Source organism: Ranitomeya imitator, chromosome 2, assembly GCF_032444005.1.
Source record: "Ranitomeya imitator isolate aRanImi1 chromosome 2, aRanImi1.pri, whole genome shotgun sequence".
Taxonomy (NCBI): Eukaryota; Metazoa; Chordata; class Amphibia; order Anura; family Dendrobatidae; genus Ranitomeya; species Ranitomeya imitator.
Window position 1 is genome coordinate 278,796,608 of NC_091283.1, and position 72,089 is coordinate 278,868,696.

Consider the following 72,089-nt stretch of genomic DNA (forward strand, 5'->3'; position numbering starts at 1 on the left):
GGCAGGTATTACTGTATGGATTTTTTATGTTTTGTATAACAGTCTTATAGTCAAAAACACTATGGTAAGATGTAAAGTAATCTCCCGTTCTCATTTAATTATACGACTATCTGTTATATCTTTTTGTACAATTTGTCAATAACATATAATATGATTTTCCAGTAATTCATTTTTCACACTCCAGGTATGGTAATGGGTTCTCTCTGTGTGGCATTTTCCAGCAGTGTCGGCATTTGCATTCCCGGGGTTCATGTGAGGTTGTTACATCATGTGAAACCTGCCCCCAATCAGCACTGGCGTCACCATCCCCACCTTCAGACAAATCAAACATCAGGAGGAAGTCAGAGAGCAGCCGCCGCCCTGGCTGCCAGTTGATATTCAATACATCCAAAGGCGCAGACAGTACAGCCGGCAGTGATTGGGAGCAGGGCTCGTGTGATGTAACACCCTCAGTGAGCCTCGGGAATGTGGGTCCTGACACCGCTGGAACGGCGCCGGCACAGAAGAGATGAGTGTTTTTATTTTAATGAGGCCAAACATGAGGAATAACAGGGAGTTGTTGTTGGTAACCCCTTCATGACCTTGGGATTTTCTGTTTTTCCTTGTTCGTTTTCCGCTCCCCTCTTTCCCAGAGCCATAACTTTTTATTTTTCCATCAATATGGCGATGCGAGGGCTTATTTTTTGCGGGACGAATTGGACTTTTGAACGACATTATTGATTTTACCATGTCGTGTACTAAAAAGCGGGGAAAAAATTCCAAGTGCGGTGAAATTGCAAAAAAAGTGCAATGGCACACTAGTTTTTTGTTTGGCTTTTTTACTAGGTTCACTAAATGCAAAAACTGACTTACCATTATGATTCTCCAGGTCATTATGAGTTCATAGACACCAAAAAGGTCTAGATTCTCTTTCATGTAAGTGGTGAAAAAAAATTCCAAACTTTGCTAAAAAAATTTTTAAAAAATTGCGCAATTTTCCAATACCCGTAGCGTCTCCATTTTTCGTGATCTGGGGTCGGTTGAACGCTTATTTTTTGGTCGCCGAGCTGACATTTTTAATGATACCATTTCGTTGCAGTTACGTTCTTTTGATCGCCCGTTATTGCATTTTAATAAAATGTTGCGGCAACAAAAAAAAGTAGTTCTGGTGTTTCTAATATTTTTCTCGCTACGCCGTTTAGCGATCAGGTTAATCCTTTTTTTTATTGATAGATCGGGCGATTCTGAACTTGTCGATACCAAATATGTGTAGGTTTTTTTTATTTTTATTTTGAATGGCGCAAAAGGAGGCTGATTTAAACTTTTAGATTTTTTTTTTTTTTTTTCACTATTTTTTTTTACTTTTGCCATGCCTCAATAGCCTGCATGGGAGGCTAGAAGCTGGCACAACTCGATCGGCCCAGCTACATGGAAACGATCATCAGATTGCTCCTATGTAGCTGAATTACAGGCTTGCTATGAGCGCCGACCACAGGGTGGCGCTCAGAGCATGCCGGCATCAGCAACCATAGAGGTCTCAAGGAGATGTCTGGTTACTATGCCGACACATCGCTGACGCCGGATCATGTGACGGGGTCGGCGAAGCACTCATTTGCAGTCCGATGGCCGGAAGCTCTGGTTAAATGCCGCTGTCAGTGTTTGACAGCGGCATATCACTAATTAATAGTGGCGGGTGGATCGCGATTCCACCCGTCACTATTGCGGGCACATGTCAGCTGTTCAAAACAGCTGACATGTCCCGGCTTTGATGCGGGCTCACCACCGGAGCCCACATCAAAGCAGGGGATCTGACCTTAGACGTACTATCCCATCCAAGGAAAGAAAGAGGTTAAACCATTTCATGCTACGTCCTGATAATATCAAGCTGGTAAGGTTCATGGATATTGGATCCCTACCAGTCTGAAATATCTGTCCCAGTAGTCTGCTTTACTCTGGCTGGATAAAATATATGGGGGACCCCAGACCATTTTTTTTAAATTATTTATTTATTAAAAAGGAAAGGACCTCTCTGTGCTTTGCTTCACTTCCTGTGTCATGTACTTCTGGCTGTGTCAGAAGATTCACCATTATATAAATTAGTACACATGCGTAGTAAACTGTATTCCCGCACTTAATACGCATGTGACTAGGAAGATGTTGTGGTTTTACCGCATCTGATGACAGTGAATGGGTAGTTTAACCAGCAGAGAAGGAGCGTGTCCACTACATAAATTGACATGCTGCGGTTTTGATAGACGTGCTGCATGTCCGTCTCTGCGGGTGAGCTGTGGGCGTCGGTGCACGCATAGTTGACCTGGGATTTCTGGAAATCCCATCCACTATGCTGTAACAGCTGGATGCTGCAGGTTGGACACTGCGGATGATGCAGGTTCCAACCCGCAGCGTATACTGACCGTGGGAACAAATTCCAATATATCTGCAAACAGGAAATCACTTTTTTTTTCCTTCCTAGAAGCCAACTTTCAATCAGCTTTATGCCAAGTGATACAAAAAAATGCATGCAATGAAAAAATGCATCAAAAACACATGTAAAAACGCAGGTAAAAAATGCCAGTGACCTCAGGTGCAGATTTTACCTGCGTCAAATACTGAGCAAATACGGATCCATTCGTGAGATGGAGATATAAAAAAGGATTCTTCCCTGTGAGACTTTTATTGTGACTAAGAAGAGATATTTTCTTCACAAAACATTAACCACATTCTGAACACAAATAGTCTTCTCCCCTGTGTGGGTGCTTTGGTGACCAAGAAGAAATGATTTCTTCACAAAACATTTCCCACATTCTGAACATGAAAAAGGCTTCTCCCTTGTGTGAGTTCTTTGGTGTCCATCAAGAATCGATTTACGGTTAAAACATTTCCCACATTCTGAACATGAAAAAGGCTTCTCCCCTGTGTGAGTTCTTTGGTGTCCATTAAGATACGATTTACAGTTAAAACATTTCCCACATTCTGAACATGAAAAAGGCTTCTCCTCTGTGTGAGTTCGCTGATGATTGAGAAGACTTGATTTCTCTGTAAAACATTTCCCACATTCTGAACATGAAAATGGCTTCTCCCCTGTGTGAGTTCTCTGGTGACAAACCAGATGTGATTTCTTATTAAAACATTTCCCACACTTGGAACAAGAATAGTTATTCTCTACTGTGTGAATTTTTTGTTGTTTAACAAAAGATTTTTTTAAAGGAAAACTCTCTCCATATTCTAAACTTGAAAATGATTTTTTTTGCTTTATGACTAGTTGGTTTTTGAATGCTTATTTTGTGACTTTGATTTTCCTTAGTAGTCTGTAATGAATCAGAAGACAGGACCTGTTTGAAAGGATCAGATGAGAGATCATCGCTGTAAAGGGACGTTGGTGTATCGGGAGTAATGGCATTTACTTTCATTGTATCCTGTGGAATCTCTAGATCATCTGATTTAAAAATTGAAGATGTCAGCTGTCCCTCTGGTCTCCTGGTACAGTCATCTGCCAAGAATAAAATCAAACAAATTTTGAATAAAATATCCTTGACTTATATTTTTGAACATTTCTACTTAAACTGTCTGTAAAATAGCAAGTTATGTAAAATATTGATTTACCAAGACAATGACAGCTCACAGGCTAATAGAAAACCTCATAAGATGCACGAGTAGATCATGGTGCTCCACTGTTTGTTCACCCTGCTTCCCAAATATCGAATAAAAAGCCACCAAACTATATTGCAGGCAAAAATAATACCAATAAAAACTCTAGTCATCTGAAATAAAGTCCTCACTCGGGTCCATCATCGGTCAGTGGAAAAGAGGTTTCCACATTATTAGGCCGGCCTCACACTCAGCGTATAAAAATACGGTCCGTAATTTATGGCTGTAATACGCTGAAAAGTCCCCAAAATAGTGGTCCGTATCTCCTCCGTAGGCAGGGTGTGTCAGCGTATTTTGCGCATGGCATCCTCCGTATGTAATCCGTATGGCATCCGTACTGCGAGATTTTCTTGCAGGCTTGCAAAACCGACATACGGATATACAAGGGATCCATGTGCTCAAAAAATAATAAAAACATATATACTGTATATATATATATATATATATGTATGTTAGTGAGATTATATATATATATATATATATATATATATATATATATATATATATATATATATATATATATATATATATATATATATATATATATATATATACAGTGGGGCAAAAAAGTATTTAGTCAGTCAGCAATAGTGCAAGTTCCACGACTTAAAAAGATGAGAGGCGCCTGTAATTTACATCATAGGTAGACCTCAACTATGGGAGACAAACTGAGAAAAAAAATCCAGAAAATCACATTGTCTGTTTTTTTATCATTTTTTTTTGCATATTATGGTGGAAAATAAGTATTTGGTCAGAAACAAACAATCAAGATTTTTGGCTCTCATAGACCTGTAACTTCTTCTTTAAGAGTCTCCTCTTTCCTCCACTCATTACCTGTAGTAATGGCACCTGTTTAAACTTGTCATCAGTATAAAAAGACACCTGTGCACACCCTCAAACAGTCTGACTCCAAACTCCACTATGGTGAAGACCAAACAGCTGTCAAAGGACACCAGAAACAAAATTGTAGCCCTGCACCAGGCTGGGAAGACTGAATCTGCAATAGCCAACCAGCTTGGAGTGAAGAAATCAACAGTGGGAGCAATAATTAGAAAATGGAAGACATTCAAGACCACTGATAATCTCCCTCGATCTGGGGCTCCACGCAAAATCCCACCCCGTGGGGTCAGAATGATCATAAGAACGGTGAGCAAAAATCCCAGAACCACGCGGGGGGACCTAGTGAATGAACTGCAGAGAGCTTGGACCAATGTAACAAGGCCTACCATAAGTAACACACTACGCCACCATGGACTCAGATCCTGCAGTGCCAGACGTGTCCCACTGCTTAAGCCAGTACATGTCCGGGTCCGTCTGAAGTTTGCTAGAGAGCATTTGGATGATCCAGAGGAGTTTTGGGAGAATGTCTTATGGTCTGATGAAACCAAACTGGAACTGTTTGGTAGAAACACAACTTGTCGTGTTTGGAGGAAAAAGAATACTGAGTTGCATCCATCAAACACCATACCTACTGTAAAGCATGGTGGTGGAAACATCATGCTTTGGGGCTGTTTCTCTGCAAAGGGGCCAGGACGACTGATCCGGGTACATGAAAGAATGAATGGGGCCATGTATCGTGAGATTTTGAGTGCAAACCTCCTTCCATCAGCAAGGGCATTGAAGATGAAACGTGGCTGGGTCTTTCAACATGACAATGATCCAAAGCACACCACCAGGGCAACGAAGGAGTGGCTTCGTAAGAAGCATTTCAAGGTCCTGGAGTGGCCTAGCCAGTCTCCAGATCTCAACCCTATAGAAAACCTTTGGAGGGAGTTGAAAGTCCGTGTTGTCAAGCGAAAAGCCAAAAACATCACTGCTCTAGAGGAGATCTGCATGGAGGAATGGGCCAACATACCAACAACAGTGTGTGGCAACCTTGTGAAGACTTACAGAAAACGTTTGACCTCTGTCATTGCCAACAAAGGATATATTACAAAGTATTGAGATGAAATTTTGTTTCTGACCAAATACTTATTTTCCACCATAATATGCAAATAAAATGTTAAAAAAACAGACAATGTGATTTTCTGGATTTTTTTTTCTCAGTTTGTCTCCCATAGTTGAGGTCTACCTATGATGTAAATTACAGACGCCTCTCATCTTTTTAAGTGGTGGAACTTGCACTATTGCTGACTGACTAAATACTTTTTTGCCCCACTGTATATAGATAGATAAAAAAAGACCACAGCAGCACATGTACATGAATCGGCCATGTGAAAACACAGACAAATATACATTTCGCAAAAATATTTTTTCATAAAAATTTTCTCAAAAAATTTTTTTTCATAAAACTTACAGTTAAAATGGAGATTCTTAGCGCATAAATTGGCCAATTCATGTGTGCCCATCAACCACGGCAAGGTGATCTCCCCCTGATGGGTCCTACTCTACTGTACATGCCACTCTTGGGCCACCAGCCTACAACTTCGGACAAACATGTCACTCTGGGCTAGACCTACAATTTATGGGCAGGTAGAGTTGATTACCGCCACCTGCAAGGTCAATGGGGGAAGTGCAAGATAAGTCCAATAAAGGTGGTACAGTTTGTCAGGGATTCGTGACGCCACCTGTGGTCTTCAGTCAGGGTGACCGACGCTGCTGTGGGGTCCGCTGCGGTGATGGAATGGCAGCTAGATGGTATACTTTCCCACAGGTGAAGTATGTCCCCAGGGCTTCCCAGTCAGGTGGATGGTGATGGTGTGAGGTGCAGACAATAACGAGGACACAAGGTTGCAGTCTCTTTACCTCTTTACTGAAGACTTCAGGATCCTCAATCCAGAGCACGGTTAACAGGGCTGTCTGAGACCAGCCGGTCCGATGGGCACATCCAGAGTTCCCTTTGCAGGTGGAAATCGTTGCCTACCAATAGCGCCTGTGTGTTGTAGTGCTACCCTGCTGAGCATTCGGAATAGTCCTCACAACTTCTGTTCTCGTTCGTTCGTTTTTTCTAATTCGTTCCAGATCTTTCTAGTTCAAAATCCCCCAGGTATGTTATGGCTATGACGCACACCCGTTTGACGGGAAGGCTCGGAGCTCTTCCGGGACCCTAGAGACGCCCCTCTCCACGCGTTGCCCCCTATGTCTGCTTAGGTGTTTAGGTGAGGCAGCCAACCTATAATTAACTGCTCTGCGGAGTTTGAAGTAAGGCATAGAGTCAGTTACTTCCTCGGTGTTCCGGCCACCGGCTACGCGCCTCAGTAGGATGTTGCTGTTCTCCGGGTACGACTCCTAGTAGCTCTCCTTTGTGCTTGATCTCGTTTCTCACTGTTCCACAATATCCTTCGCTTCGTGTCTCTTTCTTAGGATACCGCCGCGGGGTGTGCAGGCGTGGTTCCGTATCGTTCTATTCTGGTCGCTAGGTACCTGCCAGGTTCCCACGCCCGACAGGGACCCCCCTGAATCTTCTCCCTGCAACACCCCCTGCCACAGGATGTTGCCTGAATCCAACCCAGTCAGCTTCTAACTAACTTCCTATCCAACTCCTAGTTTTACCAGTGTGAGGAGTGGCCTAATGAATAAAACCCTTTGCTCCCCCTAGTGGCCGGAGTGTGAAGTGTAAAGTGTGCTGTGATACCTGGTCAGATGAACTCCTTTAGTGCCATCAGATGTACCATCACTCCCCTTAGCGGCAGAGCGTCATACTGCAACGACCAGGTCTCTGGGGCGCTGCACTCCCCCCCGGTTAAATCCAGTACTCCTAGACTGGGAAGAAGAACAACAATACATGTCAGCAAAAGACATACAAAATTTTGGAATGCTTAAAACAAGTAAATGTAACAAGGCTTCCCTTTATAGAAGGTGAGGACACTTGAACGTTACAAACAAGTTTAAATATTTTAAATAACATCCTATTCTACAGACTATAAATAATTCCTATTACCCAGCCGGGTATTCTACTGAGTGCAAATGCTTGAACAATAATTTAACTTTTCCTTTAAGGGCGTATAGGCTGAACCCACTAAAGGCTTACTATAAGACACTATAAAACAAACTCAACTTTTTCTGACTCTACAAATGCAGGACCGCCCAACTCCTTGTCTGGGCCTACTGTCATCTGTTCTTCTGTTAACGCAACTAACCATCTCTCTATGGTTCTCAGGAGGACTCTCTAACTAACCCCTACGGGTTCACTGTGTTGAAATTCAGCTTCCAACTTTTCCTGTCCTCAGTCTTTAACAACATTATCAACAGTTCCTAAATCTCAACATTATTACAATTCTAACTTTCTTATGGCAACATTATACTTCAGTGCAACATGCAAACATTCCCTTTAAGAGGGAACCAAGTCTCTTTGAGGTAGTGCAGATTCTCTCTGTCTGCAAGTGCGTTAGAAAGCAAGACCTTCCGTGCTGTACTCAAAACAGTCTCTTCGCAAAGTCTTCCTTCTTTTGTAAAACCAGTAGAGGGCACCTTTAAGAAGGTGCGAACTATTTACAAAGCAGTTTTGGAATCATTCACTGTTCATGATCCGGCAGTCTTTTAGAACACTGATGAACAAACAAACCACAAGGAAGAGGGATCCCGGGTAAACAAAGGGATCCCTTTAAGAAATAACCCTAGATGGGTTTAAAGCAGCAGCAACAAGAAGAACAAACAGTTAGGTATCTATGTACAAATTCAGGTCTCAGAGGTTTATTTCTGCGACGGTTGTAGTTCCGCAGGCAGCAGTGGGCGGGGCCATCCACCCGGATACCTGCAGCCACCAGGTGTGGTCCCAGGAGCTCCTTCGCTCCAAGCAGGGGTTTGGGTGGCTACTGTTCTGGACCCCGGAACAGCCTGGGTACTAACCATTCCAGAAGCCGATCCTTCCGCTACCACTGTGGTAGTGGTATCCACAGTGCAGGTAGTGGTCTTGACGACAGTGCAGGTTGGAGTAACCACCGTAGTTTTGATGGCAGTGGTTGTCCGGTCGCAAGGGAGCACCTTGGCCACGGGGGACGGCTTCTCCGACACTTTAGTTGGGTTTGTCACGGGGCCTTGCCGCTTGTGGACATTCAGGGCGAACCACCCCCTTTCCCCGAAGTGCCGAGTGTAGGTGACCTCATCCCCTGGGTAAAGGTCCCGGTCCGGGTGTCCCTCTCGGAGATGGGACTGCACATCCCTCCGGTTCACAAAGACCTCTGCATAAAGGTCCGGCTCCTTGATAAAGCCCCATCCCCCACGGAGCTTGAAGTCCACGACGGTGCCCTGCCTGCGCGGGGCCTGGTGGGTGGTACGATCCTTGCGGGCCCGGTCCTTCGCCGCATGGTCCCGCTGGTAGTGAGCCTCTCGCTGGGCCTGGTACTCCCTCTCTCTCTTCTCCCACTGTCGGTCTAGCTGGGCCTGGTAGGCTTCCCAGCTGAGGGCCCCACCATCTCCCCTTCCTGTGTCTTCACCCCGGGGAACCCCATGAAGTCGGATCCCAGGTTCACCCACACTGTGCGCTCCGCATAGACCTTGCCTGGCATGGTGAGCGGAGAGATCGGGGCCTTTAGGAAGTGCTCCATGCCCGTGGGCCGATCCCATTGCGGAAGGCGCTGGAGCGTACGAGTCCCAGGGAGAGGGGGCGCTGCGACAGGGCCAATCAGCAAGTCCTCCGCTTGCGGGGTTAGATCGGTGGACTCACCGGTCGGTGTGGCTTCCTCCATCGCGGCTGGCTTCAATGATGGCAACGGAACCGACGTCGGGGGATCCTCTGCCAGCGCCTCCTGGCCCGAGGCCTTGGTCCCTATCCGCAATTGGAGGAGCTGCTCCATCAAGTTCTCCAGTTCAGGCTGCAGGAGACCGGTCCCATCCGTGGAGATCTGGCTACTGTGCTCATCCGGGTAGCTGGGGGAGTCCTCTGCTTCAACCCCACATTCTGGGTCTGAGCGACTGGCCATGGCGTCCTCCACGTGGGTCACTTCCTGGTCTCTTTCCCGCTCTCTCCTTCGTGGGCGGTTTAGTTTCTTGTGTCTCCGCCCTCCATTGAGGATAAGGAGGCGGATCTCGGCTGCTGATGGACACGTCCTCAAGGTACAGAAATATTTAGACTGGGCGGCCATTATCTTTCGAGCTCTTCAGCTTGCTCACGCCCACTTCCACGCCCTTCTTCTTCTCCTGCGCTCCTCATGGCGCTATAATGGCGGCAGCTTTGGCGGGAATCTCGCGGCAAATAGCAATACACAGTCTTTGCAATAAGTCACAGTTCAAACACGTTTCAATCACAGTTCTAAGGCACACATGACCCAATTCTTCAGGCTTAAGTATGATCCTGTTCGTGATGCCAAGTTGGAGCGACACCAGACACAGGGCCACGAGTTCTCGGTACCGGGCCTCTCGGGTTCGGTTCGGAGGCTGTCATGGTGGCTAGACCCGGTCCGCGACCCTGCTAAGGGGCGTCCAATAAAGGTGGTACAGTTTGTCAGGGATTCGTGACGCCACCTGTGGTCTTCGGTCAGGGTGACCGACGCTGCTGTGGGGTCCGCTGGGGTGATGGAATAGCAGCTAGATGGTATACCTTCCCACAGGTGAAGTATGTCCCCAGGGCTTCCCAGTCAGGTGGATGGTGATGGTGTGAGGTGCAGACAATAACGAGGACACAAGGTTGCAGTCTCTTTACCGAAGACTTCAGGATCCTCAATCCAGAGCACGGTTAACAGGGCTGTCTGAGACCGGCCGGTCCGATGGGCACATCCAGAGTTCCCTTTGCAGGTGGAAATCGTTGCCTACCAATAGCGACTGTGTGTTGTAGTGCTACCCTGCTGAGCATTCGGAATAGTCCTCACAACTTCTGTTCTCATTCGTTCGTTCTTTCTAATTCGTTCCAGATCTTTCTAGTTCAACGTCCCCCAGGTATGTTATGGCTAGGACGCACCCGTTTGACAGGAAGGCTTGGAGCTCTTCCGGGACCCTAGAGACGCCCCTCTCCACGCGTTGCCCCCTATGTCTGCTTAGGTGTTTAGGTGAGGCAGCCAACCTATAATTAACTGCCCTGCGGAGTTTGAAGTAAGGCATAGAGTCAGTTACTTCCTCTGTGTTCCGGCCACCGGCTACGCGCCTCAGTAGGATGTTGCTGTTCTCCGGGCACGACTCCTAGTGGCTCTCCTTTGTGCTTGATCTCGTTTCTCACTGTTCCACAATATCCTTTGCTTCGTGTCTCTTTCTTAGGATACCGCCGCGGGGTGTGCAGGCGCGGTTCCGTATCGTTCTATTCTGGTCGCTAGGTACCTGAATCCAACCCAGTCAGCTTCTGACTAACTTCCTATCCAACCACTAGTTTTACCAGTGTGAGGAGTGGCCTAATGAATAAAACCCTTTGCTCCCCCTAGTGGCTGGAGTGTGAAGTGTAAAGTGTGCTGGTGATACCTGGTCAGATGAACTCCTTTAGTGCCATCAGAGGTACCATCACTCCCCTTAGCGGCAGAGCGTCATACTGCAACGACCAGGTCTCTGGGGCGCTGCATATATCCTTTAAAGGATGATGAGCAAGGCAAGTTCCTGGGATATGATGAGCAAGGGAATCCATGGGATATAGAAAACAGAATAGATAGCACCAATCCTGTTTGTAGTAGCCATCTACTGAGCTGCCAGGTGACCATGAACAGCGCCCCCAATATATTTTGTCTCCAAACTATTCCAGAGATGATTAAATGCTGAAGCCTCCAAACAAATGCACTAGCAGGGCGCATCGGACCCGATTAATGATGGCAAAAAACACAGGTGCAAAAAAATACCGATCAAACAACCACTTTCAAGCCAGTATTGGCTGTTTGGCATTAGTGCAGAAAAAGATAAAGAGATAATAATCTGTATGTGGCACTGTTCACACAGGCAATGCAGAGCATCTGGTTTACAGCCTATTACTAACGCACATACAGGCGGGCCGCCCAGTGCTACAAAATGCATGGTGTGTGAATAGAGGCCTACAGTTTACAGAGCCATCTTGGTCCGACTGCGCCCTGCAAGATAAAATGCAAAAAAAAAACCCCACATATCAATGTATGTAAGGTATTAGTTTATATTGGGGCCTCAATACGTAAGCTGGCAACCTGCGTCAAGGGTCCTTACATTTTGCCAGTCCTAACGACCAAGATGGCTCTGTAAACTGTAGGCCTCTATTCAGCAAGATTTAGATTCAAATAGCTAAATGGCGCTCCTTCTCTTTTTAACCCCGCCATGTGCCCAGACAGTGGAATACAACCGTATATAGGTATTGTTGGATTCGAGAGAAGTGGGAAAATAATTTGCAAGGTCTATTTGTTTCTTATTACATTCCAATGTTATCACTACATAAAATGACATGTCAAATTTGAAATATGGGAGCGGATGAGAAAGATAAAACTACTGCTGAAAGTGGTTAAATTTAGAGTATTTGGGGGAAATAACTACTGTAGTCAAAAACTGAGTATAGACAATAATATCTACTGAAATTATCAAACTCAAATGTCTTCATCAGTAAAACATGAGTAACCAATGGTGAAACTTCTCTGGAGTAATTACAGTATGTGGCTTGGTAATTCCCGCATGTTTTGTGGCTGTCTAACAGTCACAAATAGAGTTGAGCAACTTTTACTTTTTTGGGATCGAGTCGGGTTTTGCGAAACCCGACTTTGTGAAAAGTCAGGTCGGGTGAAATCGGCTGATTATTGCGAAAAGTCGGGGGCCGACTGAAACACGAAAGCCAATGCAAGTCAATGAGGAATCAAATTCGGCAGTGAGTGGAGGACAGGAAAACACCTACAATGCCCATTTTAATGCCAAAAACATCGAATCTTATTACTGAAGCTTGTCAATCTTAATTTACTTTATAATAATAGTTAGGCATTGAAAACTGGGGGTCATTTGGCTAAAGTGGTGGGGGGTAGGGCTGGCTCAAGTATTTCATGGGCCCCGGAAACACAGAATACATCACGGAGAGGTAAGTATTTCAACTTTGGAAGTGCTGTGATCCTGAGCAAGCAGTGGGGGCCCACTCGTTGGCATTGGCACAGGGCCCCTCAGTAGCACATGTAGCATGCCAGGGTGAGACTCGGGCTCAGCCTCCAAAACATTCACTCAGAGTGCCGTCAGGCAAATGTAGCATCCCTGAGCACAATTAATTGTCCATGTGTTGGTCATTAAGTGGACAATCACAGTAACCATGTTAATAAGGTCACGGGTGAGAACAGTGGACACGTGCTGGTATAACGTGGGGACTCCAAATAGGGGTACAAATAGCGGCGGCTGGGGACTTTGCAGCGAAGGACCAAATGTGTACACCTATAGCAGGCAATAATTTAAAAAAATGTATTTCTAACTAAGGAAATTTCACACAAACCAAGTTCTACAGTATATATGACAATAGTCCGTTTTGGAACAACAAAATTTGTAAAACTGTTTTGGAGGAAACATATTTGGGTAATTGTACCAGTCCAAGTGTTTATTTTAATTTTAAAACACCGTAATATTACAAAAAGCACGTTAAACTGTATAGACCACTAATTGAATCCTCAAACTTCTTTTTTAGAGTGTTCCTAGTTAATGATAATGGGGATAATGGGGATTAATGGGGATCCTAGTTAATGATAAACTTACCTGGAACAGCCAGTGCCAGGCAGCAGCTGCCAAGGCAAACAGGATCATGGGGTGCATTAAAAGAGGTCTGGATACACATGATGAGAGCATTATACTGCCTCTGTACAAATCCCTAGTTAGACCGCACATGGAGTACTGTGTCCAGTTTTGGGCACCGGTGCTCAGGAAGGATATAATAGAACTAGAGAGAGTACAAAGGAGGGCAACAAAATTAATAAAGGGGATGGGAGAACTACAATACCCAGATAGATTAGCGAAATTAGGATTATTTAGTCTAGAAAAAAGACGACTGAGGGGCGATCTAATAACCATTTATAAGTATATAAGAGGACAATACAAATATCTCACTGAGGATCTGTTTATACCAAGGAAGGTGACGGGCACAAGGGGGCATTCTTTGCGTCTGGAGGAGAGAAGGTTTTTCCACCAACATAGAAGAGGATTCTTCACTGTTAGGGCAGTGAGAATCTGGAATTGCTTGCCTGAGGAGGTGGTGATGGTGAACTCAGTCGAGGGGTTCAAGAGAGGCCTGGATGTCTTCCTGGAGCAGAACAATATTGTATCATACAATTATTAGGTTCTGTAGCAGGACGTAGATCTGGGGATTTATTATGATAGAATATAGGCTGAACTGGTTGGACAAATGTCTTTTTTTCGGCCTTACTTACTATGTTACTACTATCTATGTTACTATGTTACATACCAACATAATGCTACAAGAACCTAGTTTTACAGGTTATGAATGAATTATTGAATCCATAGAAAGTTTTAGAACTTTCTTTGCAGTCTTATATATCATAGAAATTTAACAGAAAATACCTAATGCTTTATGGATGACTAATTGAATCCGGACAAATTATGAAGAGCGTTTTTAGAGTTGTATATATCACTGAAATGCACCAAATACTATATGAATGACTAATTAAATCCATAAATATTTTTCAACGCTTTTTGTAGTTATATACCACCGTAATGTAACAAAAGACACGTTCCACTGTATTTGTATAATTGAATCCAAAATGTATTTTTTATTTTTTTAGTAAATATTTAGTAGTAGTAGTTGTTGATCTACTTCTACAGTCATAACAACTTGCAGAAAGTGCAAAGCAAGGAAAACATAAGTAAGGTAATCCATAAACCACTGAGAGACAAGTGGCGAGCCTCATTCAAAGATTTTTAAAATGTATTGCTGTACTCCTACACTCAATAAAAGGCTTGGCAAAATGTGCAAAGCCAGGAAAAAATTGTAAGGAGGGTAATGCAGTAATCCTCTTCAGATGTGAGCTTCTTCTCCTTCCTCGGGAAGCTTGAGTAACTGCCTCCACCCATTTCGTGGAGCCCTATTCCCAGGTGCCTTGGCTGTAAGTGACCTAGTTATGGGCAGTGGCGGAGCCCCTGACATTTAGAAAAGGGTGACAGAACTCTGTGTCACCTGCACCAGTGCCTGCTCCCGCATAAGAGGTGGAGAACCCCAAGGACAGTACGATCTCTTGGGAGTGATCTCGAGTGGCATCAAGGAGCTTCTCCCAGGCCCGTTCATTCCTCAAGAAGGGTTCATCATGCTCCCTTCCTTCTGGGATCACACTCTCCGCATACCAGTGATATTGACATTCCAGGCTCTTTCATTCTTTAAGAAGGGTTGATCCTGCTCCCTTCCTTCTCAGATCATACCCATTGCATACCAGTGATGATTCCCCTCCATTTTGAGAAACAAGACAACTGGTTGCAGCCTTCAAGGCAAGTGTTCCTCCTCTACTGCCCACTGGTTGAATTAGATGTGATGATGGTTACTAAACTCTTCTATGGACTCCCATCTCCGCTGCCAGTTGTACGCAGCGACCTCTCCCGAGATGCCAACGATCGGTACCTTTTGGCTAGTGGGCCAGATAGCATTTCTCCAGCCCTGGTTCTGGCTCGCCCTATTGTCTCTTCTGACCACCCTAGGTCCCGCAGTCCGCTCACCACTTCCTTGATCCTGACTCTCCCAGCCGCAGTCCACAAGAACCTTACCAGTAAAGGGTGCAGCCTGGGTTAGTCCTTGGTGGTTTCAGGAAAGTATTTGGCTCCTGCCACTACTACTGTTGTGCAAGATTTCTCTGGCTCCAACATTCCTCCGGTCACTCCCTCATGACTAATTGAATATGGAAAAGTTTTTGAACGCTTTTTTGGAGTGTTTTGGAGCAAAGTGCCCAAGAGCACAGAATTCTCCATGAATAAAAAAAAAAATCTCAACACTTTTTTGGAATGTTATATAACAACAAAATGTACCACAAAACATTACACATATGGATCACAATATATAAAAAATATTCTAACAAAAAAAATCAACTACCACAGCTATATATTGAGCAACTGACTCCAAAGCCCTAAACACAGCATACAGACTGCATTCATCCACTCTCCCTGCTCCTGCAACTCTCTCTTCATCCCTAGCTTAAATGCAATTTGTACAGCTCTGCAAAAATTAAGAGATCACTGCACAGTTTTCTAAACAGTTTTTTCACCATCTCTACATGTCTGACAGCCATTCCATTCCAGTGTCAGTTGAATTCCAACCAAAGTACACCTCATTCTACTTAATGTGCTTCTGATTAGGTGATCACCTGAACCAAATCTTATTTAACGAGGGAAAGTATAAAAAAACACTGCTGTGGTCTTCACAATCCTCTTGCAATAGGACAAGTTGAACTGCAAAACAAGTGCTAGAAATAGCCCTAAAGTAAGTTCGTAACAGGCTCCTAAAGGCAGGCCTCAAGTCATGTAAATCTAGAAAAAAAAGCCTTTCATCAATGAGAAGCAAAGGAGAGCCAGGCTGAAGTTTGCCAAAGACCATAAGTATTGGACCATAGAGGACTGGAGTTAGGTAATCTTCTCCAATGAGTCTAATTTTCAGCTTTGCCCAACACCTGGTCATCTAATGGTTAGACGGAGAGCTGGAGAGGCGTACAAGCCACAGAGTCTTGCACCCACTGTGAAATTTGGTGGAGGATCGGTGATGATCTGGGGATGCTTCTGCAAGGCTGGAATTGGGTAGCTTAATCTTTGCGACGGACGTATGATTCAAGCCGCATACAAGGTTATCCTTCAAAAACACTTGCTTCCTTCAGCTCAGGCAATGTTTCCCAACTCTGAGGACTTTTTTTTTCCAGCAAAACTATGCCCCTTGCCACACAGAAGGTCAATTAATGTGTGGATGAAGGAGCATCACATCAAGACCCTGTCATGGCCAGCCCACTCTCCAGACCTGAACCCTACTAAAAACCTCTGGAACATAATCAAGAGGAAGATGGATAATTACATGCCATCAACTACTTACATTTTTGTGCCAGGAGTGGTATAAGGTCATCCAAAAGCAGTGTGAAAGACTGGTGGAAAGCATGCCAAGACGCATGAAGGCTGTGATTAAAAATCATGGTTATTCCATCAAATAATGATTTCTGAACTCTTCCCGAGTTAAAACATGAGTATTGTTGTTTCTGAATGAATAAGAACTTGCTTTCTTTGTATGATTTGAGGCCTGAAAGCACGGTTTCTTTTTCATTATTTTGACGATTTCTCATTTGCTGCAAATAAATACAAAATTTTTAGCTTTGAATTTCAGAGACATTTATTTATAGAATAAAACAACAATGTATATTTTACTGAAAAAAATATACCTATAAAGAGAAAAATCAGACAAACTGAAAATTTTGAAGTGGTCTCTTAATTTTTGCCAGAGCAGTATCTGATGCAAACTTCAAAGTACAAGATTAGAGGGGCTGTTAGTATGATGGTTCAGCTTCAGCACCAGTATCTACACTACAGGACTCTGAGACATTGTACAGCACACACACGCCTGGACAAGCACTCTCTCCCTCCAATAACAACTGTCACAGGGCTCTGCAATGGTGTCAGTGTGTCGAAACTGACGCCGCCTACCATTTTAACGACCCCCTGATAATGTCACACAGCCAGGAATGAGAGTAATGCCACTACCAAGATGGCTACAGCATTACAGTGACCTGCAGGCAATCCCCGCATGTTTTTTGGCTGTGTAACAGGCGCCACACACGCGGGGTGGGGAATAGAGTTTGAAATCAAGCACCGGCTAATGTTTGCCGAGTAACGAGCACATCCGAGCAGATAATCAAGTGATATCCGAGTATCACTGAGCACATTCGCTCATTCCTAATCGGAATTCTAGGAAACCAACAGCATTATCACCCTCCGCTTTCTCTTAGAGGATCATCATAATATTTTTCTTCAACTGATTTTCTAGCTTGTCAGCACGTTCTATGTACACTGTTATTTGGCTTTGTAGTTTACAAATCAGGGCAGGTAACTGTCAACGTCTCCTAATCCCAGGAAGTAGGTGGATCCTCCAGGTTGTAAGTTCAATAGGAAAGGGCTTTCACAAATTCACAAAATTATTCCAACATTTTCAGATGGAGGAGAAGGTTCTTCTCTAGAGGTAAAATGGTGATCACACGATCGTGATACGACCAAACTACACGACTAATTTTTGAAAACTTAAATAGGCTGCAATCCACAAGTCATGGGAGAATCCCAATAGTTAGGGACAAGTTGCAGGACGGGATTAAGAGACTGTTCCGGATAAAGTGCACTCTCATCCGTTTTAGGGGGGGGGATGGAATGATGGGATGGGGATCTGTTAGGTGTGTTTTTCTGTTGTTTGGGGGGAGGGGTGTGGGGTTGGGGGGGGGGAATTTTTAAATAATGTACATCACCACACCATGGTTACTGTGGTTGTGACTTCAGCAGCAACTGGACGAAAGAATGTGGCATAAAATGTTCTGTGGAGGGAAAATGTCTAGAAGAATGAGAATTGTGAGTTGGAAGGTTAGGGGTTTGGCGTCCAGAGTGAAGCGACAAGATGTGTTTAAATTTATGAATGATGCTAAGATGTCAGTGATCTGTCTGTAGGCGACTCATAAGGTGAAGGAGAGAACACATTTTCTGGCTAAAAATAGAATTAGACTTACTGGTAATTCGGGTTCTAGGAACTTTCCACGACAGCATAGGAGGATGTCTCCATTCCCTAATGGGGGACAGGAAGCACGAGAGGTTAAAAGCCCCTCCTCTCCCTCCAAATCGCCAGTGACTTACAACGGATACCATAGCACTAGCTACCTTAATGAACCCAGGATAAATCAAAGGAAAGGGAGGGAATTAGTCCTGTCGTGGAAGGTTCCTAGAAACCGAATTACCGGTAAGTCTAATTCTATTTTCTATAGTCACCTTCCATGACAGCATAGGAGGAGTACCAACCAATTCTGCACTGGGGGGGACAATAGCCTGGAGAACTTTCCGGCCAAAGACTAGATCCCTATTGGACAAGAAGTCCAATCTGTAGTGTTTGGTAAAGGTATGTGGTGAAGACCAAGTTGCAGCCCTGCAGATCTGCTAGATGGAAGCGCCTGCTCTTTCTGCCCATGACACTGAAGTAGACCTTGTAGAATGGGCCTTGACCTTGATTGGAGGAGTCAAGTTCTGGGCCAGATAGGTTTCATGTATGGCTCTTTTGATCCAACTAGAAATAGTACTTTTTGCCACTTTCCTTCCTTTATTCTGTCCCGACAGATGGACAAACAGGTTTTAATCAATTCTGAAAGAATAGTATAGAATAGTCCTTCTAACATCGAGAGAATGGAGCTCTTCTTTTGGGTTTGCCGGGTTCTGGCAGAAGGAAGGAAGAATAATGTTCTGAGAACGAAAATCAGACACCACCTTTGGCAGAAAAGATGGATCAAACTGGAGAATTATAGAGTCATCTGTTATTATCATCAAGTAGGGTTCTCTAACCGGTAAGGCTTGCAGCTCTCCCACTCGTCTTGCTGTGGTAATCGCTACCAGGAAGGCGGCCTTGTATGACAGGTGTTGAGGAGAACAGGAAGTTAAAGGCTCAAACGGTGCTTGTGTGAGCCCCCTGAGGACTAAATTCAAGTCCCATGAGGGTATCATGGGTTGTTTCCTAGGCTGCGATCTTACAGCTGACACCATAAATCTTCTGATCCAACGGTGATTGGCCAGATCCTGGTCACAAACAGCACTGATAGCGGAAACTTGAACCTTTAGAGTGCTGGGTCTAAGGCCCAACTCTAATCTACGCTGAAGGAAGTCCAATATTTGAGATATGTTCGGATGGAGTGGATCTGGTTTATTAGATAGACAGAAAGTCGAGAAAGTCTTCCACACTTTAGCATAAATTGCATTAGTGACAGGTCTCCTGGATTTTTGCAAAGTAGAGATTACAGCATCCGACAGCCCTCTAGCACTTAGGACCTAGGCCTCAGTAACCAGGCCGCTAAGTTCAGTCTTTGGGGATTCTTTTGCTGGAAGGGTCCCTGGAGGAGAAGATCGGCATCTACCGGCAGGTGAACCGGACCCTCTATCTGCAGTTCGATGATGAGATTGTACCAGCTTCTCTTTAGCCATACCGGAGCAACTAGGATGGTTGCCACCTGTTCTTCTCAGATATTTCGGAGGGTTTTTGCCAGTATAGGGATTGGCGGGAAGGCGTAGGCCAATCGGAAGTTCTATGCCTGGACCAGAGCGTCCACTCCTTTGGAATTGTCCCTGGGGTTTAGGGAAAAAAAGGCTCTGACCTGTGAATTTTGGTCTGAGGCAAATAAGTCTACCTCTGGTAGACCCTATCTGTGTACCAACATCCTGAAGATTCTTCTGTTCAGGCTCCATTCTCCTGGATGAATGTCCTGGCGACTCAGGAAATCCGCTTGCAGGTTGGAAGACCCCTTCAAGTGGACAGCTGTGAGAGAGAGAAGGTGTTTTTCTGCCCAACAGAATATTTGGCTTGAGATGTTTTTTAAACTGTTGAATTTTGAGCTCCCCTGATGTCCGAGGTGAGCAACAGCTGTCGTGTTGTCAGAGTAAATTTTTACGTGATTCCCCGATATTAGGCCGCTTGCGGCTAGGAGGGCCTCCTCTGTTGTGAATTCTGTTGTCGGGCTCCCTCCTGTGGTCATGAATGGTACTTCGGCTGGTTCTGTCCATGGACTTCCTCTGGTGGGTGTTTCTGAGTTTCCTTCCACAGGTGACGAGGTTAATTCGTTAGCTGCTGCTCTATTTAACTCCACTTAGATCTTTGCTCCATGCCACCTGTCAATGTTCCAGTATTGGTTTAGTTCACTCCTGGATCGTTCTTGTGACCTGTCTTCCCAACAGAAGCTAAGTTCCAGCTTGTATTTCTTTGGTTTGCTATTTTTCTGTCCAGCTTGCAATTTTTATTGTTGTCTTGCTTGCTGGAAGCTCTGGGACGCAGAGGGAGCGCCTCCGCACCGTGAGTCGGTGCGGAGGGTCTTTTTGCACCCTCTGCGTGGTCTTTTTGTAGGTTTTTGTGCTGATCGCAAAGTAACCTTTCCTATCCTCGGTCTGTTCAGTAAGTCGGGCCTCACTTTGCTAAATCTATTTCATCTCTGTGTTTGTATTTTCATCTTACTCACAGTCATTATATGTGGGGGCTGCCTTTTCCTTTGGGGAATTTCTCTGAGGCAAGGTAGGCTTTATTTTTCTATCTTCAGGGCTAGCTAGTTTCTTAGGCTGTGCCGAGTTGCATAGGGAGCGTTAGGCGCAATCCACGGCTATTTCTAGTGTGTTTGATAGGATTAGGGATTGCGGTCAGCAGAGTTCCCACGTCCCAGAGCTCGTCCTTTACTATCAGTAACTATCAGGTCATTCCGTGTGCTCTTAACCACCAGGTCCATTATTGTCCTGACCACCAGGTCATAACACTCCTCCACTGCTTTCAACTCCCTGAAATTGGAGGATCTGGCGCTTGTTGCTTGATTCCAGCATCCCTGGAAGGGAGTATGCGAGATTACTGCCCCCCAGCCTCGCTTGCTGGCGTCGGTTGTAATCGTTACAAGGGGGGATTGTGACCAGTTCACACCCCTGCAGATGTTTTTGGGGTTCAACCACACTAGAGATGCTTTTACACGCCCAGGAGTATGTACTCTTTTGTTCAGGGAACCCGGATTTCCGTCTCAGTTTGCTAGGATGTGAGCTTGAAGGGTTCTGGAATGGACCTGAGCCCAGGCAACCGACTGAATAGATGCCGTCATAGAGCCTAGGACCGACATACTTTTCCGTAGAGTCGGAGATCTGTCCTCTCTGAGATCTACAATCTTCACTATTAACACTCGACGATGATCTTCTGGGAGAAATTATTTCTGTTTTACCGAGTGCAACAGAACCCCCAAAAACCTCCTTGATTGGGAAGGTTGTAGCTGGGACTTCCTCAGGTTTGGAAGCCACCCCAAGGTTTGAGAGTGTCGAGTGTCTTTAAGACATGATTGATGAGGATCTGAGCCAAGGGGGCTATAAGCAGCAGATTGTCAAGTATGGGACAATACAGACTCCCTGACTCCAGATGTGAGACACGGCCTCCGCCATTATGCTGGAAAATACTCTCGGCGCTGAAGAAATGCCAAAAGGGAGTACGTTGAACTGAAAATGATTCACTTGTTGGTTGAACTGTATTGCAAACCTGAGATACTTTCTGTGCCGGGGATGGATCGGCACATGAAAGTAGGCGTCCTTTAGGTCAATGGTTGCCATGAAATAATTTTGACCTATCAGCGGGTGAGCAGACTTCACCGATTCCATCTTGAAACGGTGGTATAGGACGTGACGGTTGAGATCTTTTAGGTTTATTATGATTCGCGCCTCGTCTGATGTTTTTTTTTTTACCAGGAAGGGACGAGAGTAGTGGCCCGAACCCAATTCTTCGGGGGGACTGGGGAGATCGCATTTGATTTTAGGAGATCCCCAAGGCCTGTCATCATCACTGAATGTGCTCCCCGAGAGGTCGGAGCAGGGTCGGACTGGCCCACCGGGAGATCGGAGAATCCTCCGGTTGGCCCGCCTCCCAGTGGGCCCTCCCCCTCACCAGCAACAGACTCTGAGTCCTGCCTCATTCATTAGTGCCTGCACTGCCCTGTAGTGTATTAGGATTGCCTCTGTACCCAGCGGTGAGTTCTTTATTCCATACCCGGTGCCAGCCGTCTGCACTACTCAGCAACAAGTGATGTGAGCGCTTTCTCATCATTTGCTGCGGCTTCTGCTGAACTGGTGGCGCTCACCGCTCTATCAGCTGTGGTGTGCTGAATGAGATCAATAGAAACTGCAGCAGCAGCAGGTGATGAGAAAGCGCGCACCTCACATCACTTGTTGCTGAGCAGTGCAGACGGCCGGCACTGGGTGTGGAATAACACACCACGCAGATCACAGAGCCTCTAGAGCGGAGCTGATTTTTTGAGCCTGAGGGCAATGGCATGATGTCACCAGAAGGGGCGGGGCCTCCATCAGACCAGTGACTAGGAAGCAGCGTTGTTCTTCTGAGGCTGCTGGTGAGGATTGAAATGAGTGGCTGCACCATGGAGCCCCGTGAGGAGAGGACTGAGGGGCTGCACAATGGACCCTTGAACAAATAGGAATGAAGACCCAGGATTCAGTGAGAGTGGTGAGAGGATTTATTTTGGAAAGGGTTGATGTAACTAGAGTGGGGCTTGTATAGGGAAGATGATGAGGGGCTGTGTGGAGAAGGGGAGATGATAATGACGGGCTGCATGGAAAAAGGGTCATGATGAGGGGCTGTGTGAAAAGGGGGATAATGAGGGGGCTGTATGGAGGAGGGATGATGAGGGGCTGTGTGGAGAAGGAGGGGTGATGAGGCTGTGTGGAGAAGGAGGGATGATGAGACTGTGTGGAGAAGGGGGGATGATGAGGGGCTGTGTGGAGAAGGAGGGATGATGAGGGGCTGTGTGGAGAAGGAGGGATGATGAGGGGCTGTGTGGAGAAGGGGGGATGATGAGGCTGTGAAGAGAAGGGGGGATGATGAGGCTGCGTGGAGAAGGAGGGATGATGAAGGGCTGTGTGGAGAAGGAGGGATGATGAGGGGCTGTGTGGAGAAGGAGGGATGATGAGGGGCTGTGTGGAGGAGGGATGATGAGGCTGTGTGGAGAAGGAGGGATGATGAGGCTGTGTGAAGGGGGGATGATGAGGCTGTGTGGAGAAGGGGGGATGATGAGGGGCTTTGTGGAGAAGGAAGGATGATGAGGGGCTGTGTGGAGAAGGAGGGATGATGAGGGGCTGTGTGGAGAAGGAAGGATGATGAGGGGCTGTGTGGAGAAGGAAGGATGATGAGGGGCTGTGTGGAGAAGGAAGGATGATGAGGGGCTGTGTGGAGAAGGAAGGATGATGAGGGGCTGTGTGGAGAAGGAGGGATGATGAGGGGCTGTGTGGAGAAGGAGGGATGATGAAGCTGTGTGGAGAAGTAAGGATGATGAGGCTGTGTGGAGAAGGAGGGATGATGAGGCTGTGTGGAGAAGGGGGGATGGTGAGGGTCACCGCAGTTCAGGGGCCCAGCTGGGAACACAGCCTCAGTGACCTGCCGTAACCTGGATGAGGTTAGCCGACGCCAGTGACCGGAGGCAAACTTTATACCTCCGATAACCGCTGCGGGCTCACATCATTTGACAGCGTGTGGACCTCAGCTGTCTGACTGGCGGGGATAATTTTACCGCCAATCAGAAGCAGTGTTTGCAGCGCTGTCTTGCACTTCACGGGCTGGTAAACACTGGATGTTTGGGCCCCCCATTCATGTGAATGGGGTCCTAGTACTGTTCTGTACCCGAACCTGGACTTTTTTTAACTGTTCGGCCGGACCCGAACATCCAAGTGTTTGCTCATCTCTAATCCTGTGTCTAGTGTGTGACTGGTGTTTGTATGCTGTATGTATCCTGTGTCTAACATGTGACTGGTGTGTGTCACGTGTATGTATCCTGTGTCTAGCGTGTGACTGGTGCGTATGTGTAATGTCTAGTGTGTGTATGTGGCACATGTCTAAATAATAAAATCTTTGTTCTTATAGAATATCATTGTGCTCGGCAGCACTTGTCTTGTTTACCCATAATTATCTGCTGCAGATAGGGTGCTTGACTAGATGGAAGCTAAGGGAAGACTCTGCAGCTAGTACCCCTTAAGCATGGTGGGCCCTTAGAATGATGTTCTCTGGTGGGCCCAAGCTACTCCATTCCGACGCTGGGTTGGAGAAATAATCCTCAGATTCCGAGGGGGGGGGGGGCTGGGAAGATATAAATTCTATGAGAAGGCACTCCTGAATAACATTGAGAACCCACTGACAGTTAGTAATGGCCCGCCAATGATGGATGAAATTTGCGAGCTTCCCCCCCACCGGAACAGAGTCATTTATCCTGTTGTGGCTGCTGCTGCTGGGGAATGAGGATATTCTTCCCTTTGCCCTTAGCATAACTCCATCGCCCAGTTTTCCCTTTACCTCTTGTTTGAGGGGAATTAGACTGGGGGGCACGAAAAAAAAGTCTTCTGACCGTCTTCTGTTCCGGAAGGGCCTTTTTTCTATCTGTGGCCTTTTCCAGAATTTAATCCAGAGCAGGCCCGAAAAGATAATCCCCTTTAAAGGAAATTGAGCACAGTTTAATCTTGGAGGTAACGTCACCACTCCACATTTTAAGCCCAGAGGACCCCGCGGGCGGAATTAGATGGAACTAAGGATCTTGCCGCAATTCTGATCGACTCCATAGATGCGTCCGCTAAGAAAGCTGAGGCTTTTTGGAGCACGGGAAGAGAGTCCAGTAGTTCCCCTCTGGAGGTACCCTGAGCAATGTGCTTTTCTAGGTCGTCCATCCAACGAGACAGGGCTCTGGCAACACAGGTGGCAGCAGTATTAGATTTTAACCCCGAGGTAGATGTTTCCCATGACTTTTTTAAACAAGCATTCCATCTTTCTGTCTAGCAGATCTCTCAATTGTGAGGAGTCCTCAAAGGGGAGAGAGGTGGGCGTGGCCTATCTGCCGATGGAGTAGGTCGCACAGAGTGGGAGCTCCTTAGCCAGGAACCTCAAAGCGGCACATTTCTACCTCTCAGGTGTCCTCCTCTGCCTTCACGACATCGGTGCTGGCTCCCGGAGCGTCGGTGAGTGCATGGGGAAATCCAGAGCGTGCAACCGCGATCCCCCTAGGAGAATTCCCGACTTCTTTGCAGCCACCCCGCAGCCACCGCCGGAATCCAAGATGGTGCCGTCCTCCCCCAGGGCTTCCCGCTCCTCACAACGCAACGCTCAGGCGTCGCGGTCCGGCGCTGCGGCGTCGCATCCAGGCGGAACAGCATCACATTCGGACGCAGCAGCGTCGCATTTTGGCGGAGCAGCGTTAAATTCAGGAGGCTCGGCGTCTGACTCAGCTGATGGTCCGGTGACCGCATCTCTCCTTAAAGGCCTGCTTGGGGACCTTAGATCCTCCATCCAAGAGGACTTGCGTACTATGCTGGCTGAGCTAAGAGGAGAGGTGGCAGAGCTGGGCAATCGCACGGACCGCCTGGAGTGCAAGATGGCGGAACTGGTCTCCTCTCATAATGAGCTCTGGGACGCACATGAATCCCTGCAAACCCTAGCTGCTAAAACTCACGCTAAAGCCCTGGACCTGGAAGATAGGTCCAGGAGAAATAACGTTAAACTGAGAGGCATCGAGGAATCTGTCCTGGCAGGGGATTTGAAGCCATTCCTGCAGGACTTTATGGCGGCAGCCTTACCGCAGTTCGCGCCAAAGGACTTCATAATAGACCGCGTGCATAGGATCCCTAAACCCTCTGGCCTGGGGCCCTCCATTCCCAGAGATGTGCTGGCGCGCATACATTTTTTTGAAATAAAGGAGGACTTCCTACAGGCCCTGAGGAGAACCCCAGCGCTTCCTGAAAGATTTGCAAACATCTCAGTCTTTCCGGATCTCTCCCCGGGCACTTTGGCTCTGCGGAGGGCCTTCGCCCCCTACACTGCCATCCTCAGAGAGAAAGGCATCCTGTATCGCTGGGGATTTCCGACGAAGCTGCTCATTCGCAAAGACGGATCAATCACTACCTGCCTAACTCCGTCCCACGCGGCTTCGGCTCTCGCTAAATGGGGACTCCCGACTCCAGACTCCTCGAGTGCCGTGAACATTCCTAAGCGCGGGTCTGACGGAGGTCCCAGGGCCCGTATCACACCGGACTGGGAGGAGGCTTGAGCCCACTGTATCTTTGGTTCCTGGCTATTTTCCCGCACGGATTTACTTGGTTTTTCTTTTTTTTTCCTTTTTTAAGCTGCGTTGGTCTCTCGCTTGAGAGCTCCAGCAGCATCTGTTTGCCCCATAGGTGAACTGTTTTTTTGATTCTCACCTTCTGGACTCAGGATATTCCTGAATGGACCTTGGTCCGCTGGTTTTTTTGTTGTATGTCCTGTTTGTTTCCCTATGTTCTCTCTCTCCTGTTTCTGTTTTGCCCTTTCTTATGTCCTGCTATACTGATCACATGTTTTCTCTGCCTTTGCTCAGGTTATCAGTGTCTGAGGACTGTAAAACTGTTCTTATGCCTTTTCAATGAGTATCTCACTGTATTCAATTAACGTTAATGGCCTCAACTCGCCGGGTAAGAGGTCTGTGGTTTGGCGTCAGTTGAGCAAATCCCGTCATGATATTTTATGTCTCCAGGAAACGCACTTGCTGGAATGTGATAACTCCAGAATGCAATCAGGTCTGTACCCGCATCAGTTTTTCGCCAATGGTCCGTCAAAAAAGGCAGGCGTAGCCATTTTCTTCAGCAGGTCCAACTCCTTCCAACTGGTTCGATCTATAGCGGACCCATTGGGTAGATTCATTGTGGTGTTGTGTCTCATTAATAATGCTCCATATACTATTGCCTCGATATATGCCCCTAATGTAGGCCAACTTAAGTTTTTGGAGGGTGTATTCAAAACTCTTAATGATATTCAACATGGGCACAAGCTGATAGCTGGTGACTTCAATGCCCCAATGTCCAAAGTCCTTGACTGCTCTGCCTCTTCACTGTCTAGATGTGAAATCGGGCCTCTAGCTGACTCTTTCCACTTGCATGATGTCTGGCGGTACCTGCACTGCGGTGAGAGAGACTACACATTTTTGTCTCCCAGACACGGTTCTTATAGCAGGATTGATTTTGTGCTGGTGAATGACGTGGCTCTCCCTCACTGCATCGCAGCAGATATTGGCAGTATCACCTGGTCAGATCATGCCCCGGTGTCCCTTACCCTGAAGGACCCCTTGGCCATCAGACCCCCTGCGCGTTGGCGCCTTAATGCCTACCTCCTGGCTGACCAATCCAATTCCCAATGTATAGAGGAGGCCTTGGGGGAATTTTTTGCCTCCAATGACACTCCTGACATTGGTGACGATACCCTCTGGTTCGCCCACAAGGCGGTGATTAGGGGTCACTTCATCAAGTTAGCGGCAAAGGCTAAGAGGAAATACAATGCGGCACTTCAGGTAGCCTTAGACGAATTATCTCGCCTGGAATCTGCTCATAAACTTTCTCCTACTCCAGCGCTTCTCTCTGACCTTTCTAAAGCCCGCATACATGTTCGCAATCTCCTCCTCCATAAGGCTGAGAAGGCCCTGAGGAAAACCAGAGCCAAATTCTACACAATGGGGGATCGAGCGGGTGCTGTTCTAGCTAGACGTGTTAGGAAGAGAGAGGCCCAATCCAAGATCCCATTCTTGCTCCGGTCTGACGGCTCCCAGGTTCGCAACCCGATTCAGATTGCGGAGGAGTTTGCCTCTTATTATTCCTCGCTTTATGACCTCGGGTCTGACCTGGGGATTCCCCAACCTTCGCGGGAGTCAATTTTGGCGTTCTTGGAGAGGGCTAATCTTCCCTCGGTCACTCAGGAGCAGCTCTCCTTCCTAAATTCCCCCATTGTCGAGTCTGAACTCTCGCAGATTGTCAGAGAGGCCAATAAGGGTTCCTCCCCAGGGCCTGATGGCTTTCCCTTCTCCTACTATGCTCAGTTTTTTCCTGTCCTTGCCCCCTTACTGTTGCGTCTTTTTAATAATTGGCTGGCGGTTGGCAGTATTAGGGCTGAGGGGTTGGAGGCTGCCATTGCGACTCTCCCCAAACAAGGGAAACCCACAACATCTCCGGGGAACTTCCGCCCGATAGCACTCTTAAACTGCGACGTTAAGATCTACGCAAAAGTCTGGGCTAATAGATTGTTCTCAGTCCTTCCTGATCTCATTCACCCCGACCAAGTTGGGTTTGTTCCTGGCAGACAGACTAGGGATGGTACCAGACGACTGATAGATCTCTTGGATGTGGTGGAGAGGGGGAGTCTCCCCAGTGTATTCCTGTCGCTCGATGCCGAGAAGGCGTTTGACAGAGTGCACTGGGGCTATATCGAGCTCACATTGGAGAAATTTGGGCTTACCGGGCAGATTAGCAAAGCGGTTATGGCATTGTATTCCAACCCATGCGCGTCGGTTCGATCGGCGGGATTCGGGTCTCGAACGTTTCCTATTAGGAACGGTACTCGTCAAGGCTGCCCCCTCTCCCCTATCATCTTTGCTCTGATCATGGAGCCCTTGGGCGCCATGGTCAGGCAGTGCGCGGACATAAGGGGAATTGCGGTGGAGGGAACTGAACATAAAATTGGTCTTTATGCCGACGACGTGGTCCTGACCTGCACCTCTCCCTTAACTTCATTGACTGCAATCACCACCATCCTATCTGAGTTTTCGGCGGTTTCATATTATAAACTTAATCTCACCAAATCCACAATTTTCCCCCTCTTCCTCCCCCCCCCCTTCAGATTCAAATTCAATCTCAATATGCTTTTATTTGGGCTCCCTTGGGCTTTACATATCTGGTCATCAAGATTACTAGGCTAGATAACATAGTCCGAGTAAATTGCGAAGAGACTCTTTCGGAGGTCAGGAGGGGCATGGAGCAAATATCAAGCGCGTCCCTCTCGTGGATGGCCCGCATACAAACGGCGAAAATGCTATTCCTCCCCAAAATAATGTACCTCTTTCGGTGCCTTCCCCTTTTTATCCCCTCGAAGTTTATTTCGGCGTTTCAATCTTTGATAGACCGATTTATCTGGAATAAGAAGCCCCATAGGATCAGGCGTCGGATTATGTCCCTTCCGTACTCTGCGGGGGGGTTGGGAGCTCCTGCGGTCCAGGCGAATTACAGGGCGGCGATCCTTGAGCCCCTTAAAATATGGTGGGAGGGGAACTCATGTTTGCCCTGGTTTCTGATTGAATCCCATTTTGCTCCCCAAAACTCGCTTAGATTGCTTTTGGAGCTCCAACTACTTCAAGTTCCTCCTGTGGGCCCCTGTCTCCGTTCTATTAGGAACGCCTCTAAACTATGGGCGCTCCTTAGCACTTCTCTCCTAACATTCATGTTTGACTATGTTTCTTTGCAGGCTGTGGAGTGTGCCATTGCCCATATTTCTCTTGCCTCCTGGACGAGGCGTGGGGTGCACCGGGTGGCGGACCTTTTCGGCTCGGACGGTCTCTTGTCGTTTGAGGACCTTGCAGGGAGATTTTCCCTCACTGGGTCTGACTTCTTTCAATACCTGCAGATTCGCAGCTTCCTCAGATCGTGGCGGTCATTCGGTGCACCCCTGCCTCTGACAGAGGACCCGGCCCATAGATTCTTCAGACCATCCACCATTGTGCCACATGGCATTTCCATAATTTATAAAGCCCTCATTTCATTTGGTTCTACTGACAAACTTCCTTTTATGTCTTCCTGGGAGTCAGCGTTGGGCTTTGAGGCTTCCCTGGAGGATTGGCAATTTGCTATGGTACACCCTTCTAGGTTCTCGTCTTGTTTGGGCCACTTGGAGCAGGTGAAAAAAATTCAGCTCCACTGGTACCTCACCCCCGCCCGATTGGCGAGGGTTTTCCCGGCTACCTCTCCGCGCTGCTGGAAGGGATGTGGCGCCCTTGGGTCCTCCTCTCATGTCTGGTGGTCGTGTCCGCAGGTCCGGGTCTTCTGGCGTGAGGTGGAGACTTTGATTGAGGATCTGATCCGTTTGCCCCTTGCTCTGAGTGGTCAACTCGCTGTCCTGGGCATCTCCCTCATCGATCTCCCTGCCCCCCTGCGTCCCATAGTTTCTAATATCCTAGTGGCTGCTAGGCAATGTATCGCGAAGCATTGGAAGACCTCCGCTTCCCCCTCCAGAGCAGAGCTGATCTCCAGGATTGATTTACATTTTTGTTATGAGGTCATAATGGCAGGGGGTCTATTGAAAAGAGCTAAGGTCCTCTCGTGGTGGGACCCTTGGACGTCCTCGCCATTTGTATCTCAGTCTGCCCTTTCCCTTATTTAAACTGTTTGCTCCTACAATTATGCTCTGGTTTTTTGGTTTTCTGTTTATTTCGTCTATCCTCTATATGACACTGTATTTATGTATTCTGTATTGATTACATTGTGGTCCTTAATACGGTATGCATTGGATTTTCCCCCTTAGCCCCTCTCCCCTCCCCCCCCCCCCCCACCTTCCCTTTTCATTCTGATATGTTGTTTATTGTGAAAAATGTTCAATAAATACTGATTGGTTTAATAAAAAAAAAAAAAAAAAAAAAAAAAAAAAAGGGGAGAGAGGTTTTCTTTGCTACACTCGCCACCTGAATGTCCACTTTAGGTATGTCCCACGAAGGGGAACCTTCGTCTAAGGGAAACCTGTGTTTCATTTCAGAGGGGGTGGATAAGCGTTTCTCGGGGAGCTCCCACTCCTGAGAAATTAAATCCAAGACATTTTTATGAACCGGAAACCCTATTTGTTTGAACTTCATGCTTGACTAGGGCCTGGATTTCGTCAAGGAGGGAAGGCTGTTCGGCTCTGACAACTTTATCCGTGCACCCCTGACACAGCTTCTTCTCCCATAGAGAAGGAAGCTTTACATTGCAGATTGCACATTTAGGCGTCTTTTTGGCCAGGATTTTCTGGGCAGACTTGTCTCCCTGCAAAGAGAGGGAGAGTGGTGTAAGGATCAGAAGAGCCCCACTAATCCTAGCCTCGGACCCACCTCGCAACGGACTTACTGGAGCAGGGGTAGCGCTGGGCTCTGCAGATGAAGGGCAGGAAGCACCATCCATTATGACAGGGATCAGTCTTACCTGGAGGTGTCTTCAGGCTGGTTTATATAGAAATAAATCCAGCCCCCAGCGCAGGTGAATCATGTTCCCCTCCTCTTCCCCGGGTCCTGGAGCAGGCCACCATGAGGAAAGGCGTGCTCTGTGCGGCGTCAGTAGTCCTGGGGGCGCTAGGAGGCCAGACCCGAAAATCGATGCGCTCCAGCATGCGTTGCAACAGAGAGCGCAGGACCGGAAGTGACGCGCACAATGACGTCACTTCCGGGACGCCGAACAGGAGAGGAGGATGAAGCGGTGAGCTCATGGAGGCCACCGCCGGGGATCACTGGCCCGCTTTACCTCCGCAGAGGCGCAGGTGGGCCAGGAAGGTCCCGAGACCAGGGGAGACGGGAGCAGTAGAACGAGGAGGAAGGCAGAGCCCGACCACAACTGCCCGGCTGAAAAAAAAATACAGGTATACCGCAGTCGCCGACCACGCAGCATACCAGAACCTCTCCATGCCCCATGGGGGACAGGAAAGACACTGGCAATTTGGGAGAAGGAGGGGCTTTTAACCTCTCGTGCTTCCTGTCCCCCATTAGGGAATGGAGACATCCTCCTATGCTGTCGTGGAAGGTGACTAGAGAAAGATGGGAACAAGTGGGATATCATGCCACATATTCTGCATACTCGAGTATATTTTTATATTTATACAATACTAGATTGTGGCCCGATTCTAACGCATCGGGTATTCTAGAATATGAATGTCCCCGTAGTATATGGACAATGATGATTCCAGAATTCGCGGCAGACTGTGCCCGTCGCTGATTGGTCGAGGCAACCTTTATGACATCATCGTCGCCATGGCAACCATTATGACATCATCGTCGCTGTGCCCGTTGCTGATTGGCCGAGGCCTGGCGACCTCGACCAATCAGACGCGGGATTTCTACGTCCTTTATGACATCATCGTCGCTGTGCCCGTCGCTGATTGGTCGAGGCCTGGTGGCCTCGACCAATCAGAGACGCGGGATTTCCAGGACAGACAGACAGACAGACAGAAAGACAGACAGACGGAAAAATCCTTAGACAATTATATATATAGATATTTCATTTTTACCGGGTGTATATTTGTGATGTTTGATCATGTATTAGGGACATAGTTCTTGATCTATTTCATGTGTTCACGTATATATCTCATTTGTAATATTTAATTAATATTCTCATTATGTATTTTACTTATTGTTAAAATGAGGGTTGTTGTTTGTTTCTGTATAATTCATTATATTTCACCGCTTATTAGGTAGTCACTTTCTATAGTCAGCGATGTTTAGTTTTATATTATCAATATTGTTCGTTTTTACATTTTCTTAAATAACCCTCTGTCCATGTAGTTACATGTTTATTGACTTACACTCTGATTCATCTCGGTATCTGGTGGACGCATGCGCAGATAAGAACGGCCCTGTGACCTCCTGCTCCGCTCAAACAGGGTGACGTAAAGCGTTCCAGGCTTGCGTTCCAGGCGCGGAGTACAGGAAGTCACTGTTTGCACTGAGGGAAGTTCGTGAATCGGCGCATGCGCGGTTACAAGCCGGTGATGCCGACAATGATTTCAGCTGTGAGGAAGGGAGGCATAAATACACGGGAATACGCAGCGTACATACATGCCCCTATTTGAGGAAGCCATGATGGTGAAACGGCGCTGTCGGGGTCACTGATGGACACTCGGAGCAGGACGCACACTAATGTGAGTAAATTAGGATTTTTAGCTGCTGGAGTTAAAATTACATTTATGGATGTCTCTGCACTAGGCACTTTTGATAGAATGTGGCACGATGTATACTAATGTTAGTTGAATATGATTTATTCTGGCACTTCTGAATTCATGATTGTGGCTGTTTCATGCACTAAGCACTTTTTATACCAACATTATGGGTTGTATATGTAGATGGACACATCGTCCAGGACTAGCCTATGAATTATAGTGCAGGTTACAACACTTATAGTGTCAAAACATAGGGGTGTTAGAGCGCCTGCAGCTTTATCCATTCTTTCGTACTCTGTTTACCATCAGTAATTTTATGAATTTCCTTGTCTTGTTTTAATATTAATGTTTAATGAAATTGAATATTTTTGGAATAAGTATATTTGCCTATGCCTCTTTTCCACCCACAATTGGTGTGGTGCTTGTGTATTTGAATTGCTTTTGGAGGTGGTCAGTCCACTATTGGATTTTGGTTATGTATACTCTAGAGGGGTCAGCATGCTCATCTGTGCTGGGGTTCCTTTTGTGTATCACAAAATTATTATAGATCAGTCGGGTAGATTCATATGTTTACTTTGTAAATTGTATGGATGTCTGATGTGGCTGGTTTCAATTTATGTTCCACCACCATATTGTGGAAAGGTGATCGACAGTTCTGGAGATAATGGAGGAGACATCGGGGATACCGTTTTTGATAATAGGGGACTTGAACAATATTCCGGACACACATTGGGATAGGGGGAGACGAGAGCTGTTGAAGTCGGGTGGTAACTGTACACCATTTGGTGCCGTCTTGAGGGAGACCGCTCTGCATGATTTCTGGAGGATTTCTCATCCTGGGGTGTACAAATATTCCTGTTTTTCATCCTCCTTTGCTTCTTTGTCAAGAATAGGTCTGGCCTTGGGCAATACGCCGATGTTGGGCCTTGTTGGGGAGGTAACATATATGGCTAGAACAATATCAGATCATTCCCCCATGAGTGTGGTACTTGAGGGTGTGGGATCTGTACCTGCTAGGGGGTGCATGTGGAGGCTAAAACTGTTTTGGCTACATCTTATTGACTTGGATGGACATGTAGTGGGAGACATTAAGGAATATTTTAAAATTAATGCTGGGACGGCTTCGGTATTGACGGTATGGAAGGCTATGAAGGCTTATTTCAGAGGGCTTTGCATTAAAGAGATATCCCGAGTCAAGGTAGAAATAGGCAGGAAGGATCAGATGCTGATAGAGAGTTGGAGGAGGTGGAGGAGGCATTAATCAACGATCAGTCCCCAGAAGCACAGGGAAGGTTGAAGGTAGCGCAGAATAGAGTATGTCAGATGGCAACGAAAAAGGCGGAACGTAAGAGAATGTTTCAAACTGCTAAATATTTTGAGGAGGGGGACAAGGCGGGCCGTCTCCTTTCTAGAATAGTGGCGGCTCTGAGAGACTCCACACCACATATTATTTCTTAATATCCAGGTAAAGTCAGGCAATATGGGTCAGAGGGTGGTGGGGTGTTTAGATGCTGCTAAGGCATTTGATAGTGTGGAGCGGCGGTATTTGTGGGCGGTCATGAAGGCTATGGGTTTTGGCGAGAGATTTGTAAGATGGGTGCAATTGTTATATGCGTCAACAAGAGCCAGGATAAAGGTAAATGGGCTCTTGTCAGGGGATTTCCATTTATATAGGGGAACCCGGCAGGGGTGCCCTTTGTCTCCTCTGCTGTTTGCAATTGCTGTTGAGCCCTTGGTGGCAATGATACGGAGGGACAGGGACATAAAGGGATTTCGATACAGAAACTATGAAGGAAAGATTGCCCTGTACGTGGACGACGTGTTACTGTTCTTGGAAGATGAGCAGGAGTCTCTGGGGGCCGTTATGAACAGTATTACTAAATCTGGGGCTCTTTCCAGTCTATCTATTAACTGGGATAAGTCTGTGTTGTTGCCCATGGACACTGCGGCTCCTCTGACACTAGACCCTGGGGTTCCCTTGAGGGTGGTACATGAGTTTAAATACCTGGGCATCGTGGTTTCGGACAAAATAGAGGACTATGTGCGGCTCAACCTGACTCCTTAGCTTGGGAAGTTTCAGCAGAAGATTGGGGCCTGGAAGAAGCTATTTCTGTTGGTTACAGGAAGAGTAAATCGGATCAAAATGATACTTATGCCTCAGCTCCTCTACTTGCCTTCTGGGCTGTATGGATGACGTTGCTACGGATGAATGTGGAAGGTTGATTATTGCAAGATTGTTGTTTGCTGCGGGGAAGCTTATTTGGTTGGATAAAAAACCACCAGGTAAAAAGGAATTTATTAGCAAAATACATTTTATTGTCCTTATGGAAAGGAATTTCTACAGCAAGAGAGGTCAGAATACAAAATGTGAAAATGTGTGGGGCGGATAGATGGATTACCCAGGTGTGGCATCTGCTGAATTATTGCAGAGTAGAATGGGGGTCGTTTAGTTGCTTCTGGAGGGACTTCTACATGTATAGGTGGGCTTTTGTAAAGCTTATTCTCACTTTTCATGAGGTGATGTTGTCAAATGGTTTTATTGGATAACGGGCAAGGGATAGGGGGAGTTTGTTAGGGGGTAAGGGTCCCGTTTTCATAAAATGAAAATGTATTAATTGGTTTTGTATTCATTGTACCTGTCTGGAAATTGTGTCAGACTGTTACTGGCGTGTCATATGCTTTAATAAAAACTATGTGATTTAAAAGAACTACACGACTGATAAAGCAGCCACAGCCGGTGACAGAGGAATCTGTGACTTCACTGCATTTAGTGGTCACTACTCACCTGGGTAGTCATATGTAGGAATCTCCTCTTTACATCGCTCATCACCCCTCACATATGTCTCTGTAGTATTAATATGGGTCAAATCTTCACCCTGAAACAAATATTGTAAAAGTCACAGACAGATGGAGAAGTCACATCTATGATCAGCTCTAATCCTGCCATCTCCACCGTTCTCATTACACAAGTATAAAACATATAATACTGGTGGATAAAACAAGACTGAGCACAAGATCTTCACAGCCGTCTACACGTCATAGGGGAGATCTCATGACCCCTCTCCATCTACCTGATAATCCTGAGGAACATTGGGATCTTCTTGTTTACAGTCCTCTGGAAGAAGAGTACGGGGACATCTCTCTGGTGTTGTCCTCTTACTGGTTAGATCTGGGGGGAAACACATACAGGCACTGAATTCATTCTTTACATACAGATAATTATAGGCCGTGTGTATTTAGTCCTGTCTATTACCTGGTGATGTGAGGGGCTGGGGAACCTCCATCATGACGTTCTTGTACAGGTCTCTGTGTCCTTCTAAATACTCTCACTCATCCATGGAGAAATAGACAAAGACATCCTGACACCTTATAGGAACCTGACACATACAATGATACCGTCATCCCCAGATCTCTTCATAGTGTTACTGTATAATGTCCCAGCAGTGTCACCTCTCCAGTCAGCAGCTCAACCATCTTGTAGGTGAGTTCTAGGATCTTCCGGTCATTGATGTCCTCATGTATCAGGTGAGGTGGAGGCCCCGTGATTGGGCTCAGGGGTCTTCCCCATCCCTCAGACACAGGGTCCAGACAGCTCTCACTAGAGGTCTTCTTCAATACTGTGTAATCCTGGTTATGGAGAGACACATGAATAAATCTCACTACAGACATTTCCAGAGTCCTCACCTCTCCAGTTCTGTCCATCTGTTATTCCTATAAATAAGAATGATGTAATGTGACGTCATCAGAATCTCTCACCTCTCCAGTAAGCCGGAAGAGGATCTCTAGGGTGAGGTGTAATATCCTCTCCACCATCTGGTCCCTGTCCATATCCATCCTTGATGATTAATTCAGAAAAATTGTCTCAGTATACAAGATGTCCACTGAGAGGATTGGATACTGTAGGGAAATGAATAAGAAGAAAGAGAGCCAATGTAACATCATAAAGAATGAAAACAAGGGGAAACATATCTGGAGATAGAACGTGTAGAAGTTGTATTCTCTAGTCTTGTATGGACTGGAACACAAGTTGAATTGCTGACTAAGACATATCCTCCATACTCCCAATCACTGGCTAAGTTGGCCATTGCATCAGCAACTTATTGGCTGTAGGAATCATAAGTTTGTTGGGACTGAGCATGATGTGCTGCAAAAGAGCGGAGAAAATGGAGGTCTGCAGAGACCAGCTGTGGCTGTGAAAAGTCATCATGTCATCTAAACAAGATGGAGATGGAAAGAAAGACGACCTCCAGAGAAGATGTAATCCATAAGATACCTGGATGTAAATGATCATTGTATGGTCCACAGTGTGATGATGGCTGCTAATAACAACTCCATGTATCTTCTTACCATTTTTAAGGACATACTGGGAGTTGCAGGGTTGAAAATTCATGCGATACAATGGTTTATGGGGCTGAATTGATATTACAATTATTTGTTGTACTAAGCTGGTTCTTGTATTCAAATACTCTTTGTTCTGGTCATGTATTCATAAACCTGTGGTGGTTCTGGTGATGTAGTCAAGTACTGATTCAGGTTCTGGTGATGTATCAATTTAATGATGATGGTTCTGGTGGTGTAATCAAATACTGATGGTGGGTCTGTTCATGTATTTATGTACTGATGGTGGTTCAGATAATTACCTCGATATTTAGCCATCTCTCTGCCTCAGACTAATGCAAATTGTAGCTTCTTACTCACTGGTGTATGTTTGCCTTGTTTCACTGTGCTCTATTCTACTGCTGCCTGACCTGGGACCGTGCTGTGAATCTGTGAGTTTTCACCCTTTGCTTCATCCGCTATCTTACTGGTATTTTGACCACTGGACACTGAAATGACGATTTTTTTTAATCATCTGTCTATGACGTACTCTCCTGACCTCGGACCTTTTGATCACCCAGCCTTGCGGGTTGTCCATGAGGAGTGACTAGTGTCACACATATACAGTGTATGGGAGATGGCGGTATTGTTGGAACATTATAGTGTGTGGGGGAATGGCTGTACTGTGAGAACCATAGTGACCTATGATGCTTTGATCTCAGAACAAGGCTCCATAGGTTGTACTATGATGGTGAACGAAAGATTGTCTCTTGTCTATATTCATTTAATTCTCTCTTTACAGGGTTTTCAGGATGCCATTTTTGGACTATGTTGGATTTCGTGGACTCCTGAAAACCAGCATGGCTTTTTAAAAAATAAAATTCAATAATTTGGTGAACTAGGGGGTAGGGGAGTAGTTTTTTAAAAATTAAATATTTTTCTGAGTGTTTTTTTTCTTTCAGCTTACTGGATTAGTAATGGGGGTTTCTGACAAATGTCTCTCCAACACTAACCCCTAGGATTGATGCCAGCTGACATACATTCCCCAAAATATTACCCCGATTGCCAACGCACCAATGCAATCGGGAAGAGCCAGGCAAAGTAGCAGAATTGGCGCATCTAATGTAATGCACAACTTCTAGGGGGGATGAAAGCTGAGGCTGGGAAGGGGCCAATATCCAGGGAACTTGCCAGCCTGATATCAGCCCCCACCTGTCTGATTTACCTTGGCAGGTTAGTAAACAAGGAGAAATATAATGGCATTCTGTGAGAACTTCTTTGGGCTTCTGTCCTCTCATCCTGCAGTTGTCTGAATGGATCTAATGTGGACTTGGGAACCAGCGAAGCCGCATTCTGTCCACAGCTGTTACATTACTGTTCACACCACAGAGACCCCAAAAGAGTCTCAGTGCTGAAAACGTTAATGTCCCCCACACCCAGTAATGGAGAATCACCACACACTTCCACCCGCAGAGCCGCACTCCACATAGAGAATAATGGAGCCTCCAGCACCGACCTCCACCTGCAGAGCCGCACTCCACATAGAGAATAATGGAGGCTCCACCACCGACCTCCACCCGCAGAGCCGCACTCCACATAGAGAATAATGGAGCCTCCAGCACCGACCTCCACCCGCAGAGCCGCACTCCACATAGAGAATAATGGAGCCTCCAGCACCAACCTCCACCCGCAGAGCCGCACTCTACATAGAGAATAATGGAGCCTCCAGCACCGACCTCCACCCGCAGAGCCGCACTCCACATAGGGAATAATGGAGCCTCCAGCACCAACCTCCACCCGCAGAGCAGTACTCCACATAGAGAATAATGGGGCCTCCAGCACCGACCTCCACCCGCAGAGCTGCACTCCACATAGAGAATGGAGCCTCCAGCACCGACCTCCACCTGCAGAGCCGCACTTCACATAGAGAATAATGGAGTCTCCAGCACCTACCTCCACCCGCAGAGCCGCACTCCACATAGAGAATAATGGAGTCTCCAGCACCTACCTCCACCCGCAGAGCCGCACTCCATATAGAGAATAATGGAGCCTCCAGCACCTACCTCCACCCGCAGAGCCGCACTCCATATAGAGAATAATGGAGTCTCCAGCTCCGACCGCCACCCGCAGAGCCGCACTCCACATAGAGAATAATGGGGCCTCCAGCACTGACCTCCACATAGAGAATAATGGAGCCTCCAGCACCAACCTCCACCCGCAGAGCCGCACTCCACATAGAGAATAATGGAGCCTCTAGCCAGGGCCGGTGTCAGCACCCGGCATACCCGAGCAACTGCCGCCGGGGCCCTGAACAAATGGGGAGCCCACTGGTGGCTAAGACACCAGGGGTCCGGGGCCGCTCCCCCAGCAGCTTCAGCACTTATTGAGCTCAGCTGTCACTTAGACAAACATAGCTGCGCACAGTGCACTGCAGTAATGACGAGGCCGGGCCGACAAACAAGCAAAGTCAAAGGCACAGTGCCAGCCCGACAGCATCATTAGTAAGAGATACAGCTGCAGAGTGCACTGTGAGCGGCCATGTCTGTGTAAGTGACGGCCATCAAGCAGCGCGCCCTCCATAGCCACATGCCAGAGGAGCCTGATGGGCGACAAGCCAGGGGGAGGTGAGTGAGGCTTGTGTCTGTCTGTATGTGCATGTATGATGTGCATATCTGTGTGTATATCAGTGTGTATGACTGTATATATTTATGTGATTTTGTGTATTTGTCTTCAAATATATGTATGTACAGTACAGACCAAAAGTTTGGACACACCTTCTCATTTAAAGATTTTTCTGTGTTTTCATGACTATGAAAGTTGTACGTTCACACTGAAGGCATCAAAACTATGAATTAACACATGAGGAATTATATTCTTAGCAAAAAAGTGTGAAACAACTGAAATTATGTCTTATATTCTAGGTTCTTCAAAGTAGCCTCGTTTTGCTTTGATGACTGCTTTGCACACTCTTTGCATTCTCTTGATGAGCTTCAAGAGGTAGTCACCGGGAATGGTTTTCACTTCACAGGTGTGCCCTGTCAGGTTTAATAAGAGTGATTTCTTGCCTTACAAATGGAGTTGGGACCATCAGTTGTGTTGTGCAGAAGTCTGGTGGATACACAGCTGATAATCCTACTGAATAGACTGTTAGAATTTGTATTATGGCAAGAAAAAAGCAGCTAACTAAAGAAAATCGAGTGGCCATCATTACTTTAAGAAATGAAGGTCAGTCAGTCTGAAAAATTGGGAAAACTTTGAAAGTGTCCCCAAGTGCTGTGGCAAAAACCTTCACGCGCTACAAAGAAACTGGCTCACATGAGGACCGCCCCAGGAAAGGAAGACCAAGAGTCACCTCTGCTTCTGAGGATAAGTTTATCCGAATCACCAGCTTCAGAAATCTCAGGTTAAAAGCAGCTCAGATTAGAGACCAGGTCAATGCCACACAGAGTTCTAGCAGCAGTCATCTCTACAACAACTGTTAAGAGGAGACTTTGTGCAGCAGGCCTTCATGGTAAAATAGCTGCTAGGAAACCACTGCTAAGGACAGGCAACAAGCAGAAGAGACTTGTTTGGGCTAAAGAACACAAGGAATGGACATTAGACCAGTGGAAATCTGTGCTTTGGTCTGATGAGTCCAAATTTGAGATCTTTGGTTCTAACCACCGTGTCTTTTTGCGACGCAGAAAAGGTGAACGGATGGACTCTACATGCCTGGTTCCCACCGTGAAGCATGGAGGAGGAGGTGTGATGGTGTGGGGTTGCTTTGCTGGTGACACTGTTGGGGATTTATTCAAAATTGAACGCATACTGAACCAGCATGGCTACCACAGCATCTTGCAGCAGCATGCTATTCCATCCGATTTGCGTTTAGTTGGACCATCATTTATTTTTCAACAGGACAATGACCCCAAACACACCTCCAGGCTGTGTAAGGGCTATTTGACCAAGAAGGAGAGTGATGGGGTGCTACGCCAGATGACCTGGCCTCCACAGTCACCAGACCTGAACCCAATCCAGATGGTCTGCGGTGAGCTGGACCGCAGAGTGAAGGCAAAAGGGCCAACAAGTGCTAAGCATCTCTGGGAACTCCTTCAAGATTGTTGGAAGACCATTCCCGGTGACTACCTCTTGAAGCTCCTCAAGAGAATGCCAAGAGTGTGCAAAGCAGTCATCAAAGCAAAAGGTGGCTAATTTGAAGAACCTAGAATATAAGACATAATTTCAGTTGTTTCACACTTTTTTGCCAAGTATATAATTCCACATGTGTTAATTCATAGTTTTGATGCCTTCAGTGTGAATGTACAATTTTCATAGTCATGAAAATACAGAAAAATCTTTATATGAGGAGGTGTGTCCAAACTTTTGGTCTGTGCTGTACATATCTGTGTATTGTATGTGTGCATGTCTGTGTATTGTACTGTATGCGTGTGCATGTCTGTATTTTACTTTACACGTGTGCATGTCTGCGTATTGTATGCGTGTGTATATCTGCGTATTTAACTGTATGAGTGTGCTGTGCATGTCTCCATATTGTGTGTGTGCGCACATGTATGTATGTATGTATGTCTGTGTATTTTAACCCCTTCATGACCCAGCCTATTTTGACCTTAAAGACCTTGCCATTTTTTGCAATTCTGACCAGTGTCCCTTTATGAGGTAATAACTCGGGAACGCTTCAACGGATCCTAGCGATTCTGAGATTGTTTTCTCGTGACATATTGGGCTTCATGTTAGTGGTAAATTTAGGTCAATAAATTCTGTGTTTATTTGTGATAAAAACGGAAATTTGGCGAAAATTTTGAAAATTTTGCAATTTTCACATTTTTTTTTATTCTGTTAAACCAGAGAGTTATGTGACACAAAGTAGTTAATAAATAACATTTCCCACATGTATACTTTACATCAGCACAATTTTGGAAACAAAATTTTTTTTTGCTAGGAAGTTATAAGGGTTAAAATTTGACCAGCGATTTCTCATTTTTACAACGAAATTTACAAAGCCATTTTTTTTAGGGACCATCTCACATTTGAAGTCAGTTTGAGGGGTCTATATGGCTGAAAATACCCAAAAGTGACACCATTCTAAAAACTGCACCCCTCAAGGTGCACAAAACCACATTCCAGAAGTTTATTAACCCTTCAGGTGCTTCACAGCAGCAGAAGCAACATGGAAGGAAAAAATGAACATTTAACTTTTTAGTCACAAAAATGATCTTTCAGCAACAATTTTTTTATGTTCCCAATGGTAAAAGGAGAAACTGAACCACGAAAGTTGTTGTCCAATTTGTCCTGAGTACGCTGATACCTCATATGTGGGGGTAAACCACTGTTTGGGCACACGGCAGGGCTTGGAAGTGAAGGAGCGCCATTTGACTTTTTGAATGAAAAATTGGCTGCACTCTTTAGCGGACACCATGTCGCATTTGGAGAGACCCTGTGTGCCTAAACATTGGAGCTCCCCCACAAGTGACCCCATTTTGGAAACTGGACCCCCCAAGGAACTTATCTAGATGCCTAGTGAGCACTTTAAACCCTCAGGTGCTTCACAAATTGATCCGTAAAAATGAAAAAGTACTTTTTTTTCACAAAAAATTTATTTTCACCTCAATTTTTTCATTTTCACATGGGCAATAGGATTAAATAGATCCTAAAATTTGTTGGTCAATTTCTCCCGAGTAAGCCCCCGTGTGCCTAAAAATTGGAGCTCCCCCACAAGTGACCCCATTTTGGAAACTAGACACCACAAGGAACTTATCTAGATGCATAGTGAGCACTTTAAACCCCTAGGTGCTTCACAAATTGATCCGTAAAAATGAAAAAGTACTTTTTTTTCACAAAAAAATTCTTTTAGCCTCAATTTTTTCATTTTCACATGGGCAACAGGATAAAATGGATCCTAAAATTTTGGGGGCAATTTCTCCTGAGTACACCGATACCTCATATGTGGGGGTAAACCACTGTTTGGGCACACAGCAGAGCTCGGAAGGGAAGGCGCGCCTTTTGACTTTTTTGAATGGAAAATTAGCTCCAATTGTTAGCGGACACCATGTCGCGTTTGGAGAGCCCCTGTGTGCCTATGCATTGGAACTCCCCCACAAGTGACCCCATTTTGGACACTAGACCCCCCAAGGAACTTATCTAGATACATACTGAGCACTTTAAACCCCCAGGTGCTTCACAGAAGTTTATAACGCAGAGCCATGAAAATAAAAAATAATTTTTCTTTCCTCAAAAATGATTTTTTAGCCTGGAATTTCCTATTTTGCCAACGGTAATAGGAGAAATTGGACCACAAATTTTGTTGTCCAGTTTGTCCTGAGTACGCAGATACCCCATATGTGGGGGTAAACCACTGTTTGGGCGCACGGCAAGGCTCAGAAGGGAAGGCACGCCATTTGGCTTTATAAATGGAAAATTAGTTCCAATCATTAGCGGACACCATGTCGCGTTTGTAGAGTCCCTGTGTGCCTAAACATTGGAGATCCCCCACAAATGACCCCATTTTGGAAACCAGACCCCCAAAGGAACTAATCTAGATGTGTGGTGAGCACTTTGAACCCTCAAGTGCTTCACAGAAGTTTATAACGCAGAACCATGAAAATAACAGTAACAGGAGAAATTTGACCCCAAAAGTTGTTGTCCAGTTTCTCCTGAGTACGCTGATACCCCATATGTGGGGGTAAACCACTGTTTGGGCACATGCTGGGGCTCGGAAGTGAAGTAGTGACGTTTTGAAATGCAGACTTTGATGGAATGCTCTACGGGCGTCACGTTGCGTTTGCAGAGCCCCTGATGTGGCTAAACAGTAGAAACCCCCCACAAATGACCCCATTTTGGAAACTAGACCCCGAAAGGAACTTATCTAGATGTGAGGTGAGCACTTTGAACCCCCAAGTGCTTCACAGAAGTTTATAACACAGAGCAGTGAAAATAATAAATACGTTTTCTTTCCTCAAAAATAATTTTTTAGCCCAGAATATTTTAATTTTCCCAAGGGTAACAGGAGAAATTTGACCCCAATATTTGTTGTCCAGTTTTTCCTGAGTACGGTGATATCCCATGTGTGGGGGTAAACCACTGTTTGGGCACACGTCGGGGCTCAGAAGGGAAGTAGTGACTTTTGAAATGCAGACTTTGATGGAATGGTCTGCGGACATCACGTTGCGTTTGCAGAGCCCCTGGTGTGCCTAAACAGTAAAAAAAACCCACAAGTGACCCCATTTTGTAAACTAGACCCCCCAAGGAACTTATCTAGATATGTGGTGAGCACTTTGAACCCCCAAGTGCTTCACAGACGTTTACAACGCAGAGCCGTGAAAATAAAAAATGATTTTTCTTTCCTCAAAAATGATGTTTTAGCAAGCAATTTTTTATTTTCTCAAGGGTAACAGGAGAAATTGGACCCCAATAATTGTTGCGCAGTTTGTCCTGAGTATGCTGGTACCCCATATGTGGGGGTAAACCACTGTTTGGGCACACTTCGGGGCTCGGAAGTGAGGGAGCACCATTTGACTTTTTGCCAACGGTAATAGGAGAAATTGGACCACAAATTTTGTTGTCCAGTTTGTCCTGAGTACGCAGATACCCCATATGTGGGGGTAAACCACTGTTTGGGCGCACGGCAGGGCTCAGAAGGGAAGGCACGCCATTTGGCTTTATAAATGGAAAATTAGTTCCAATCATTAGCAGACACCATGTCGCGTTTGGAGAGTCCCTGTGTGCCTAAACATTGGAGATCCCCCACAAATGACCCCATTTTGGAAACCAGACCCCCAAAGGAACTAATCTAGATGTGTGGTGAGCACTTCGAACCCCCAAGTGCTTCACAGAAGTTTATAACACAGAGCAGTGAAAATAATAAATACGTTTTCTTTCCTCAAAAATAATTTTTTAGCCCAGAATTTTTTAATTTTCCCAAGGGTAACAGGAGAAATTTGACCCCAATATTTGTTGTCCAGTTTTTCCTGAGTACGGTGATATCCCATGTGTGGGGGTAAACCACTGTTTGGGCACACGTCGGGGCTCAGAAGGGAAGTAGTGACTTTTGAAATGCAGACTTTGATGGAATGGTCTGCGGACATCACGCTGCGTTTGCAGAGCCCCTGGTGTGCCTAAACAGTAAAAACCCCACAAGTGACCCCATTTTGTAAACTAGACCCCCCAAGGAACTTATCTAGATATGTGGTGAGCAAGTGCTTCACAGACGTTTACAACGCAGAGCTGTGAAAATAAAAAATGATTTTTCTTTCCTCAAAAATGATGTTTTAGCAAGCAATTTTTTATTTTCTCAAGGGTAACAGGAGAAATTGGACCCCAATAATTGTTGCGCAGTTTGTCCTGAGTATGCTGGTACCCCATATGTGGGGGTAAACCACTGTTTGGGCACATTTCGGGGCTCGGAAGTGAGGGAGCACCATTTGACTTTTTGAATACAAGATTGGCTGGAATCAATGGTGGCGCCATGTTGCGTTTGGAGACCCCCTGATGTGCCTAAACAGTGGAAACCCCTCAATTCTACCTCCAACACTAACCCCCCCACACCCCTAACCCTTATCCCAACTGTAGCCATAACCCTAGTCACAACCCTAACCCCAACACACCCCTAACCCTTATCCTTACTGTAGCCGTAACCCTAATCACAACCCTAACCCCAACACACCCCTAACCACAACCCTAATTCCAACCCAACCCTAACCCTAAGGCTATGTGCCCACGTTGCGGATTCGTGTGAGATTTTTCAGCACCATTTTTGAAAAATCCGCGGGTAAAAGGCACTGCGTTTTACCTGCGGATTTACCGCGGATTGCCAGTGTTTTGTGTGCGGATTTCACCTGCGGATTCCTATTGAGGAACAAGTGTAAAACGCTGCGGAATCCGCACAAAGAATTGACATGCTGCGGAAAATACAACGCAGCGTTTCCGCGCTGTATTTTCCGCACCATGGGCACAGCGGATTTGGTTTTCCATATGTTTACATGGTACTGTAAACCTGATGGAACACTGCTGCGAATCCGCAGACAAATCCGCACCGTGTGCACATAGCCTAATTCTAAAGGTATGTGCACATGCTGCGGAAAACGCTGTGGATCCGCAGCAGTTTCCCATGAGTTTACAGTTCAATGTAAACCTATGGGAAACAAAAATCGCTGTGCACATGCTGCGGAAAAACTGCACGGAAACGCAGGGGTTTACATTCCGCAGCATGTCACTTCTTTCTGCGGATCCCGCAGCGGTTTTACAACTGCTCCAATAGAAAATCGCAGTTGTAAAACCGCAGTGAAATGCGCAGAAAAACCGCGGTAAATCCGTGATAAATCCACAGCGGTTTAGCACTGCGGATTTATGAAATCTGCTGCGGAAAAATCCGCAGAGGACCAGAATACGTGTGCACATTCCTAGCCCTAACCCTAACCCTAGTTCTAACTCCAACCTTAGTGTGGAAAAAAAAAAAATTCTTTATTTTATTATTGTCCCAACCTATGGGAGTGACAAAGGGGGGGTCATTTACTGTTTTTTTTTTTATTTTGATCACTGTGAGGTTTTATCACAGTGATCAAAATTCACTCTGGAACGAATCTGCCAGCCAGCAGATTCGGCGGGCGCACTGCGCATGCGCCCGCCATTTTGGAAGATGGCGGCGCCCAGGAAAGAAGACGGACGGACCCCGGGAGGCTAGGTAAGTATAAGGGGGGGGGAGATCAGGGCACGGGATGGGGTGGGGGAGATCAGGGCACGGGGGGGGGGGGGGGGGCGTCGGAGCACGGGGGGGGGGATCGGAGCATGGGTGGGGGGCTTCATAACACGGGGGAGTGGATCGGAGTGCGGGGGGGTGGATCGGAGTGCGGGGGGGTGGATCGCAGTGCGGGGGGGTGGATCGGAGTGCAGGGGGGTGGGATTGGAGCACGGGGGGTGGGATTGGAGCACTGGGGGTGGGATTGGAGCACGGGGGGAGCGAACAGGAGGACGGGGGAGCGGAGCACAGGACGGAGGGGAGCGGACCACAGATCGGAGGGCTGGGGGGGGGCGATCGGTGGGGTGGGGGCACATTAGTGTTTCCAGCCATGGCCGATGATATTGCAGCATCGGCCATGGCTGGATTGTAATATTTCACCAGTTTTTTAGGTGAAATATTACAAATCGCTCTGATTCGCAGTTTCACTTTCAGCAGCCAATCAGAGCGATCGTAGCCACGGGGGGGGGGGGGGGAGGTTTAGGGGGTGAAGCCACCCCCCCTGGGCTAAAGTACAACTCCTCCTGTCCCTGCAGGCTGGGTGAAATTGCAGTTAACCCTTTCACCGGATCTGCAGGGACGCGATCTTTCCATGACGCATACTCTGCGTCATGGGTCGGAATGGCACCGACTTTCATGACGCAGCGCATGCGTCAAAGGTCGGGAAGGGGTTAATGTATGTGTGCGCAAGTCTGCGTACTGTATGTGCGTGTATGTCTCAGTACTGTATGTGTGTGTATGTCTGCATACCTCCCAACTTTTGAAGCTGGTAAAGAGGGACAAAGTTAGCGGCGCGCAACGCGCGGCGGCAAATTTTAGGCCATGCCTCTGACCACACCCATTCACTAGTCACACCCATATCCACGTCTCAACCACACCCATTTAGCACTGCTGATCACACTGTTCATAAAGAATAATTATAAACAAAAAAATATGGCCACAGTGCTACATACTGTATAATGGCCACACATGATGCTCAATACTGTATAATGGCCACACATGATGCTTCATACTGTATAATGGCCGCACATGATGCTCCATACTGTATAATGGCCACACAGTGCTCCATACTGTATAATGGCCGCACATGATGCTCCATACTGTATAATGGCCACACAGTGCTCCATACTGTATAATGACTGCACATGATGCTCCATACTGTATAATGGCCACACATGATGCTCAATACTGTATAATGGCCACACATGATGCTCCATACTGTATAATGGCCGCACATGATGCTCAATACTGTATAACGACCCCACATGATGCTCAATACTGTATAACGGCCACACATAATGCTCCATACTGTATAATTGCCGCACATGATGCTCAATACTGTATAATGACCCCACATGATGCTCAATACTGTATAATGGCCCCACATGATGCTCCATACTGTATAACGGCCACACATGATGCTCCATACTGTATAATAGCCACACATGATGCTCCATACTGTATAACGGCCACACATGATGCTCCATACTGTATAATAGCCACACATGATGCTCCATACTGTATAATGGCCACACATGATGCTCCATACTGTATAATGGCCCCACATGATGCTCCATACTGTATAATGGCCCCACATGATGCTCCATACTGTATAACGGCCACACATGATGCTCCATACTGTATAATGGCCCCACATGATGCTCCATACTGTATAATGACCGCACATAATGCTCCATACTGTATAATGGCCCCACATGATGCTCAATACTGTATAATGGCCACACATGATGCTCCATACTGTATAATGGCCACACATGATGCTCCATACTGCATAATGATCGCACATGATGCTCCATACTGTATATTGGCCGCACATGATACTTCGTACCGTATAATGGCCACACATAGCTACTCCTACACACGTGGCTGCGCTCCGTACACTTTGCATACACGGCTCCGCTCCATACACACGGCTCCACTCCATACATCTCAAACACACACGGCTCCGTTCCGTTCACCTCGTACACATACGGCTCCGCTCCATATATCTCGTACACACGGCACTACGTACACCTCATACACACACCGCTCCGCTCCATACACATTGCAGAAGCTGCTCCGCTCCGTATACCTTGCACACACACGGCTCCGCTGCGTACACCTCATACACATACGGCTCCTCTCCATACATCTCGTACACACACGGCACTACTCCGTACACCTCGTACACACACGGCTCCGCTCTATACACATTGCACACACTGCTCCGCTCCGTATACCTTGCACACACATGGCTCTGCTCCGCACACCTCGTACACACGTGGCTCTGCTCTGTACACCTCGTACACACGTGGCTCCACTCCATACACCTTTCACACTCTGCTCTCATCCGAACACCTCTTACACACGACTCCGCTCCGTACACCTTGTACACACGCGGCTGTGCTCCGTACACCTCGTACACACGACTCCGCTCCGTACACCTTTCACATGCTGCTCCGCTCCGTACACCTTGTACACACGCGGCTGTGCTCCGTACACCTCGTACACATGGCTCCGTACACCTCTTACACACGACTCCGCTCCGTACACCTTTCACACGCTGCTCCGCACACCTCGTACACACGCGGCTGTGCTCCGCACACCTCGTACACACGCGGCTGTGCTCTGTACACCTCGTAACACACGCGGCTGTGCTCCATACACCTCTTACACACAACTCCGCTCCGTACACCTTTCACATGCTGATCCGCTCCGTACACCTTGTACACACGCGGCTGTGCTCCGTACACCTCATACACATGGCTCCGTACACCTCGTACACACGACTCCGCTCCGTACACCTTTCACACGCTGCTCCGCTCCGTACACTTCGCACACATGCAACTGCGATCCGTACACCTCGTACACACGCTGTTGTGCTCCGTACACCTTGTACACACGCGGCTGTGCTCCGTACACCTCGTACACACGCGGCTGTGCTCTGTACACCCCTTACACACACGGCTCCGCTCCGTACACCTCGCATACACGCGGCTGCGATCCGTACACCTCGTACACACGCGGCTGTGCTCCGTACACCTCGTAACACACGCGGCTGTGCTCCATACACCTCTTACACACGACTCCGCTCTGTACACCTTTCACATGCTGCTCCGCTCCGTACACCTTGTACACATGCGGCTGTGCTCCGTACACCTCATACACATGGCTCCGTACACCTTGTACACACGACTCCGCTCCGTACACCTTTCACACGCTGCTCCGCACACCTCGCACACACGCGGCTGCGCTCCGTACACCTCGTACACATGCGGCTGTGCTCCGTACACCTCCTACACAGGCGGCTGTGCTCCGTACACCTTTCACACGCTGCTCCGCTCCATACACCTCGCACACACGCGGCTGCGATCCGTACACCTCGTACACACGCGGCTGTGCTCTGTACACCCCTTACACGGCTCCGCTCCGTACACCTCGTACACACGCGGCTGCGCTCCGTACACCTCGTACACACGCGGCTGTGCTCCGTACACCTCGTACACACGCGGCTGTGCTCTGTACACCCCTTACACGGCTCCGCTCCGTACACCTTTCACACGCTGCTCCGCTCCGTACACCTCGCACACACACGGCTGCGCTCCGTACACCTCGTACACACGCGGCTGTGCTCCATACACCTCTTACACACACGGCTCCGCTCCGTACACCTTTCACATGCTGCTCTGCTCCGTACACCTCATGCACACGGCTCCGTACACCTCGTACACATGCGGCTGCGCTCCGTACACCTCATGCACACGGCTCCGTACACCTCAAGCACACGGCTCCGTACACCCCTTACACACACGGCTCAGCTCCATACACCTCGTACACACGCGGCTCCGCTCCGTACACCTCGTACACACGCGGCTCCGCTCCGTACACCTCGTACACACGCGGCTGTGCTCTGTACACCCCTTACACACACGGCTCCGCTCCGTACACCTTTCACATGCTGCTCTGCTCCGTACACCTCGTACACACGCGGCTGCGATCCGTACACCTCATGCACACGGCTCCGTACACCTCATGCACACGGCTCCGTACACCCCTTACACACACGGCTCAGCTCCATACACCTCGTACACACACGGCTCTGCTACATCCACCCTGTAAACACCTCCTGACCTCACACATACGCTGCCTTACCCTCCTCCGGTGCCATGGCAACCAGCAAAGTCTTGTACACGGAGGTCCTCCTCCCGAATCCGATCATGTGACCCCTGACTCCTCCCATCCTGTGACCTCATCACAGGTCCTGTGCACAGAGCAGCCATTATGTGCTGCTGTGCTGGCCGGGTGCAGGGAGCTCTCAGCTGACCGACCGGGTGATTCACATACCTCCCAACCAGTGCGGGACAATTAATGTCCCGCCCGGGATCGCGGGGGTGACTGTCAAAATCAGGACAGTCCCGCTGGATCCGGGACGGTTGGGAGGCATGTGTCTGCGTACTGTATGTGTATGTTTACGTATTGTATGTGTGTGCCTATCTGCCTATGTGAAGGATGAGGGGGAAGAATAGGCCCTTTGTAGTATATCTATATTTCTCCCTCGTATCTGTGCATCATGAATCGTAGTGTGTGTGCCCACTGAGAGTCTTTTGCCCGAGGCCCACATACACCTGGAGCCGACCCTGCCTCCAGCACCTACCTCCACCCGCAAAGACACACAGGACCTGTGATGAGGTCACAGGAGGGGAGGAGTCAGGGATCACATGATCAGGGGTCTCAGTGTATGCAGGACTCTGCTGTGCTGGTTGTCATGGTGCTGTTGAGGGGAAGTTTCTGTGTGGGGTCAGGAGGGGTTTACAGTGTGGATGTAGCGGAGCCATGTGTACGAAGTGTATGGAGCGAAGCAGCGTGTGTACGAGGTGAGCGGAGCCGCGTGTGTACGAGGTGTGCGGAGCGGAGCCGCGTGTGTACGAGGTGTGCGGAGCGGAGCTGCGTGTGTACGAGGTGTGCGGAGCGGAGCCGCACGTGTACGAGGTGTGCGGAGCGGAGACGAGTGTGTACGAGGTGTGCGGAGCGGAGCTGCGTGTGTACGAGGTGTGCGGAGCGGAGCCGCGTGTGTACGAGGTGTGCGGAGCCGCGTGTGTACGAGGTGTGCAGAGCGGAGCCGCGTGTGTACGAGGTGTGCGGAGCGGAGCTGCGTGTGTACGAGGTGTGCGGAGTGGAGCTGCATGTGTGCGGAGCGGAGATGAGTGTGTACGAGGTGAGCGGAGCCGCGTGTGTACGAGGTGTGCGGAGCGGAGATGAGTGTGTACGAGGTGAGCGGAGCCGCGTGTGTACGAGGTGTGCGGAGCGGAGACGAGTGTGTAAGAGGTGTGCGGAGTGGAGCTGCGTGTGTCCCTTTTTTTTTTTTTGCTTATTCCACACTACTAATGTTAGTGTGTATGTGCAAAATTTGGGCTCTCTAGCTCTTAACCCCTTCACCCCAAAGCCTGTTTTCACCTAAGTGACAGGGCCAATTTTTACAATTCTGACCACTGTCACTTTATGAGGTCATAACTCTGAAACGCTTCAACGGATCCTGGTGATTCTGACATTGTTTTCTCGTGACATATTGTACTTCATGATAGTGGTAAAACTTCTTCGATATGACTTGCATTTATTTGTGAAAAAAACAAAAATTTGTCGGAAATTATGAAAATTTAGCAATTTTCAAACTCTTAGTTTTTATGCCCTTAAATTAGAGAGTTATATCACATAATATAGTTAATAAACAACATTTCCCACATGTCTGCTTTACATCAGCACAATTTTGGAAACATAATTTTTTTTTGTTAGGACGTTATAAGGGTTAAAAGTTGACCAGCGATTTCTCATTTTTGCAACAAAATTTACAAAACCATTTTTTTACGGACCACCTCACACTTGAAGTGACTTTGAGGGGTCTATATGACAGAAAATGCCCAAAAGTGACACCATTCTAAAAACTGCACCCCTCAAGGTACTCAAAACCACATTCAAAAAGTTTATTAACCATTCAGGTGCTTCACAGGAATTTTTTGAATGTTTAAAAAAATTGAACATTTAACTTTTTTTTCACAAAATTTTTACTTCAGGTCCAATTTGTTTCATTTTACCAAGGGTAACAGGAGAAATTGGACCACAAAAGACGTTGTACAATTTGTCCTGAGTACGCTGATACCCCATATGTGGGGGTAAACCACTGTTTGGGCACATGGCAGAGCTCGGAAGGGAAGGAGCGCCATTTGACTTTTCAATGCGAGATTTGCTGGAATTGAGATCGGAGCCCATGTCACGATTGGAGAGCCCCTGATGTGCCTAAACAGTGGAAACCCCCACAAGTGACACCATTTTGGAAAGTAGACCCCCTAAGGAACTAATCTAGATGTGTGGTGAGCACTTTGAACCTCCAAGTGCTTCACAGAAGTTTATAATGTAGAGCCGTAAAAAAAAAATTATATTTAATTTTCACAAAAAATGATCTTTTTGCCCCAAATTTTTTATTTTCCCAAGGGTAAAAGGATAAATTGGACCCCAAAAGTTGTTTTGCAATTTGTCCTGAGTACGTCGATACTTCATATATAGGGATAAACCACTGTTTGAGCGCATGGCAGAGCTCGGAAGGGAAGGAGCGCCATTTGACTTTTCAATGCAAAATTGGCTGGAATTGAGATCGGACGCCATGTCGCATTTGGAGAGCCCCTGACGTGCCTTAACAGTGGAAACCCCCCACAAGTGACCCCATTTTGGAAAGAAGACCCCCTAAGGAACTTATCTAGATGTGTGGTGAGCACTTTTAACCCCCAATTGTTTCACTAAAGTTTAGAATGTAGCATTGTGAAAATTAAAAAATCATTTTTTCTTTCCACAAAATGATGTTTTAGCCCGCAATTTTTTTTCTCCCAAGGGTAACAGGAGATAGTGGACCACAAATGTTATTGTCCAATTTGTCCTGAGTACGCTGATACCCCACATGTGGGGGGGAACCACCGTTTGAGTGCATGGCAGAGCTCGGAAGGGAAGGAGCACCGTTTGAAATGCAGACTTAGATGGAATGGACTGCAGGTGTCATGTTGCATTTGCAGAGCCCCTGATGTACCTAAACAGTAGAAACTACCCACAAGTGACCCCATATTGGAAACTAGACCCCCCAAGGAACTTATCTAGATGTGTTGTGAGAGCTTTGAACCAACAAGTGTTTCACTACAGTTTATAACGCAGAGCCGTGAAAATAAAAAATATATTTTTTTCCACGAAAATGATATTTTATCCCCTATGCTTTCATTTTCCCAAGGGTAACAGGACAAATTGGACCCCAAAAGTTGTTGTCCAACTTGTCCTGAGAACGCTGATTCCCCATATGTTGGGGGGAACCACTGTTTGGGTGCACGGCAGAGCTCGGAAGGGAAGGAGCGCCATTTGAAATGCAGACTTAGATGGATTGGTCTGCAGGCGTCATGTTGCATTTGCAGAGCCCCTGATGTACCTAAACAGTAGAAACCCCCCACAAGTGACCCCATATTGGAAACTAGACCCCCCAAGGAACTTATCTAGATGTGTTGTTAGAGCTTTGAACCAACAAGTGTTTCACTACAGTTTATAACGTAGAGCGGTGAAAATAAAAAAAAATTTTTTTCCACGAAAATGATATTTTATCCCCTATGCTTTTATTTTCCCAAGGGTAACAGGACAAATTGGACCCCAAAAGTTGTTGTCCAACTTGTCCTGAGAACGCTGATACCCCATATGTTGGGGGGAACCACTGTTTGGGCACACAGGAAAACTCGGAAGGGAAGGATCCCTGTTTTACTTTTTCAAAGCAGAATTGGCTGGAATTGAGATCGGACGCCATGTCGCGTTTGGAGAGCCCCTGATGTGCCTAAACAGTGGAAACCCCCAATTATAACTGAAACCCTAACCCCAACCCTAACCCTAACCCTAGCCCTAGCCCTAACCCTAACCCTAGCCCTAACCCTAGCCCTAACCCTAGCCCTAACCCTAATGGGAAAATGGAAATAAATACATTTTTTTACATTTTATTATTTTTCCCTAACTAAGGGGGTGATGAAGGGGGTTTTTGATTTACTTTTATAGCGTTTTTTTGGCGGATTTTTATGATTGGCAGCTGTCACACACTAAAAGACGCTTTTTATTGCAAAAAATAGTTTTTGCATCACCACATTTTGAGAGCTATAATTTATCCATATTTTGGCCCACAGAGTCATATGAGGTCTTGTTTTTTGTGGGACGAGTTGATGTTTTTATTGGTAACATTTTCGGGCAGATGACATTTTTTGATCGCTTTTTATTCCGATTTTTGGGAGGCGGAATGAACAAAAACCAGCAATTCCTGAATTTCTTTTAGGGGGGGCGTTTATACCGTTCCACGTGTGGTAAAATGGATAAAGCAGTTTTATTCTTCGGGTCAGTACGATTACAGCGATACCTCATTTATGTAATTTTTTTATGTTTTGGCGCTTTTACACAATAAAAACTATTTTATATAAAAAAATAATTGTTTTTGCATCGCATTATTCTGAGAGCTATAACTTTTTTATTTTTCTGCTGATGATGCTGTATGGCGGCTTTTTTTTTGCGGGACAAGATGACATTTTCAGCGGTACCATGGTTATTTATATCCGTCGTTTTGATCGCGTGTTATTCTACTTTTTGTTCGCCTGTATGATAATAAAGCGTTGTTTTTTGCCTTGTTTTTTTTTGTTTTTTTTTGCGGTGTTCACTGAAGGGGTTAACTAGTGTGATAGTTTTATAGAGCGGGTCGTTACGGACGCGGCGATACCAAATATGTGTACATTTATTGTTTTTTTTTTTTTTTACATAAATAAATGTATTTATTGGGAAATGTTTTTTTTTTTTTAATTTGGGGATTTTTTTAAATTTTTTTTTTACACATTCTATTTTTTTTTTTTTTACTTTCTAACATTGTCCCAGGGTGGGACATCTCTGTATTAGATCAGATCGTTGATCTCATTGCGTTGCTCCGGTGGGAGAGCGCAGGGAGCCCCCGTCCCTGCGCGATCCCCCTCTATGCCGCTGTCACTACTGACAGCGGCATCAGAGGGGTTAAATGCCCGCGATCGGCGCCGATCGTGGGCATTGCTGCGGGGTGTCAGCTGTCATATACAGCTGACACCCGCACCCGATTTACAGCGTGGGACAAGACTGAACGACGGAAGGTATGGGATATTGTTGTTTTTTTATTTTAACTTTGTTTCAGGTGACAAGGGTCTTCAATTGGATTGAGAGTATAATAAACTATTACAACACCCTGTGTCTTTATTTCAATAAAATATTTTTGTCCTAATGTGTGTGTTTTATTAAAGAAGTTGTCCACTACTATAAAGTTGTTGTTTTTTCATAAATCTTGCTATTATGTGCCACTGAAAAGATCTACTGTATTTATTTCAGCAATATTACATGTTATCATGCTGTAGCAGCACATCTTTAGTGCTGGATCCAGCTCTCATGGTGTTAATCGACAACTTCCTTTCTCCTAACTTATTGTGCTCTAATACTACAAGTTCTATGATGCATTGCACTCGCCTGTAACTCTGCACCTGGCACACCTACTCCAAAACACACCCAAACCCCTCCCTCCTCTATGTTCAGGCTGATGAGGAGAGGTCACATCTTGGTCACAACAAGCTGTAAAGCAGCACCAAGAACTGCACAACCATGTGATCAAGCTTTGAGCTTTTTTTCCTTTCTCATCTATTTCATAGTATATATAGTTTAGTATACATATATGATATACTGTAAAGAGATCTCACTGCATATATTCATTCATCTACAGGCACAGTCCAGCCGCAAATTGGCCCCCCCACTACTTCCGTCCAGTCAGTGCCCCCTCCATACTCCCCTCCAGTTAGCGCCCACATAGCGTTTCTCCGCGGCATAACGCAGTCCGTTGACGCTGTCATTAACCATCTAAGTGTGCCCAATTTTTTTTACTATTGATGCTGACTATGCATCATCAATAATAAAAACATATGATGTTAAAAATAATACAAAAACAAATTTACATTATATTCTCACCTTCCGCACCAGCCTTTCCCACTACTCGCAACGCTCCGATCCAAAGAATGCATTGTGGCAATGCCCGAACATGACGTAGCGTTCTCGCGAGACCTCTACATCATCACGTGTTATGGCCGAAAGGATTTACTGGCAACAAAACGTCACGACTTGGCCTGGATGCGGGGGACGCCGGAAGGTGTGAATATAACTATTTTTTATTTTAGTTTTTTTTTTTTTAAACAGGGATATGGTGCCCACATTGCTATATACTGCGTGGGCTGTGTTATATACTGCGTGGGCTGTGCTATATACTACGTGGCTATGCTATATACTACATACATATTCTAGAGTACCCGATGCGTTAGAATCTGTCCAACATCTAGTAAATCTTAATCACGCGTTTCCCAGTTGAAAACAAAATGGCAAATTACTAGACAGAAACATGTGTTAACGCTGTGATAAAGTGCATAGTGCTAATAAGGTGATACATATAGTGCTTACTCATGTGGGTATGGTGCCCGCTGAGTACGTAGCTCCAACGCACGTTTTGCAATATTTGCTTCTTCTGGAGGCTTGTGTACTGCGGCTTCAGTTTGTTGTGTCATCACAAATTATCCATAATTTTGACAGATATTTTATAGCTTTTTGTATTGTTCTATCAGCTATGTATGTACTGTATGTGGTATGTTGCATGTCGTATGTCCCACGCCGTCGCATGTCGTCACATGTTGCATGCCATCGCATGTTGCATGCCGTCGCATGTTGTCACATGTTGTGACATGTCATGTTGTCGCATGTTGCATGCAGCATGTGGTCACACGTTGCATGCCGCATGTTGTCACATGTTGCATGCCGTCGCATGTTGCATGTCGTCGCATGTTGCATGTCGTCACATGTCGCATCATGTCGTCGCATGCTGCATGTCGTCGCATGTCATCGCATGTCGCATGTAGTCACATGTCGCATGCCGTTTCATGTTGCATGTCGTCGCATGTTGCATATAACTTTTTTCATGTGACATGTCACATGCCGTCGCATGTTGTCACATGTTGCGTGTTACTTGTTGCATGTCACATGGTGTATGTTGTATGTCTGTATGTTGTATGTACTGTATATGTGTATGTTTTTTTTCCACATTCAACACATTAGCTGGATGATGGGACTACTACTGTCCCATCATTGACTGTGTCACTCACTGTCACAGTAGCAGGCAACGTCCGATGGGACTACACAGATACCTGCATAGAGACACACAGCAATGACGCTCGCCCGCCCGCCGCAAACCCCAGCACAGCCCGGCACAGCCACATGGCACATCCCGGCATCGACACATCCCGGCGCAGGCACCGACACATGCGAGCACCACGGCACATCCCGGCACACGCACCGGAACATGCTGGCACCACGGCACATCCCGGCGCAGGCACCGGAACATGCTGGCACCACGGCACATCCCGGCGCAGGCATCGGAACATGCCGGCACCATGGTACATCCCGCAGACTTCCCCGCGCCCGCCCATCCCAGAACACAGCTTTCACATCCCTGCCTAGCCTCGCAGGCAGCCCCCAGCGCCGCCCACAGCCCAGTCACTCTTGATGAGTGACCGCTGTCTGTGGGGGCTGGTCACGCCTGCTCCTGACGTCACGTCAATTTCCAGAATCTAGAAATTGACGTGACGTTGGCGGAAATAGCGATGGCTGCAGCCTGGGGGGTCACGTGACCCGGACTCAGCCGCAGCCATAGCGCCGCTCACAGGCGAAAACTGCAACGGAAGGTATTTACAAAATTGATTAGGGGCTCCGGGGGGATACATTGGGGGGTTAATTGAAAGTAGTGGACAACCCCTTTAACCATTTACTACTATTTGATTAATAATGGATAGGCGTCTTATTAATGCCTCTCCATTATTAATCTGGCTTAATGTCACCTTACAAGTCACCTTACAATAGCAAGGTGACATTAACCCTTTATTACCCCATATCCCACCACTACACGGGAATGGGAAGAGAGTGGCCAAGTGCCAGAATAGGCGCATCTTACAGATGTGCCTTTTCTGGGGTGGCTGGGGGCAGGTGTTTTTAGCCGGGGGGGGGGCAATAACCGTGGACCCTCTCCAGGCTATTAATATCTGCCCTCAGTCACTGGCTTTACCACTCTGGCGGAGAAAATTGCGCGGGAGCCCACACAAGTTTTTTCCGCTATTTAACCCTTTATTTTAACAGCTAGAGCCCCCAAATTTTGCAAACATACACTTCTATCATTAGTAGTGTGGAATATGCAAATAAGAGATATGAAATGGTTTACTGTATGTAAACCATGTCTCATATCATGTCGGGTTTGAGAAGGAGATAGGAAAAGCCGGCAATTGAATTACCGGCTTTTCTGCTATCTAGCGCTGTATGAAATATTTATACATATTAGTCCGAGAAAATCAAGAACACATTCCACTATACTTACAACACTAAGATAAGCCTATCAAGTATATTAACCAGGCCACAGAATGTTTCAGTTCAAAAGGTAGAAATTTATTGATGAAAAATAGAATAAAATGTTTTTTTCTTTTATAAAGTACAAAAGATGCCTCCAATCCAATGAACCGGCTTTATGTGCGGTGAAGATATACAGCAGTAGCAGGTTTAAATATATATATATTAAACAACACATTTTTATTACTATAGCCTGTATCTATGGCTGAAATTGTATATTTATGTCATAGAATGGTTGCTGGAGAGAAAAAAAGCCTATTGAACCAAGGAGCGTTATATGTCCATATACATGACTATAAAATAGCCTATAAGGCTTATATCAAAGTACAAAAATAACCTATGAGGCTTATGTCAAGGTACAAATTGGCCAGAAATATGGCCACATTTCAATGTATAGTACGGCACCTAAGTCATAGAGTATATCTAATAGCCTATAAGGCTTATATCCAGTTTATAAAGAATCAACCAATAAAAATGGCCACATACCCATACATTGAATGGCACCTGAATGGTAAGGATACCTAATTAACAAGCAATTACTGCGCAAGATGTTAACTCCAGCAGTGACCTAATTCAGAATCATAATTACCTCTGCACGCACTACACAAGGCCGGTGGCTGGGCAATATACTACGTGGCTGGGCAATATACTACGTGGCTGGGCAATATACTACGTGGCTCTGTGCTGTATACTATGTGGCTGGGCAATATACTACGTGACTGGGCAATATACTACGTGGCTGGGCAATATACTATGTGACTGGGCAATATACTACGTGGCTGGGCAATATACTACGTGGCTGGGCAATATACTACGTGGCTGGGCAATATACGTGACTGGGCAATATACTATGTGGCTGGGCAATATGCTACGTGACTGTGCTGTATACTACATGACTGTGCTGTATACTACGTGGCTCTGTGCTGTGCTACTTACTACATCACTGGGCAATATACTATGTGAATGGGCAATATACTATGTGACTGGGCAATATACTACGTGGCTGGGCAATATACTACATGGCTGGGTAATATACTACGTGACTGTGCTGTGCTGTGTCCCATTTCCCCTGGTCCTTATGTCCCACCCATTCACTCTCCCTTTCTTTTTCCGGTCCCTGACATGATCATTACGGTCATGTGTCGCTTATTCATCTGTTGATCCCTCTGGTTCCAGTGGCCTTTACCCCTTTGGGTTTCTATGCGGACCGCCGGTTGTCTTACCGGCACGTGCGCATTGGAACAGTGTGGGCAGACGTCTGCCCACTTGTAGCGGTCTCTATCTTCTGCGCAGGCGCCAGCAGCCCTATGCTTCTCAATTGTACTTACCTCCTGTCGTCCGACCCTGTGATTTCCGGTTCCGGTTCATGGCGGCACACATGTTGGCGTTCACTGATCACCGTATTATGTATATAAGGATGTTACTTGTTGTGGTAAGTACTTCCCCTGACGAAGCGGTCCTTGTAACCGCGATACGCGTTGGGATCTCCTGCCTGTCGGTCCTGTTCTACATTCGGCTGCTTGGTTACCATCCTTATTGTAGGTGATCTTAGGGTAGGCTGGTACACACTGCTCCCTTTGGGGTGTTGCTTTACACAGGATTTTCCTGGCTTTCATCTCCGCTTGCGGACAGCATGGGGTTTACTGGATTATTATGCTTTTAATGGACATTGCATCGGTCTTTGCATCCACATTAGTACCTTAGAGGGGGTTGTGTTTTCAATTCCCTGCCCTCCTTTTGGGGGTAGATGATGTCTCTTTATATATCAGCATTTATATTCATACCCTGATGGGCTCCTGCAGTGTGTTACTGTAATTTCTTTATTCATGTGTAGTACCTAGCATGCTTTCATGTTACTTATGCAGCAATTATTTTTAAACAGGTCTGATGGGGGAGTTGTTTTGTATTGTTTTTTAATTGTTTTTAATTATTGTGTTACCAATAAAGTTGTTCCTTTTGATACTTACCATGGGTGGTGTGCGAAAAACTTTTTAGTGGCTTCTTTTCTTCTGCTTTAGTGACTTTTATATAAGCCACTTACCTTTGCATCCCCACTATCTTTTGATTTATGTACATATAGTGTAATGTACATATAGTGTAGTGCGGCAGCTATTTTGGCATGTTGCATTGTTGGTTTGAAACATCATTTTTGATGTTTTTTCTTGCTTGGCAGCACACGGTGTATTAGGACTTTCTTCTTTTTTTTTTTATATATTGATACTTACGTATATATAAATTCTCTTTCGGTATCTAGGTGAACGCTTTTTCAGTGTGGTGCGATGGACTGGGATACCAGAGAGGCCGCATGGAGGGCTTCTGCCTCCGCTGCTTTTACCGATAAAGAGCCAAGTTGTCCAGACTCTGATTTGACACGGGTAACTACTAAGCTTATGGCAGCCCAGAAACAGGGGATTAAACTGTTATGGAATATTCGGTGCTTGGAAGAGTACCTTAAGCTGAATTTGGTTCCAAGGGGATTGAGAATCCCCATCTTTCCCGCTTGGGAACCCTCTGACAATTTTCGTGCCACTTGGGAGGGGGGCCTCCTACGGTGCTCACATATATTGATCAACTTATTGATCACACATGATAGAGATCTTTTGAGTCACATTAAAACGGAGATCAAAGGTCTGGAGAATGATCTCAGTAAATTTGATGAGGTATCACAGATCCAGCCCTTTAAGGTAAAATTAAAAGAGGTCCTAGATAAATATGACAAGGAAATCAAGGACAAAAAGAGGTCCAAATTCTTGAGAGATAAATCAGATTTCGACCGAAAAATGGTATTTAACTGGAGACACCAAGGGAATCAGCGACGGGGCAGGAATATTAAATTAAATGCCAGTGAACCAACATGTAACAGCTCAACCCCGGACAGACATCTGTCAAGCGATTTTTTATCCTCTGCGGAAAGCAAACCAGAAGCAGGGTCAGGACCAGGCGAGGGCGGAGGAGACGCAGGCCTCGTCACGCGTGTCACCAGGAACAGAAATCACAGGCCAGCATACTACTACCAATGGAGGAAGAACCACAAGTAACCATACAGCCCACTGATGACGCCCGTGAGTATGACAGCTCTACAGATAATGATTCTTTTCAAATTATTAATTTATCTGAAGATCACTTAAGCACTATTGAGACATCTGTGCTCATGAGGGGGTTGACTTTTTCACCATCACAGGGGATGGATAAGTTTACACTTATCAAGGATCTTTTTCTTTTCTGCAGAAAAATTACTTTACATGTCCTGCACAATCAGTCACATCCCTTGTCAGTCCCTGATCAAAAAGAACAGAGAGTTCTTCAGGATCTTTTGGACTTGCTGGATGAGGGGGACTCCCCTAGAGGTAGGCCACGATTTCCACATAAAAATAGATCCATGGTGTGCCCCCCCCCCTTTCCACGGTTCCAGCAGTTAAAATCTTCTTCGAGATGGTCAAACAGGACATTGAGGCATTATCTGATAGATCTGGCGTGGGCACTAATCTCACAAATCAAACGCAAGGCTGTTTGACCTCAGCAATAACCAGGAGTTTGTGATTAGAGAGGCTGACAAGGGGGGCAATATTGTTTTATGGCCCCACCATATGTATTTGGAGGAGGCTCACAGACAGCTAAAGAACTTGCGTTTTTACCACAGACTTCCTTCTGATCCCACAGGGGTGTACTCTACCAGGTTGAGAGCACTACTAGATAGAACTTTTGAATTAGGGATCATCAATATGCATGAGCGGGACTTTATTTGGGTAGACCAACCAATCACGCCAACGTTTTACATGCTACCCAAAGTCCACAAAAGTACCACCAAGCCCCCTGGTCGTCCCATAGTCTCAAGCATTGGCAGTCTGTGTGAGAGGGCATGTTCTTATATTGATTTTTTCTTGCAGCCCCTTGTGACCACACTTCCGTCATATATAAGAGACTCCTCGCATTTCATCACGGTCTACAAAGGGGTGGTGTTGGCTCCGGGCGATCTTATGGTCACTTGCGACGTTGAGTCGCTTTATTCTAACATCAACCATGATGATGGCATGCAGGCGGTTTTATTGTTCCTTGACCAACAGGTAAACTCAGACAGACTGCACGACTCCTTTATTTTTGATTTGCTTGATTTTGTTTTGAGGCACAATTTCTTTTTGTTTGACCGGACATATTATTTACAAACTTCGGGTGTGGCTATGGGGGCGTGTTGTGCCCCCTCATTTGCAAATCTTTTTTTGGGGTGGTGGGAAGCGACTATCGTCTTTGTCTCTGACCTCTTTAAGAACAGGGTGCGACAATGGTCGCGTTTCATTGACGATATTTTCTTCATTTGGTCGGGTTCATTGGAGGAATTTTTCCAGTTTATGGACTTCCTCAATAATAACCCTTTTAACATTTTTTACATCAGTTTTCTTCCGTTACAGTTAATTTTTTGGATCTGGAGGTCAGATGTCGGGATGGTATACTGTCCACGTGCCTTTACCGGAAGCCTACAGCTGTCACTGGATTTCTTGACTATCGGAGCTTTCACCCCATACATACGAGGGATGGGATCCCGACGGGTCAATTCCTTAGGGCCAGGCGAAACTGTACTAAGGACTCTGACTTCAGGAGAGAAGCCCAGGATCTTACGGCAAGATTTAAAACAGGAACTATCCCAAAAAATGCATCTCCAGGGCCTATCAGAGGGCAAGTGGGCAGACACAGGATTCCCTACTTGTTACCAACAGGAGGAGGCCTGATGGTTATGTGCGTTTCATCACGGGTTATCATACCCATTGTTCTAAGGTGAGCAGGATTTTGAATGATCATTGGAGAATTTTAACCACTGACACACGGACATCTCAGGTTATTAGTGCTCGGCCATTGATCACGGCTAGGAGGGCGCCCAATTTTAGGGACATACTTACTCAGAGCCATTACAGGAGGCCCACATGGAGGCTGAATCGTGGAATAACTTTGAGAGGCTCCTTTCCATGTGGAGACTGTAGCATATGTCCGTATATGCACCCCGTCCATGATGTATTCTGCAATCCTGTTGACCAAATGCAGCACAAACTGAAGGCTTACATTAATTGTAAATCTTCTCATGTAGTCTATGCCTTGATTTGTCCCTGTCCTTATATTTACATAGGCCAGACTTCGCAAGAATTGCGACGGAGAATGCAAAGCCACCTCTCTACCATCAATACGGCAAGTGCAGACAGTCGGAAGGGTAAGACGCTTAGTACAGTGGCTTCACATTTTTTACTTCATCATTGGGGCAACTGTGCCAATACTAGGATAGTTGGCCTGGAGCATGTCAGGAGCTCGGGCAGAGGTGGCTCTCTACATAAACGACTTCTACAAATTGAGTCTCGTTGGATCTATTTACTTCATTCTACAGCGCCCCAAGGAATCAATGAGGATCTACACTTCACCGGTTTTTTGGGCTGAATTGGTTGCTTGTGGTCCTGATTTCTGTCGTTGCCGGGTTGGACAAACCTGAGAGGGAACTCTATGGCCGTTTCATAGTATGGACACGGGAGGACACATATTCAGGACTAGATGTGCTGGGTGTCGCACATTGATCGCCAGCCGGACACTCCGTGACAGGACTGGATGGGACAGCATTCCTGTGGACCTTTATTAACACCGAAAGTGACATTGAGCAGCTGATGGTCCCCTTTGGGATGGACAGTCAAATATAGTAACATAGTAACATAGTTAGTAAGGCCGAAAAAAGACATTTGTCCATCCAGTTCAGCCTATATTCCATCATAATAAATCCCCAGATCTACGTCCTTCTACAGAACCTAATAATTGTATGATACAATATTGTTCTGCTCCAGGAAGACATCCAGGCCTCTCTTGAACCCCTCGACTGAGTTCGCCATCACCACCTCCTCAGGCAAGCAATTCCAGATTCTCACTGCCCTAACAGTAAAGAATCCTCTTCTATGTTGGTGGAAAAACCTTCTCTCCTCCAGACGCAAAGAATGCCCCCTTGTGCCCGTCACCTTCCTTGGTATAAACAGATCCTCAGCGAGATATTTGTATTGTCCCCTTATATACTTATACATGGTTATTAGATCGCCCCTCAGTCGTCTTTTTTCTAGACTAAATAATCCTAATTCCGCTAATCTATCTGGGTATTGTAGTTCACCCATCCCCTTTATTAATTTTGTTGCCCTCCTTTGTACTCTCTCTAGTTCCATTATATCCTTCCTGAGCACCGGTGCCCAAAACTGGACACAGTACTCCATGTGCGGTCTAACTAGTGATTTGTACAGAGGCAGTATAATGCTCTCATCACGTGTATCCAGACCTCTTTTAATGCACCCCATGATCCTGTTTGCCTTGGCAGCTGCTGCCTGGCACTGGCTGCTCCAGGTAAGTTTATCATTAACTAGGATCCCCAAGTCCTTCTCCCTGTCAGATTTACCCAGTGGTTTCCCATTCAGTGTGTAATGGTGATATTGATTCCTTCTTCCCATGTGTATAACCTTACATTTATCATTGTTAAACCTCATCTGCCACCTTTCAGCCCAAGTTTCCAACTTATCCAGATCCATCTGTAGCAGAATACTATCTTCTCTTGTATTAACTGCTTTACATAGTTTTGTATCATCTGCAAATATCGATATTTTACTGTGTAAACCTTCTACCAGATCATTAATGAATATGTTGAAGAGAACAGGTCCCAATACTGACCCCTGCGGTACCCCACTGGTCACAGCGACCCAGTTAGAGACTATACCATTTATAACCACCCTCTGCTTTCTATCACTAAGCCAGTTACTAACCCATTTACACACATTTTCCCCCAGACCAAGCATTCTCATTTTGTGTACCAACCTCATATGGGTTATGATCATGCTTTGTTTATATATATTACGCAAATTTTGGATTGACATGTGTATTTATTGTTCATTCATTTGTAGTATGTTTCATGACTTTGCTATGCCTTTATTGTTCATGAGCAATTTTTCCTTTATATACATTTGTGCGGCTTGGGATTGTTGGGGGTGTGTTCCCCTATTGGTGATTAGTAGGCTCATGTCCCATTTCCCCTGGTCCTTATGTCCCACCCATTCACTCTCCCTTTCTTTTTCCGGTCCCTGACATGATCGTTACGGTCGTTTGTCGCTTATTCATCTGTTGATACCTCTGGTTCCAGTGGCCTTTACCCCTTTGGGTTTCTATGCGGACCGCCGGTTGTCTTACCGGCGCGTGCGCATTGGAACAGTGTGGGCAGACGTCTGCCCACTTGTAGCGGTCTCTATCTTCTGCGCAGGCGCCAGCAGCCCTATGCTTCTCAATTGTACTTACCTCCCGTCGTCCGACCCTGTGAGTTCCGGTTCATGGCGGCACACATGTTGGCGTTCACTGATCACCGTATTATGTATATAAGGATGTTACTTGTTGTGGTAAGTACTTCCCCTGACGAAGCGGTCCTTGTAACCGCGATACGCGTTGGGATCTCCTGCCTGTCGGTCCTGTTCTACATTCGGCTGCTTGGTTACCATCCTTATTGTAGGTGATCTTAGGGTAGCCTGGTACACACTGCTCCCTTTGGGGTGTTGCTTTACACAGGATTTTCCTGGATTTCATCTCTGCTTGCGGATAGCATGGGGTTTACTGGATTATTATGCTTTTAATGGACATTGCATCGGTCTTTGCATCTACATTAGCACCTTAGAGGGGGTTGTGTTTTCAATTCCCTGCCCTCCTTTTGGGGGTAGATGTCTCTTTATATATCAGCATTTATATTCATACCCTGATGGGCTCCTGCAGTGTGTTACTGTAATTTCTTTATTCATGTGTAGTACCTAGCATGCTTTCATGTTACTTATGCAGCAATTATTTTTGAACAGGTCTGATGGGGGAGTTGTTTTGTATTGTTTTTTAATTGTTTTTAATTATTGTGTTACCAATAAAGTTGTTCCTTTTGATACTTACCATGGGTGGTGTGCGAAAAACTTTTTAGTGGCTTCTTTTCTTCTGCTTTAGTGACATTTATATAAGCCACTTATCTTTGCACCCCCGCTATCTTTTGATTTATGTTCATATAGTGTAGTGCGCCAGCTATTTTGGCATGTTGCTGGGCAATATACTACGTGGCTCTGTGCTTTATACTACGTCACTGGGCAATATACTATGTGACTGGGCAATATAACATAGTAACTTAGTTAGTAAGGCCAAAAAAAGACATTTGTCCATCCAGTTCAGCCTATATTCCATCATAATAAATCCCCAGATCTACGTCCTTCTACAGAACCTAATAATTGTATGATACAATATACTACATGGACTGTGCAATATACGACGTGGACATGCATATTCTAGAATACCCGATGCGTTAGAATCGGGCCACCATCTAGTATGTATGTATATAATAGAAAAAAAATTGGAACAGCACAAATCCTTTACTTATCTTCGGGTGCAAAGCCCAGACAACCCGTCCATTGGTTGTTTTCAGTCCATATATATTACAAAAGCAGGCAGCACTCCATGTTCTTAAAGGGAACCTGTCACCTGAATTTGGCGGGACTGGTTTTGGGTCATATGGGCGGAGTTTTCGGGTGTTTGATTCACCCTTTCCTTACCCGCTGGCTGCATGCTGGCTGCAATATTGGTTTGAAGTTCATTATCTGTCCTCCATAGTACACGCCTGCATAAGGCAAGATTGCCTTGCGCAGGCGTGTACTATGGAGGACAGAGAATGAACTTCAATCCAATATTGCAGCCAGCATGCAGCCAGCGGGTAAGGAAAGGGTGAATCAAACACCCGAAAACTCCGCCCATATGACCCAAAACCAGTCCCGCCAAATTCAGGTGACAGAGTCCCTTTAAAGACAATATGCAGGTGTTTCTTGATCCCACATATCCATGCAACGTTTCGGCTCCAACTGAGCCTTTCTCAAGCTCAGTTATATGTATATATATATATATATATATATATATATATATATATATATATATATATATATATACATACACACACACACTATGTGCCTGTGCTATATACTACTTGGCTGGGCAATATACTATGTGGCTGGGCAATATACGTGTCTGTGCTATATACTACGTGACTCGGCAACATACTACGTAACTGGGCAATATACTACGTGTCTGTGCTGCATACTACGTGGCTGTGCAATATACTACGTGGCTGGGCAATATACTACGTGTCTGTGCTGCATACTACGTGGCTGGACAATATACTACGTGTCTGGGCAATATACTACGTGTCTGTGCTGCATACTACGTGGCTGGGCAATATACTACGTGGCTGGGCAATATACTACGTGACTGGGCAATATACTATGTGGCTGGGCAATATACTACGTGGCTGGGCAAAATACTACATGACTGTGCTGTATACTACGTGACTGTGCTGTATACTACATCACTGGGCAATATACTATGTGACTGGGCAATATACTACGTGGCTGGGCAATATACTACGTGGTTGGGCAATATACTACGTGTCAGGGCAATATACTACGTGGCTGGGCAATATACTACGTGGCTGGGCAATATACTACGTGACTGTGCTGTATACTACGTGGCTCTGTGCTGTATACTACGTCACTGGGCAATATACTATGTGACTGGGCAATATACTACGTGGCTGGGCAATATACTACGTGACTGGGCAATATACTATGTGGCTGGGCAATATGCTACGTGACTGTGCTGTATACTACGTGACTGTGCTGTATATTACGTGGCTCTGTGCTGTATACTACATCACTGGGCAATATACTACGTGGCTGGGCAATATACTATGTGGCTGGGCAATATACTACGTGACTGGGCAATATACTACGTGGCTGGGCCATATACTATGTGGCTGGGCAATATACTACATGGATGGGCAATATACTACGTGACTGGGCAATATACCACGTGGACATGCATATTCTAGAATACCCGATGCGTTAGAATCGGGCCACCATCTAGTGTATGTATATATATATATACATACATACATACAGTATATATGTTTTTACAATTATTTGAGCCCATGGATCCATTGTATGTCCGTATTGCAAGCCTGCGAGAAAATCTTACTGTACGGATGCCATACGGAGGATGACATGCGCAAATTATGCTGCCACACCCTGCCTACGGATGAAATACGGATCACTATTTTGGGAACATTTCGGCGTATTATGGCCGTAAAAAACGGACCATATTTTCATACGCCTAGTGTGACGCCAGCCTTACTGTGCAGAATTATTAGGCAACTAAATAAAAACCAAATATATTCGCATCTCACTTGTTTATTTTCACCAGGTAAACCAATATAACTGCACAAAGTTTAGAAATAAACATTTCTGACATGCAAAAACAAAACCTCCAAAACTAGTACCCAATATAGTCCCCTTTCTTTCTGATGACACTCAACAGCCTCCATCCATAGATTCTGTCAGTTGCTTGATCTGTTTACGACCAACATTGCTGCAGCAGCCACCACAGCCTCCCAGACACTGTTCCGAGAGGTGGACTGTGCTCCCTCCCTGTAGATCTCACATTTTATGAGGGACCACAGGTTCTCTATGGGGTTCAGATCAGGTGAACAAGGGGGCCATGTCATTATTTTTTCTTCTTTGAAACCTTTACTGGCCAGCCACGAGTCTTGGGTTTTGTGGACGGGGTTGCTGACAATGCAAACAAAGTTGGCACTTAAAAGAACGTTCTAGCCAGGAAAATTATAGCAGCACACTGGTTGGACAGGGCACCACCTACACTTAGGGAATTTATGGAAAAAAATGAATCCACTGCTACGTCTGGAAGGAGTATATAAAAAGAGGAGAGCCCTGCATAAATACTGTAAAATGTGGGAGGACTGGAAAATTCACCAAGGCATGGATACTATGTCCTTACTTGGCGATAGCTGGGTAATATTATTACTTGTGGCGAGCGAGATACAGTTATATGAAAAAGTTTGGGCACCCCTATTAATCTTAAGCTTAAAGGGCCACTGTCACCCCCTCCAGCCGTTATAAACTAAAAGAGCCACCTTGTGCAGCAGTAATGCTGCATTCTAACAAGGTGGCTCTTTTAGTTTTTGGTTCATGTATTCCCAAAATAAAGCGTTTTGAAACTTATCCAAAATACCTGCCTTTATCCAGAGAGGCAGGTCCTCACTCCCCAGCTTGAACCGCTACTCTGCCGTCACTCAAATCTTCAGGGGCTTTCGGCGCCACCCCCTCCGCGCTGTTTTAGCTTCAAAACCGGCGCCTGCGCTGTGTACTACTGTGTTGCGCAGGCACAGTGAGCTCTGGCCATCTGCATTATGCACAGTGCGGGGCTGGGATTCCTGGGCATGCGCACTGCGGGTGTCAGCCGGTCTCCCAGGTCCCCCGCCTTACAGCGTCTGTATATTCAGCTGATCGTGCCTCCTCCTACCAATTTTTACAATTCTGACCACTGTCAATTTATGGGGTTATAACTCTGGAACGCTTTAACGGATCCCGCTGATTCTGAGAATGTTTTTTCGAAACATATTGTACTTCATGTTAGTGGTAACATTTCTTCAATATTACTTGCGATTATTTATGAAAAAAATGGAAATATGGCGCAAATTTTTAAAATTTTGCAATTTTCAAACTTTATGTCACGAAAAATAGTTAATAAACAACATTTCCCACATGTCTACTTTACATCAGCACAATTTTGGAAACAAATTTTGTTAGGGAGTTATAAGGGTTAAAAGTTGACCAGCAATTTCTCATTTTTACAACACCATTTTTTTAGGGACCACATCACATTTGAAGTCATTTTGAGGGGTCTATATGATAGAAAATACCCAAGTGTGACACCATTCTAAAAACTGCACCCCTCAAGGTGCTCAAAACCGCATTCAATAAGTTTATTAACCCTTTACGTGCTTCACAGGAACTGAAACAATGTGGAAGGAAAAAATGAACATTTAACTTTTTTTTGCAAACATTTTACTTAATAACCATTTTTTTTTATTTTCACAAGTGTAAAGACAGAAATTAAACCATAAATTTTGTTGTGCAATTTCTCCTGAATACGCTGATACCACATATGTGGGGGTAAACCACTGTTTGGGCGCACCGCAGAGCTTGGAAGTGAAGGAGCGCCGTTTGACTTTTTCAATGCAGAATTGGCTGGAATTGAGATTGCATGCCATGTCACTTTTAGAGAGATCCTGATGTGCCTAAACAGTGGAAACCCCCCACAAGTGACACCATTTTGGAAACTAGACCCCTTAAGGAACTTATCTAGATATGTGGTGAGCACTTTAAACCCCCAGGTGCTTCACAGAAGTTTATAACGTAGAGCCGTGAAAATAAAAAAAAAAATCACATTTTTTCTACAAAAATGATCTTTTTGCCCCCAAATTTTTATTTTCACAAGGGTAACAGGAGAAATTGCACAACAACTTTTCTGGACTGAGTACGTCAATACCCCATATGTGGGGGTAAACCACTGTTTGGGCGCACCGCAGAGCTTGGAAGAGAAGGAGTGTCGTTTTACTTTTTCAATGTAGAATTGGTTGGAATTGAGATCAGACACCATGTCGCGTTTGGAGAGCCCCTGATGTACCTAAACAGTAGTAACCCCCCACAAGTGACCCCATTTTGGAAACTAGACCCCCCAAGGAACTTTTATAGATGTGTGGTCAGAACTTTGAATGCCCAAGTGCTTTACAGAAGTTTATAATGCAGAGTCGAGAAAATAATTTTT

The 72,089-nt window shown here is 46.1% G+C and overlaps 2 protein-coding genes across 2 annotated transcripts; both read right to left on the reverse strand.

Moving 5' to 3' along the window:
• Window positions 1–2,639: 2,639 nt before the first annotated feature.
• On the reverse strand, window positions 2,640–51,573 carry LOC138666935 (uncharacterized). Its single transcript, XM_069755129.1, has 8 exons — window positions 51,556–51,573; window positions 36,611–36,751; window positions 36,305–36,481; window positions 36,108–36,231; window positions 35,926–36,023; window positions 35,640–35,730; window positions 7,202–7,329; window positions 2,640–3,469 (listed from the first exon to the last, which is right to left on the reverse strand). The coding sequence occupies exons 4-7, from the start codon at window positions 36,139–36,141 to the stop codon at window positions 7,325–7,327; spliced, it is 228 nt and encodes a 75-aa protein (XP_069611230.1). The 5' UTR covers window positions 36,142–36,231; window positions 36,305–36,481; window positions 36,611–36,751; window positions 51,556–51,573; the 3' UTR covers window positions 2,640–3,469; window positions 7,202–7,324.
• On the reverse strand, window positions 2,681–3,241 carry LOC138667860 (oocyte zinc finger protein XlCOF22-like; the record flags this gene model as incomplete). The annotated part of the gene is made up of 1 exon (XM_069755943.1): window positions 2,681–3,241. A coding segment is annotated over one exon (561 nt), but the record flags the coding sequence as incomplete, so codon positions are not given.
• Window positions 51,574–72,089: the final 20,516 nt, after the last annotated feature.

Coding starts and splice junctions, on each gene's coding strand:
- LOC138666935 (XM_069755129.1), bottom strand. CDS start 36,141: ATGATGGAGGTTCCCCAGCCCCTCACATCACCAG. Junction 36,024..36,107: donor CCAGCCCCTCACATCACCAG/GTAATAGACAGG, acceptor GTTTCCCCCCAG/ATCTAACCAGTAAGAGGACA. Junction 35,731..35,925: donor ATGTTCCTCAGGATTATCAG/GTAGATGGAGAG, acceptor TATTTGTTTCAG/GGTGAAGATTTGACCCATAT.